This window comes from Alexandromys fortis, unplaced genomic scaffold, assembly GCF_014885135.2.
Source record: "Alexandromys fortis isolate MF-2015 unplaced genomic scaffold, M_Fortis_MF-2015_v1.1 scaffold_56, whole genome shotgun sequence".
NCBI classification, from domain to species: Eukaryota; Metazoa; Chordata; class Mammalia; order Rodentia; family Cricetidae; genus Alexandromys; species Alexandromys fortis.
In genome coordinates this window covers 7,008,127-7,078,531 of record NW_026067935.1, presented here as the reverse complement: position 1 = coordinate 7,078,531, position 70,405 = coordinate 7,008,127, and the positions used below count along the sequence as shown (strand labels likewise).

The 70,405-nt window shown below is 42.0% G+C and overlaps 3 protein-coding genes across 7 annotated transcripts in view; 1 reads left to right on the top strand and 2 right to left on the bottom strand.

Annotated features, from left to right (window-relative positions):
* Positions 1–9,660: 9,660 nt before the first annotated feature.
* On the bottom strand, positions 9,661–36,092 carry Zcchc8 (zinc finger CCHC-type containing 8). Of its 2 annotated transcripts, none has more exons than XM_050146531.1 (14): positions 35,787–36,092; positions 34,202–34,244; positions 31,117–31,191; positions 29,064–29,169; positions 26,959–27,036; positions 22,975–23,078; positions 22,792–22,857; positions 22,178–22,238; positions 21,612–21,754; positions 20,664–20,806; positions 19,759–19,880; positions 18,198–18,284; positions 17,768–17,885; positions 9,661–12,521 (listed from the first exon to the last, which is right to left on the bottom strand). In XM_050146531.1, exons 1-14 carry the CDS (start codon positions 35,989–35,991, stop codon positions 11,746–11,748), a joined length of 2,127 nt encoding a protein of 708 aa, XP_050002488.1. In that variant the 5' UTR covers positions 35,992–36,092; the 3' UTR covers positions 9,661–11,745. The 2 variants fall into 2 exon arrangements, with proteins under 2 accessions (XP_050002488.1, XP_050002489.1); XM_050146532.1 differs by having other exon boundaries at positions 19,759–19,877.
* A 4,579-nt stretch (positions 36,093–40,671) lies between these two features.
* Rsrc2 (arginine and serine rich coiled-coil 2) lies at positions 40,672–62,086 on the bottom strand. Of its 4 annotated transcripts, none has more exons than XM_050146541.1 (12): positions 61,940–62,086; positions 57,963–58,055; positions 57,414–57,570; positions 56,070–56,113; positions 55,212–55,289; positions 53,460–53,672; positions 51,060–51,263; positions 48,376–48,498; positions 45,521–45,600; positions 43,373–43,605; positions 42,647–42,736; positions 40,672–41,324 (listed from the first exon to the last, which is right to left on the bottom strand). In XM_050146541.1, exons 5-12 carry the CDS (start codon positions 55,217–55,219, stop codon positions 41,145–41,147), a joined length of 1,131 nt encoding a protein of 376 aa, XP_050002498.1. In that variant the 5' UTR covers positions 55,220–55,289; positions 56,070–56,113; positions 57,414–57,570; positions 57,963–58,055; positions 61,940–62,086; the 3' UTR covers positions 40,672–41,144. The 4 variants fall into 4 exon arrangements, with proteins under 4 accessions (XP_050002498.1, XP_050002499.1, XP_050002495.1 ...); XM_050146542.1 differs by having other exon boundaries at positions 43,373–43,602; XM_050146538.1 differs by lacking the exons at positions 55,212–55,289; positions 57,963–58,055 and having other exon boundaries at positions 53,460–53,650.
* Positions 62,087–62,351: 265 nt separating this feature from the next.
* The window catches only part of Kntc1 (kinetochore associated 1), a 92,064-nt gene continuing 84,010 nt past the window's right edge, over positions 62,352–70,405 (top strand). Inside the window, exons 1-3 of the mRNA XM_050146636.1 lie at positions 62,352–62,493; positions 64,836–64,978; positions 68,973–69,093. Of these exons, the coding sequence (XP_050002593.1) occupies positions 64,850–64,978; positions 68,973–69,093 (250 nt within the window). The 5' untranslated portion in view covers positions 62,352–62,493; positions 64,836–64,849. The remainder of the gene's footprint in view (positions 62,494–64,835; positions 64,979–68,972; positions 69,094–70,405) is intronic.

The following is a 70,405-nucleotide window of genomic DNA, read 5'->3' as shown; positions in this document are numbered from 1 at the left end:
TTTTTTTTTTTTTTTTTTTTTTTTTGGTTTTTCGAGACAGGGTTTCTCTGTACTTTGGAGCCTGTCCTGGCACTAGCTCTTGTAGGCCAGGCTGGCCTTGAACTCACAGAGATCCACCTGCCTCTACCTCCCGAGTGCTGGGATTAAAGGCGTGCGCCACCACCGCCCGGCTTGCAGCATTTTTTAAAAACAACAACTGCAACACACTTCTTTCTCTTTTGCTGGTTGTATTCCCTGTTAGTGGCTCTCCTTGGCACAATCCTGGCATCTCTAACATCTTGATTCCCAAGGCAATTCAGGCTTCAATTTTACAGCTTCACTCAATGGTTTCTTTAGGGCTCCATTCAGGGATACCTTTGACACATGCCAGGCCTTGGTGGCTTTCCTTAATCTCACAACCCTTTCTTCTGTCCTTAACTCTAAAGCCAGAACCATGTGGCCGAAGCTGCCAAGTTCTGCTGCTTCCTGGGGTTGGAACATGGCCTCCTTGTTCTCCTTGTTCAATTACATCTTCTCCAACTCTTGGCTTTTGATTGTTCCCTTCACTGCCTAAGCATGGCTGTCCTGGAACTCTGTAGACCAGGCTGGCCTCAAACTCAAGAGATCCACCAGCCTCTGCCTCCTGAGAGCTGGGATTAAAGCACCACACCCAGCTCTAAATTTTTTTCCATTCTGTTGGAAATTTAATTGGATGGGCTCTTGCCCTGTGGTCACCACTCCCTTTATCCCATTTCTTAATCCATTTATCTCCTTGAACACAGAATTTAGCTCCATTCCACTTTCTGGTGCTCCTTTTCTCCTTAAATATTTTTCTGTGCTCAGCTTGTTTCTTCTCTTTATAAATCTCCATCAGATTAACACTGACAACCATACAACAACACAGTCTGTACTAGGCTGTTTTGAGATTTCCTCTACCAATGGAATTAATCCTAACCTCTCACTTTAGCTTCAGGCAGACTCTTCAGATAAAGGCAGAGTATCCACTTTCTTCACCAACGGATCACAAGACCAGTCTCTAGGCTACAAACTAACACCGCTCTCCTCTGAAACCCCTTGATCCCCACAGTTCATCCCATCACATTCAGTGCCATTGTCTTCCATGCTCCTACTAGCATGGCCCAGTAAGCAACATTTAAAGAATTGCACTGCTTTCCTAATCCAAACTCCTGAAGTCCATATTATTCCAAACAAAACATGGTCAGGCCTATCACAATAATACCCTACTCCTGGTACCAAATTCTGTTAGGGTTTCTGTTGTTGTGAAGAGACACCATGACCATGGAAACTCTCATAAGAAAAACATTTGAGGGCTGGAGATATGGCTCAGTGGTTAAGAGCACTGCCTGCTCTTCCAAAGGTCCTGAGTTCAATTCCCAGCAACCACATGGTGGCTCACAACCATCTGTAATGAGGTCTGGTGCCCTCTTCTGGCCTGAAGGCATACATGTACACAGACTATTGTATACATAATAAATAAATATTTAAAAAAAAAAAAAAGAAAAACATTTGATAGTGTAGATTGCCTACAGTTCAGAGGTTCAGTCCATTATCATCATGGTGAGGAGCATGGCGGTGGCATTCAGGCAGACAAGGTGCTGGAGAAGCAGTTGAGAGTCCTACCTCATGCAAACAACAGGAAGTCAGTTGTCACACTGGGCAGTATCCTGAGCACAGGAGAACTCAAAAAGTTGGCCCTCACAGTTAAACACTTCCTCCAACAAGACCACTCCTACTCCAATAAAGCCACACCTCCTAATAGTGCCACTCCCTTTGGGGGACCATTTTCTTTTTTGTTTGTTTGGGTTTCCTCCCCCCAGACAGGGTTTCTGTGTTGCTTTGGAGCCAGTCCTGGAACAAGCTTGTGCTACCACAACCTGGCAGGGACCATTTTTTCAAGCCCTGGCTGTCCTGGAACTCGTTCTGAGACCAGGCTGGCCTCAAACTCAGAGATTTCCCCGCCTCTGTCTCCTAAGTGCTAGGATTAAAGCATCCATCACCACTGCCTCACTAATCAAATTCTTTAAATACTAAAGAACGGACTAGGGCTGTAGGTCATCACGTAGCCTAGGCTGGTCTTGAACATTCATTTGTGTTTTGAGACAGGAGTCTATTTACTGGAATTTGCTGTGTAGACTATGCTGGCCTCTTGCTGGGATAAAAGGTGTGTTCGGCCACCACTGCATTGAAGTAACCCTTTTTAAAAGTTTTTTCTTGCCGGGCGATGGTGGTGCAAGCCTTTAATCCCAGCACTAGGGAGGCAGAGGCAGGCGGATCTCTGTGAATTCAAGACCAGCCTGGTCTACAGAGCTAGTTCCAGGACAGGCTCCAAAGCCACAGAGAAAACCTGTCTCGAAAAACCAAAAAAAAAAAAAAAAAAGTGTTTTCTTTCTTCTTCCTTTTTGTGGGTTTAAGATTAATTTTATCTTTATGATTGTTTTTTTATGCAGTGCCTGCAGAGGTCAGAAGAGGGCGCTGGCTCCTCTAGGACTAGAGTTACAACCAAGTGGGTCCTGGGAACCGATCCTGGGTCCTCTGGAAGAGCAGCCAGTGCTCTTAATTACAGAGCCATCGCTCCAGCCAGTTCCTTTCTGTGGTACTTAAAAGTAGGGTCTTCCAGGTTTGGGAGTTACTATTTAGACCAGGCTAACCTTGAACTTACTGTGAGCCTTCTGACTCTGCTTCCCAAGTATTGACATTACATGCAAAAAGAACTAGGCTTGGCTTCAGATGTTTCTTCCCCTTACTGGCCTACAGCGAAAGGGTTCTCTCAGCCTGCCGTGGGTGGTGTGTGTTCTGTGTGGTGGCATGTTTATCATGGTCTGCCCATGTCAGGAGGTCTCATTCCTTTTTCTGCATAAAGTGGACTAAACAGATGTCAATTAGTGGTAACCAATCATGCAACACAAACATATTAGTCTGAATTTAAACATAATATTTCAGGTCAGTCATAAGACAAATTCTAAAAAGAACATTCTATTTGTGGAGGCCACGTGGATAAGACTGGCGTGCTGGAAATTCAGTGCACTCAGATGAGGGAGGATTGTTAATGTTACTTTGACAGGCTCATCCCAGAAGCTGGCCAACATGAGCTAAGTAGTTTTCTTTTTGGTTCGCTTTGTTTTAAGACAGGGTCTCACTATGTAGCTTTGGTTGGCCTTTAACTCCCAGAAATCCTCCTGGGATGAAAGGCATGAGTCACCATGACCAGCCTGAACTTTTAATACACATCCTGTCACACTGATGTTCTGCCCCACCGTGAGTATAAAGTCAAGGCAACCAAGGACTGTGAAGTGAAATGATGTCCCCAAGTAAACCCTACCCCAATCAAGTTGTCTGTGAACAGTATTTTATTAAAGCAATGAAAAACCTATGTGGATGAGAGGGCTCAATAAGTAAAAAGGCCTGGTGCCAAGTCTGAGGATCAGAGTTCAATCCCCAAGACTCACATGATAGGAGCGAACCTATTTCCACAAGTGGTCCCATGTACACACACACACACACACACACACACACACACAACTAAAAACATTAAAAAAGCCTGGCGGTGGTGTGCACGCTTTTAATCCCAGCACTTGGGAGGCAGAGGCAGGCAAATCTCTGTGTGTTCAAGGTCAGCTTGGTCCACAGAGCGATTTCCAGGACAGTCAGTACTGCATAGAGAAACCCTGTCTCAAAAAATAAAAACAAAGTGTAACAATTATATTCAAAATTATTATTAAAAATTCAATTTAAGGCAGGGCAGTGGTGGCACACGCCTTTAATCCCAGCACTCGGGAGGCAGAGGCAGGCGGATCTCTGTGAGTTCAAGACCAGCCTGTCAACAAGAGCTAGTTCCAGGACAGGCTCCAAAACCACAGAGAAACCCTGTCTCGAAAAACCAAAAAAAAAAAAAAAAAATTCAATTTAAGTTGGGCAGTGGTGGTGCACGCCTTTTATCCCAGAACTTGGGGAGGCAGAGGCAGGTGGATCTCTGTGAGTTTGAGGCCAGCCTGGTCTACAAGAGCTAGTTTCAGGACAGGCTCCAAAGCTACAGAGAAACCCCGTCTCAAAAAAAAAAAATTAAATTAAATTAAAAAAAAAAAACATAATTTTTTTTTTTTAAATTAAGAGGAGGAGGAGGAAGAGAAAGAAGAAGAGAAGTCAAACTAATACAGTAAGGCAGGGTCGTGTAGAGTAGCCCTGGCTAGCATAGAAGCCACAATCCTCCTGTCTCAACCTTCTTAGGGCTGGGATTGTAGGTGTGTGCCACCATGCGAGCTGGGTAACACATTTCTCTGTACCCACCTGCTAGCCCTGTCCTGATTTCTACTGTCATGAGATCATTTCCAACTCTCCCAATACATCAGGGCTCATTAGTCCTCAGTGTTCCCGAGTAAAAGCTTTAGAACGACCTGAGCTGGGGCGGTGAACAGAACTGCCTTGTTTAAAGGCCCAGGTCAGGACAGGCAGCATGTGGAAGAGAAGGGAACTCCTTAGTCCGTGAGAAGTTGGCCTTGGGTCGAATCCCACAGCCTGTCTGGATCCAGTTTCATTTGTCATTCTCAGTTATGACTAATGCCCAAGCCGCTGCGACTGAAATTGGGAACTCATTGTGTTATGAGGTCACCCTGCAGAGGAGTGGTGTCAGCTGAGAGCCCAGATAGAGAGCTGGATAAAGGTTCCGGCTCTTACCATTGCGGTCCCTTCTCGGGCTACAAAAATCCATCCCCAAAATAACCAGGTCATTGGCGGTTTCGTCTTAAAAACACATTTCCCACTGCTTCAGATATATAAAAGGATTGGGATTACACAATATAAATATATACTATATATATGTATGTATGTATATGTATATCTGAGAGATGGTCTCACTATGTAACTCTGGCTAGCCTGGAACTTGCTATATAGACCAGGCAGGCCTTGAATTCACATAGATCCACCTGCCTCTGCTTCTCCAGTGCTGAGCGTGTGTCACCATGCTCAGCAGGTCTACTGTGTGGGTCCTGACCATAGAACCCAGGTTATCAGGCTTGGTGGCAAGTGCCTATAGCTACTGAGTTATCTCCCTGCCCCCTGTCTTAAATTAATTAATGAATTTACTTTTGAGACAGTCTCACGTATTCTAGGCTGGCTTTAAAGTTGCTCTGTAGCTGAGGATGACCTTGATCTGCTAGTTCTCCTGACTCTTCCTCGTGAGGGCTGGGATAACAGGCACACATCACCGTGCTGGTTTATAAGGTGCTGGAGCTGAAGCCCAGGACTTTGGACACGCTGGGTTAGCATGCTACCAGCTGAGCTCCCTCCCCAGACCTAAAGGGATTTTTACAGAATTACAAAAGACATCGTTCAGTAACCCAATAGACATTAAAAAAAAATACGAAAGTGAGGTTTGGTGTGGGAAGTCCTTCTGTATATGTGTTGCTTTTATTGATTAATAAAGAAGCTGCGCCGGTGGTGGTGGCACCCGCCTTTAATCCTAGCACTTGGGAAGCAGAGGCAGGTGGATCTCTGTGAGTTCGAGACCAGCCTGGTCTACAAGAGCTAGTTCCAGGACAGGCTCCAAAACCACAGAGAAACCCTGTCTCGAAAAACCAAAAAAAAAAGAAGCTGCTTTTGGCCAAGGGCTTAACAGAATATAGCCAGGCTGGAAAAGATATATAGAGAGAATAGGCAGAGTCAGTGAGCAGCCATGGAGCCGCCAGAGGAGAAAGATGTGAGCCACCGGAACCTCGCTGGTAGGCCACGAGCCTCATGGTAAAATATAAAATAATAGAAATGGGTTCATTTAAGATAGCAATACACTTAAGTGATTGGCCAAACAGTGATTTAAATAATATAGCTTCTGTGTCATCATTTCGGGTTTGGGTAGCTGGGAACAGGCCAGCAGCCTCCAACAACAGAGGCTTATAGAAAAAACTCCAAAAGCTTGCAATAAACTTGTTAGCTGGTCCAGGACCACATCCTAAGAATGTGTTTCTTTAAATCCCACGGTGGGATTATAGGTGTGAACTTTCCTTTACCAACTCACTTGCTTCTAAGCAGTCTGAAGGGACCTGAGACTGAAGGACAGGGATTTTCCTAAATCCCCGAACATCAGCTGTCTGAAGGCATTGTAATCTCAGAGAATGAGTCACTCCTTGGAAGCAGCTTGGGCACTAAAGATTGTTACAACACTCAGGTTGGTTTCGTCTGCTCATGTCAGTCCCTGAACTGCAAGACAGGAAAAAAAATCAATTGAGGGTCACTGAGAAGGTTCAGCGGGTAAAGGTGCTTGCTGCCAAAATGACCCTAGCTCTATCCCCAGGACCTACATGGTAGGAGAGAACCCACAAGTTGCCTTCTGACTTCCCCATGTGCACTGTGATATTTGCCTGCACAAACACACATACACGTAATAAAATAAAAGTTAAAAAAAAAATAGGAGAAAAAAAATCAAAGCATTCTAGCAAAGAACGTGAGAATCTAGTCCCCGGGGAGACATCCGTGGCTATGGGAATGCAGGCCGCTGACACACAGCATTTGGAGGGAAGTGTTGTCGGCAGGCTTTGGTGTTGGGGCAGTTGCCTTCTTTCCATTCACATGCTCAAGAAAATGATGGCCTTGTTGTAGCAACCTGTGGGACTTCACTTGGCAAACAGATCCCCACCCCGGCTTGAACGACTATCTTGAGGTGTTTGGTTATTACCTCACTGGCCCACACCTGGAGACCTGTCACAACGCTGACAAGTCCAAACGATCCCTCTTCCGTCTGCCCAACATTCTCGCCCTAACACCCAAACACAGCAGAATACTTTTAAAGAGTGGCTTACCTCCAAGAAGCAACTTCGCCCTACTCCTATGCCCTCCTACATATGAATTCCTGCCTTTAAAAATAAATCCCAGCCTGCAGCTGGAGAAATGGCTGCTCTTTTAGAGGACCCAGGTTCAATTCCCAGCACCCACATAGCAGCTCACAGCTGTCTGCAACTCCAGTGCCAGAAGACCTGGCACTCTCACACAGAGATGCATGCAGGCAAAACATCAGTGCACATAATCCTACTAATGAAAACATTAAAAAAATAAATTCCATTCATTCTGAATCATGCTATAAAATTAATTTACTTAACCAGGTGTGGCGGTGTACACCTTTAATCCCAGCACCCAGGTAGTTCTGAGTTTGAGGCCAGCCTGGTCTACAGAGCAAGTTTCAGGACATCCAGGGCTACACAGAGAAAACCTGTCTTGAAAAACAAGACAACAATAAATTTATCTACTTTAAAGAACGGCTTGGGAGCTTGAGAGATGGCTCAGCTATACCTCTCTTCCAGAGGACCTGCGTTCGATTCCCAGGACCCATGTGAGGTAACTCACAACTGCCTGCCTCTAACTCTAGCTCCGGGGGTCCTGAGGCCCCAACCCTCCTCGGGCACATGCATAGACACACATATATACATATAATGTAAAAGTAAAAGAATAAAAAGAATGACTTCGGGGACTGGCAAGATGGCTCAGCAAGGACACCTGCTGACTTGAGCGCTATCCTCAAGGCCCACAAGGCGGAAGGAGGGAGAACTGACTCCCACAGGTTGTCCTCTGACCTCCACCTGCACACTGTGGCATGTGCCCTCCCTCAGCCTCCATTACATGTTAAATGTGACTCGAAGCATTGCTCGGAACCAGGTTTGGTGGTGGACATCTTTAATCCGAGCACTTGGGATGCTCAGACAGGAGGAATGTGGTGGGCTTGAAGTCAGTCAGGGCTACATAGCAAAGGCAGAGCAGCCTGGGTCATAGAAATCGATCCGATCTCCAAAAGGAAAATGAGTTAGATGAAGTCACTCCACACTGAAGAACCTTTCAGGTCCTTTCACCTCATAAACTCAAAATGCACAGCAAAGCAGTGACGGGTTCTTAGCATCCATCAACTTTTTTTCAAGGTCTTTACAATACAAATATCCTTCGCTAGGTGGCCACGACACAAGTCTTGAATCCACATACCCCCCCCCCAAAAAAAATAGGCACAAACCCTCATATCAAGGCTGGGTGAGGCAACCCCGGAGGAAAAGGGTCCCATGAGAGGCAAAAGTCAGACATTCCCACTTCAACACACAACAACTCTAAGATATATGCAGAGGGCCTAGTGTAGACCCATGCAGGCTGTGATTGTCACTTTAGTCTGTGAGCCCCTGAGACCAGCTTCGTTGATTCTGTGAGCCGTTTTCTCCTGGTGTCCTCTAACCCTGCCTCTATATTTTACTTTTACTATTCCCTGAATTTTGTTTTTTTATTGCGTGTATGCAGGCACCATGATGTGCATGTGGAGGTCAAATGCCAACCTGGCTCTCTTTCCAGAACATGGATCCCGGGGACTGAACTCTAGTTTGGAGCCATCTTGCTGGTGCTCCTTGCATCCTAGTGTGCATTCGGTCTTTAATATCCTCCTTCCTATGCTTTAAGGACTGCTTCAGGCATGGTATTCTTTGGCCTTCTGTGCTCTCCCAAAGCCATGTACCGCTTTATGCCGGGACCCATGAATCGAAGCAGCTCCTTCAAAGGAAAGGGTGACATCTAAAACTTTTTCTTCCTGAGGCAGGGTCTTACTGTGTAGCTCAAGATTGTAGGCAGATTTTTCTGTCCCACCAATCCGGTCCCAAAAACCACAGGGAGACTTCTTATTATGGAAGCTCGGCTAATAGCTTAGGCTTATTTCTAACTAGCTCTTGTATCTTTTACATGACTCAATTAGCTTTACTTTGTAATAATACCCATGCTGCTTCTTCTGCATCTGCCTGGCCACTGACTTTCCGTGTCTCTGTTCTTCTTCCCAGCATCCTTGCTATTGGTCATTCAGTTGTTGTTGTTTTTTTTTTTTTTTTTTGAGATAGGCTTTCTCTGTGTAACAACCCTAGATGTCCTGGAACTAGCTCCTGTAGACTAGACCAGGCTGGACTCAAACTCACAGAGATCTGCCTACCTCTGCTTCCCGAGTGCTGGGATTAAAGGTGCGTGTGCCCCCCTCCCCTCGCTTATTTTTTAAGATTTATTTATTATGTAAACAGTGTTCTGCCAGAAGAGGGCACCAGATCTTGTTATAGATGGTTTGAGGCATCATATGGTTGCTGGGAATTGAACTCATGAAAGAACTGAACAATGGAAGTCAGTCAATAATGGCTGGGCCATCCCTCCAGCCCAGCCATTCAGCTTTTTATTAGTCCAAGTGACAAAACTTCACAGAATACAAAGATTATTCTACAACTCAGGATGGCCTATGACTTGCCTTTCTCCAGCCTCAGTCTCCCGTGCCGGGCTTTCTATTTACGAGTGTGCCCCAGTGGGTAGCTCTCAACGTGTCTGGCAAACTCTTTAACGCTCAAATAAAATTCCAGTCCTAATTTAAAAAAAAAAAAAAAAAAAGAGCCCAGTTTTTGAGAAGTTAATACTGTTGTAGACCTTCTCACAGGGAGGCAAGGCAGCGGGTAAAAGCCCAGATTTGGGATGGAGAGATGGCTGAACTGTTAAATTTGCTGCTCTTGAAGAGGGCTTGGGTTTGGTTCCCAACAACCACATCAGCTCACAACCACCTGCATTCAACGCCCATCCCAGAGGACCCAATGCCCTCTTCTGGGTGCCAAGGGCACCTGAACTCACACATACACACATATACATATAACTCAAAAAGAAAAAAAAAAAAAAGAACTTGGACACAGAGGCAAGAGATCTGAATTTATTTACAATCAGGTTGCTTACCATCTATGTCTTAGACATTTATTTAAAAAAAAAAAAAGACAATACCTACTCAACGAACTGAAAATGGAGTAAGCCATACTTTAATGGGATATTTATGGGCTAGAAATAACTGTTGAGCTATCTCAATGCAGGAGGATACCAGTAATACAATAGTTAAAGGAATGCTTAACTTTCGTTTTTTGAGGCAGGATCTCATGTCATGTTGTAGCTCAGGCTAACTTAACTTGCTATGTAACCAAGGTTGGTCCTGATCCTCCAGCCTCCCTCCCAAGTGCTAGGATTCCAGGCACGAGCCACTGCACTGGAATAAACAGTCATTTATGACTCAGAAATCAGTTTAGCCTAGTGGCAGTCTGACCAGTCAAGAGTCATGTCACTAGGGCTGGGGAAGCAGTATGGTCGGTAGGGCGCTTGCCTAGCACTCACACAGGCTCTGGGCTGGATCCCTGGCAACCAACCGGGAGTGGTGGTACACACCTTTAATTAGGAGTTAGGAAGATCAGGCTGGTGAACTGGATCATCAGGTCAAGGTGCTTGTCAGCCATGCTTGATGAAGACAAACAGTTGTGAGAAGAGAACATGGGCCCCCAACCACTGTCTTCCAACCCATATGCATGCCAAGGAAAGTCCCCTCTGCCCCAGCAAATGTGGTTTTTTATTTTTGTAAAGAGCTATGTCATCTTGCCTGTAATCCCAGCAGTAAGGCAATTAGTAGCAGGGAGGCAGTGAATAAGGCCAGCCTGAACTATACAGCAAGCTCCTACTTGAAAAGAAAAGGAAGGAGAGCAGGAAAACACATTCAGTGTTGACAAGACCCCTCATCTTCTTCCTTGGGGCAGGGCCGATAGAAAGGCTGACACTCTTACTGGTCACAATGCCACATAAACCCCTGGAAAGAATTCACTGAAAACTTGGATAACAAAAAAGCTCAAAGCACTGCACATTTATTCCAGCATGGCCTCATTCACCCTTTCTTGTGAGCATCCTTCCTTTACTGCTTACAAATCAGTGAACTGGACTATGAAAGTTCTCAGAGACGAACACTGAGTCCAGAATGATTCCCTTTCGCCCTCTGTTGGCCTGGGAGCAGAGTAACAACACTACATGAGTGGTAATTCAAGATCTCCAAGTGTTCCTGAGCTTGACCAACAGCACTGAGAGAACCAGATCCGGCTCCTGCTTGCGTAGTAGGCAGTCACACTCAGTTTGTGTCTGTCTATTACCTTACGGCTTGAATGCACAATATTATCTTGTACAAAGGCTAACTGACCTCCATTCCAAAATAATTAAACACTTTTGTTTTTGTATTATATGTAAGGCTGGGGCCCACTTATATAAAGCAGCCAAGCATGCAGTTTCTTTGCAAACACATAATTTTCATCTAAGTTTAAAAGAACAATTTAACTGTGAGTCACATCTCCCAAAGTCTTGGTTCATGTGTAAGAAAACTAATTTATTAAACCTCTGTACACAAAGGTGAGCACACCTTTACTGGATTCAAATAATTACAAAAAGTAAAAGTATTATTAAAATTCATGCATGAAAATCTTACAAAAATACCCCAAGCAGGATAAAGCTGCTCATCCCTGATTGTTCTCATTTGGTTGTTGGAATTGAAATGTGAATTTAAAGTTGTTAGAATTTCTTTTAAAAACTGATATATTAAGTTTCTATATACAGGATAATAGCAAAATGTAGAAAGGGAAAACATTTACAAAAGACATTAAAAATAAAAAAACAAAAAAAACCTTCACTCTGAATAGATACTCACGATCCACAACTCCTCCTCAACCCGAACCAACCACCTCTGAAGCAGCTCATGAACACACTACTCGGCTGTTGTCAGTGAGAGTAAAACAGCAAACTCACACCAAGTCTTTCATTCTGTGAAACAGGCTAGAGCTGAGATCACAATAAACCACGGGCAGATTCTGAAAGGTGGGAGGGGCACACGGGAAGTGATTTCAATGGCCATCTCAGTCCACTAGAACAACACAGAGCTGCAGACTGTCCTGCAGCAGGTGACGCTGCGGCTGGTGCTCACTCAGAGGCCTTTTTGTTCTTCTGTTGATTTCGGGGTGAATTCTTTAGCAGGCTTCTTATCCTGAGGTACATTCCAGTGGACTCTGCCATGTTCTCAAATTCGAAGGGTGTTATTCCAGCGGCAAACTTGCTCATGTCAGGGACCAGGCTGTGGGTTTTTGAAGCTGCTGAGGGGTGGGTGCCCAGATGAAGGAGATTCTGGCTGCCTCCATTCCTCACGTCACAGTTCGGCACACTGCCATTGTCAAGAGCATCTTCAGGGTCCCCCTCTGTATCTTCTCCCTCTTCTTTCTGACAGAGCACTGCTGCCCCTGCCGCTGGGCTGGAGGGAGGCTCAGGTCCAGTTGTTTCTGTAGAAGTGGTTGATCCCTGGGGGTCAGTCAGCACTGGCTTTTCCAGGGCCTTTCCTTCTGGAACAGAGAGGTCAAACTCATTTGGACAAGGGGAGGAGGCAACTGAATTCCCAGTTAAAGGTGTGTCCACAGGAACATCAGAGTCACTGTTGCCTCCCTCGGCCTGCTGCAGAGCTGCCCAGATCTGCCTCTGCTGCTCTTCAAGCTCCTCCAGCGTCAGGGTGTCCTCATCCATGGCTGAAGCTGTGGGTCGGGTCTGGGGTGAGTCACTGGGAGTCAGTGGTGGGGTGCCCTTAGGGAGTGGAGGAGTAAAGAGGGGTGGAGGCGTTCCCTGTGGCAGCGGAGGAGGTGTGCCAGGAGGCAGTGGTGGTTGAAACTGAAAGGCTTTGCTGCTCTGAGAACCATGTGGAACCTCCGTATCTGAAAAGGGAAAGACGCTTTAGAGGGAGTCAGAGCATTCCATACAAACTTCTTATTTGAACTTGGGGTACCTAGAGAGAGAATGGACCAAAATAACTGTCTTTGAGAAGGCAGAAAAGGGTTAGACGTGGTGGCACATGCCACTAATGCAAGCACTCAGGTCATATCTATACACACACACAAACATATATAATTTTTGTTTTTGCATTTTTGAGACAGGGTTTCTCTGTTTAACAGTCCTAGCTATCTTAGAACTAGCTCTGTATACCAGGCTGGCCTCAAACACATAGAGATCTGCCTGTCTTTGCCTCCTGAGTGCTGGGGTTAAAGGTGTGCACCACCACTGCCTGGTTGATAGAATATTTGTATGTAGCTAGACTGGCCTGTAACTTGATATCCTTTTGCGTCCACATCTGGAATGCAGGAGTTAAGGCATGTGCCACCACACTTGGTTTTATGAAGTTCTAGAGAATCAAACCCAAGACTTCATGGACTCACTGAGCCACATATTCAGTCTTGCATTTGTTTTTAAGGATAAATTACATATAAAAAGGAAGAGGCTGGAGAGATGGCTCAGATATTAAGAGTACTGGTTGCTCTTCAGAGGTACCGAGTTCAGTTCTCTACAACCACATGGTGGCTCACAACCACCTGTAATGAAATCTGGTGCCCTCTTCTGGCAGGCAAATAGCCAGGTGGTGGTGGTGCATGCCTTTGATCCTAGTGCCCAGGAAGCTAGTTCCAGGACAGGCTCCAAAGCTACAAGGTGAAACCTTGTCTCCAAAAAAGATAAAAGAAACAAAGAAATTCAACCAAAACCCCTCTCCAAAAGCGGGCAGTGGTTGGGCACACCTTTAACTCAGCACTGGGAGGGGGAGGCCGAGGCAGGTGGAGCTCAATGAGTTTGAGGCCAGCCTGGTCAACAAGAGCTAGTTCCAGGAAAGGCTCCAAAACTGCAGAGAAACCCTGCCTCGAAAAACAAAACAAAACAAACAAACAAAAAGATGAATAGCCAATAGCAAGGCAGGAGAAAGGATAGGTGGGGCTGGCAGGCGGAGAGAATAAATAGGAAGAGAATCTTGAAGGAAAGAGGAAGGAGCAAGATAGAATAAGGAGAGGAGGACATCAGGGGCCAGACACCCAGCTACACAGCAAGCCACAGAGAAAGTAGTAAAGAAAGGTATACAGGATTAGAGAAAGATAAAAGTCCAGAGGCAAAAGAAAAGCTGGCTAGAAACAAGCCAAGCTAAAGTCAAGCATTTTTTTTTTTTTTCGAGACAGGGTTTCTCTGTGGTTTTGGAGCCTGTCCTGGAACTAGCTCTTGTAGACCAGGCTGGTCTCGAACTCACAGAGATCCTCCTGCCTCTGCCTCTCGAAAGTCAAGCATTTTTAAGAATAAGTCTCCTTGTGTGATTTATTTGGGAGCTGGGGGGAGGGGCACTAAAAAAGCCAAAAGAGTAAACAAAACAACCAACTATAACCCTTCACTCCATTTCTGTCTGTTTCACACACAGAAGTCTACAAACAAGGGTCAAGCATGGTGGTGCATGCATATTATCCCAACATTCATAAAGAGGAAGGAGGCCCAATCTGGGCTACATGGGACCCTGTTCAAAACAAAAACCAGGGCTGGAGAGATGGCTCAGAGGTTAAGAGCACTGATTGCTCTTCCGGAGGTCCTGAGTTCAATTCCCAGCAACCATATGGTGGCTCACAACCATCTGTAATGAGATCTGGTACCCTCTTCTGGCTTGCAGGCATACATGGAGGCTGAACACTGTGTACATAATAAATAAATAAATCTTTAAAAAACAAAAACCCTAACCATGGACCAGTGAAATGATGAAGTGAGTGCCGAGCCCGATGGCCTGACTGTGATCCTAGACTACACCTGGGAGAAGGGCCTAAAGCAAACTGTTCTCCACATAAGGGGGGTGATGGTACACACATGCACATGCACACAAAATAAATGAATGCTAAAAAATAAAGGAGGGACATAACGACAACATCCATAAAAAGTTTCATTTGAATAAATGATCACACTAACACACACAATATGATTGTCCACAGGTTTGTGATGCAGAGTCCATATTATTTACCACATACAATACAACTGGCCTGGCTCAGGGTTACTTTTTGGGAATGAGCTACCTGTTCCTTCTCAAGGAAGAAGCTGGAAGCTGGGGATGATGGGGTACCTGAGTGGCTCATGAGTGTGTGCCTGCCACAAATGTGGGGCCACTGGTCTAGGCATTTAAGCCAACCAAATTGAGTTAACAGGTTCTTTCTATTAATTTATTTATTACTGGGGGGTGGGGTGGGTAAAGACAATACCTCATGTCTTGGCTTGTGCATAGGTCAGAGGACAACCTGTGGGAGCCAATTTTCTCCTTCTAACACATACCCGAGGATTTAACTCAGGTCACCAGGCTTGAAGGCAAGTTCCTTTACCTTCTGTCCATTTTGCTGTACCCAAACTGAAGTCTTTAACCTAATCATCTCTCTGCCCCCAGGGGGTAATCAAAGGAAAGCCTGCCAGGTAAGATTTTCCACTGAGTAGCCTAATCCCAGGCCTTGAGCACGAGCCACTGTATTGTCATCACTTAGTTATTCAGTCTGCAGGGCAGGTAACCTAGGTGCTGGGTGAGAGGACTAGGAGATAATAGACTCACTGAACTCCAGAAAATACCTAGAAAGCTTTTGGTCTGGTCGGGATATGGCTCTGGGTCTAGGCTTCAGTGTCTGCAGTCATTTTTCTATTCAGTTGGGCAGGAGAGTACCTGTCACAAGGCCTTTTGTACAAGCTAAGATAATCTCATAGGTTTCATCCTCCTTTTAAGAATTCATGAGGCTAGAGAGATGGCTCTGTAATGGTTAAGAGCACTGGGTGTTCTCTCAGGAACCAAAATCCATTCCTAGCACCCACATGGTGACTCCCAACCACTGTAACTCCAGTTCCCAGGTAGCTGATGCCCTCTACTAGCCTTTGTGGGCACCAGGCATACACATGATGCTAGACATTAATGAAAGCAAAACACTCATACACATGAAGTAAAAATATGTGTGCCTATATGTTTGTTTGCATGCCACAGCATACCTGTGGAGGTCAAGGTAGGTTTTCTTCATCCATCATGTGGATCCCAGGGAACAAACTCAGGTCACTGGGCTTGGCAGCAAGAGCTTTTACCCACTGAGCACCAGCTAGCCCCCTTTTTAACACTGCCTCTCCATTTAAAAAAAAAAAAAAAAAAAAGGCAGACAGGTGGATCTCTGAGTTCAAGGTCAGCCTGATCTAGAGAGCAATCTCCAGGCCAACCAAGGCTACAGCGAGAAACCCTATCATGAAAAACCATAAAAAAGGAAGGAAGGAAGGAAGGAAGGAAGGAAGGAAGGAAGGAAGGAGGAAAGGGAGGGAGGGAAGGAAGCAGGACCCTATTATATAGCCCTGGCTGACCTAGAACTTGCTATGTAGACCAGACCCTGATCTTGTGAGGACCTCTTGTCTCTTAAGTTCTAGGATTATAGGAATCTACCACCACATCCAGCTTGTTTCAAATTTTCATGGGTCATTAGCAAAGGCTGTTAGAATTTTTCCCCTATTAACTCTATGACCTTGTTTAAAAATAAGACTGGAGGGCTGGAGAGATGGCTCAGTGGTTAAGAGCATTACCTGCTCTTCCAAAGGTCCTGAGTTCAATTCCCAGCAACCACATGGTGGCTCACAACCATCTGTCATGAGGTCTGGTGCCCTCTTCTGGCCTATAGGCATACATGCAGACAGAATACTGTACCCATAATAAATAAATAAATCTTAAAAAAAAAAAAAAAAAAAAAAAAGACTGGAGAGCCAGGTATGGTGGATCATTCCTGTGATCCCAGGACTTAGAAGACTAACATAGGAGGATGGTGGGAACTTTAAGATCAGTTTGAGCTAGCTACATAATAAGTTTGAAGCTAGTCTGGGCTACATGAACTCCTATCTTAAAAACAACCAATCCAAAAATTAGAAATGCGGGGAAAAGTGAGACTGGAAGCTGAAGTAAGGTTGCAAAAGCTAGAAACCCAAGATTTGCAACTTCCTGGCATGGTACTCATGACCCTGTGCTGAGATGATACAATATAAAATGATTTGGCAACTTAACTGGTTTATCTTTGGGGACAGGATTCTGCAATACAGCCCGGGCTAGACTTGAACCCACAATCCTCCTGGCCTGTTTCCCAAGTACCAGGACTACAGGACACCGAGCCTAACAGATTATGAATTTTTGTAAAGTAATTAATTTTGGACTTCATTTCCCTTCAACTTTAAGAGAATTTAGTTTATAATCTTTTAGAAATCTCCCTGAGAATTTGAAAATGGGGAGTGTTTCCATTCAAGTCTGGAATAAAGTACACTATCTGTACCTCATTCAGAGTTTTTCTCTTCAGTGCTGGTATTCCAACCCAGGCCTTCCGCATGCTAAGCACGCACACCGCCAGCCCTACCGCTGCCCCAGCTCTGCTTTATGCTTTTCTCATAATGTTGCATTTTACCTCATTTCAGAACACCTGTCTTGCTATGTAGGACAGACAGAACTAGCCAGGCCTACTTTGGAACAGGACAAGAATTTTTAGCCTGGGGTCCAGAACAGCCCTGGAGTATATCTAATTAACCACCAATAAGGCAAACACAAGTGTGCATTGGCTGGGCTGGGTCAGAGGGGCTCCTAACACAGACACTATCTTTCCCTGTTGGGACCACCATGATCCTGGCCAAGCACAGGTTCACGGGAAGACACAGAGGAACGAAAGGACAAAAGGTCAAGGGAGTGTTTCAAAGGCAAGGATATGCCCAGTTTTGAGTTCTAAGGAGTACATGGCCCCTGGGAGATAACGCTGAGAAACAATATGCCTACAAAGGCAATAGCTCAATGGCTCAACTCTTCTTGAAGCTGGAACTGCCAGAGATGTGCATGCATGCCCTTTTGCTGTTTGCTCCAGAGTGATGCCCCAACAGAGGGGCCAGATGAGCTGTGGCACTACTGGTGCCTGACTGCCAGATTAAGGGACTCGGATAGCTGGTCCCTCTGCCTCGCCTCTCACACCAAGCCAAGCGTGGCTTCCAATTCAGGTTTGATCAGCAACAAAGGTAATGCTCTGCCTGATAGCTAAGGATTAGGGCACTAAGGATGGTGGAGCTTTACCCTCCCTACAGACCAAGGAGCATAATAAAGACTGACCTTGCCTTCTCAAATCCAGAGACATACCTGAGTCAATTTCCATGTCAGCAGGGGAGGCTGCTGAGCTGCCTTCCTTCCTCTGCTTCTTTGGACTATTAGGGCTGGACTGAGAAGAAGATCGCTTGCTGCTAGACTTCATGCTTGGCTAATGGAGTAATCAACAGGAACACAAGTTACACAGAGAACCTCGAACCCATACTTTAACCAGTCTGGACCCAAGCAATTGTTGAATGAGCTCCTATTCAGCAGCCTCTTGATTAATCAGTGTTTACAATATAATCCAAAAGAATAGTAAGATACTGCCATAAAATCTCATGGCTACATTTACCAACTATAACCTTAAAACCTATGTATTGAGGCTAGGAATGCAGTTTAGTGGTAGAGTGCTTGCCTAGCACACCTGAGGTCCTAGGTTCAATTCTAAGCATCATACACGTGCACACACAAATCTATTTACCGACTGGATGTTAGAAGTAAGGTAACTGGCGAACACATCCTTCTGTTGACATGCCTGCATTGGTATGGAACCGAATATTCTCCATTCCTAATGTGGAAAAACAGGACGAATGGATTTGGAAAATATCAACTTTTTAAAATTTTGCTCCTAGCACTAAAGAGGTCACTAAGGGTCACTGCAAATCCCAGGCCAGATTGGGACACACAGTGACTTGAAAGTTTTTTGGGTTACAGTGAGACCCCACCTCAACAAAACCCCACCCAGAAGCCCTAAAACAAAAAAATGTCACAATGAGCGAAGGGGTGGTGGCACACGCCTTTAATCCTAGGCAGAGGCAGGCTGATTGCTGTGAGTTCGAGACCAGCCTTGTCTACGAGAGCTAGTTCCAGGACAGACTCTAAAGTTACACAGAAAAACCCTGTCTCAAAACAAAACAAAATAAAACAAAAGACAACCAAATGTCACAGAAAATTCCCATTACTTCATTTGCAAACTAGAAAATAATAATAAAAACTGTAAAACTAGACTAAATGGCAGACTCTTGGATCCCAGGGCATAGAAGATGCAAAAGGAACATCATTGCATCATAAAACACCCCAAACAAGCCAGGTGGTGGTGATGGTGGTGGCACACACCTTTAATCCCATCACTTGGGAGGCATAGACAGGAGGATCTGAGTTCAAGGTAAGCCTGGTCTACAAAATGAATTCCAGGACTGTCAGGGCTACACAGAGAAACCCCATCTCATAGATCCACTTCCTCTACCTGTCAAAGTCAGATTAAAGGCATGCCACCATACAACACCACACTGAGGTTCAGACTCCAGCTGAGCTTGCGCAAAGTTAAGATTATAGAGCCTAACAATTGACCTCTGCTCCTTTGCTTAGGAAATAGTGCCAGAAAATTCCCACAACTCTGATAATACAGTTTTACACTTAATATTCTAATTAACAAGAGAAACTAAGATTGGGATGTAGCTCAGGACAGTGTGGTACTAGCATATAAGAGGTTCTGAATCCAATTTCTAGTACTGAAAAATGGAAGTTAAAAAGCTCCGTAAAGCCTGGCGATGGTGGCGCACGCCTTTAATCCCAGCAGGCGGATCTCTGTGAGTTCGAGACCAGCCTGGTCTACAGAGCTAGTTCCAGGACAGGCTCCAAAGCCACAGAGAAACCCTGTCTCGAAAAAAACAAAACAAAACAAAAAAGTTCAGTATAGGATCTGGGAGATTTAGTGCATAAAGAGTTGCAGCCTGATAATCTGAGTTAGGCTGCAGAACCTACATCAGAGCTGGATGCATGCACACTGACAATCCTAGAATCTGGGAGTGAAGGCAGGACCATCAAGGTCAGCCTGTAACATGAGATCTGTCTAACAAATGAAATGTTAAAACATGTCAGTAAAAACTCACTTCACTTTGCCCCACTTCTTACGTGCCATGATTACACATGTCCAGCTACAAATTCATTTGCTTAAGTAACAAACTGCTACATACTTTAGTATTTTGAAAATCTTTAATATTATCATAGTTCAGAAGAAAAATTGTTAAATGTATACTTACATCTGGAATACCTCTGGGAGTAGATATATTAAAACCAGGATAGTTTACCAATTTTGACAGATCATAAGTGACATTTTTATTCTGTATTTCTCCAGTTTCTGTTTCTCCATCAGCATCATCTACTAGAGACCAGAGAAAATATTAAAAAGCTAGACAAAAACATCTCCCCCACATCAAATCACACAAAGAAAGTGCTGAGATACTGTATCAGAATTCAGAATTGGTCTAGGGTTGTAGTACAAATAATAAAAACCCAGAGACAGATATTGGGGTTCAAGCTGAAGATCACAAAAGCAAAGCAGCCAAGACACTAAAGAGATCTTACTTCTACCAAGGCTCACACAAAGGGGAGATCCTACAATGCTCTCCACCAACTTCAGACTCCACTGAGTTCCTGTCTTTTCCCCTTTATATTCCTCTCTGTCCAGTCACATCACTCCTGTCTCTACCACCTCCCTAGCACTGGGATCTGTTTCTCATTTTAAAAGATTCAATCTTGAGTAGCCCAGGGTGGCCTTGAACTCACAGAGCTTCTCAATCCTCCTGCTTCTGTCTAAGTGCTGGGATAACAAATGTGCACCGTCACATCTAGCCAAACCGCCTGATAATTCTGTATGTTCACTGAAGCTTCAGTTCCTTCCTTGTAAAACAGGAAATGTGGAGATGTCATGATGACAGTTTTAGCTGTCTCAGCACACATTAAACAGGTCTGGCACTCCTGTCATTTTCCTGTGATTCTTTTCAGACAGGGTTGTGTGAAGTAGACCAAGCTGGCTTCAAACTCACTGATATCTGCCTGCCTCTTCCTCCCAAATGCTCTCTTAAAGGCCTAGCTAATAGTCATAATTAAAAAAGGGGGATGAGAGGGACCCATAAACTGACTTCTCGATGCTAATATACGGTACCATTTCCATCATAGAGTGCAAGCCCTGAAGTCTCCAATTCAGCCTCCTTGAGCCAGCCTGGAGGGTAGCCCAGCTGGCGCATGCGGTAGATGAAAGGGGGAAGACTCTTGTCCGACACACCCAGTGCATCCTGAAGTTCCTCACTAAGTAAAAAGAAAGGTGAGGAAAGATGATGAATTCAGACTTGCATGAAAACACTATATTGACATTTTTCTTTTTTTAAAGTATCATCATCATAATCATTTTTTATGTGTGTGAGGGTTTGTGACCATATGTATGCCTGTGTAACATGTATGTACATGGTGCCCATGGAGGGCAGAAGTCTTCAGATCCTTAGCAACTGGGTCACAGATATGGTTCTGAGCTATCCTGTGAGTGCTAGGAATTGAACCTGGGTCCACTGGAAGAACAGTCAGTGCTCTTACCTTTAAGCCTTCTCTCTAGATCCATATTTTTCTTAGGATAGAGCTCTTACTCTGTAGCCCAGGCTCACTCAGAACTTATGGGGACTGTCCTGCTTCAGTCACATGCGGGATCACAGGTGTAAGCAACCATACCTAGCTAAAACATTTCTGTCCCATATTTCAGAGCATGAAGACATATCAAGCACAGTGGGTTTGAATGAATGGATGCATTCTGTACAGACATGTTACTGCATGCTTACATTCTTTTGTTGTTTCGTTTTTCAAGACAGGGTTTCTCTGTGTAGCCCTGACTGTCCTGTAGACCAGGCTGGCTTCAAACTCAAGAGATCCTCCTGCCTCTGCCTTCCCAGTGCTGGGATTAAGGGCATGCACCACCACCACCTGGTTTACACTTACATTCTTGTAGTCCTCAGAAGAAACATAAAATGTTCTAAATACTAAAAAAAAAAAAAAAAAAAAAAAAAAAAAAAAAAAAAAAAAAAAAAAAAAAAAAAGACACTCCATGGTAAAACAACAGTGGTACCTAATAACTCCTGGCTTGAATCGTCCAAATCTCTCTTCTACTTCTTCTGCATGGTACCGCTGCTGGAAAGTCTGACTGTTTGCCTCACCACAGGCATCCATATACTCTTTTCTCTTTTCACTTATTCGAGCAGCATTCCGGGGCTAAATCATAATAATGTTTGAAAAGAATGATATCAAGTGATTCAGAAATTTACTACAAATATTCACTTTTTAAAATGTAAAGCATAGATTGCTCTAGTTTTAATGTAGACTATATGCACAAAAGCAGACAGACAATTTTGAAAATCAAGCAAGAATAGTCACTATTATTTTAATGTTATCAGAACCCAAAATTAACTTTTTAAAATAAACTGTTTGAAAATTAACTCATACATCACTCACCTCAAATAGAGTATCGCTATTTTCTTTAAAAAATGCAATGTCTTAAGTATAAACATGAATTTGAAACGCTTAAAGTCAAATGAGTGTAGCACAGGAAGTTCATGCACATCACCCAGGGCCACACATGCACATAACACCCACCAGTTCTTGTTCAAAGGCTGCTTATGGGAGAGAGAGATTTACCATTGGGCACTCCTTCATCTGATGCTCTTCAGAACCACAATTGAAACAATGAGGCCTTGGCCTATTAGATCAGAACACAAAACAAAACAGAAATCCAAAGATTTTCATCACGTAAATGACAACAGAAAAGCAAATGAATGCATTCTAGAGGCCAGCGGCGTGCCAGAAACAGCAGAAGGCGAGGCGCACTGTATCTGCAATTGTTGAGCTCAGCAGTGTATCTTACACTCAGTTACTAAACAGCACTTTGTAGTCGTTTTAACCCAAACCAGCCTGTTCCAGATTGGTATGCTGCCTCAACTTTTTTCAGTGGTTAATGAACACAAGAACCAAAGCAAACAGAGCATGGGAAGGAGGCGGATGGTTCTAAGACCGTAACCACAGTGACACCAGTAATAACTTCTTTCCACCCTCCCAAGCACTGGGCCTGCATTCCAAGAAATTAATGGTCAATTTAAACATTTAGCATGTATCTCCTGATATCAGAATTCTAGCTCAATGTGTAATTTATATCAAATTAGCAATTATGAATATAAACTTTAAGGAGTTGATAAAAGTTTATGGTTCTGATATTGGAAAACAAAGAGTAAAACAAGACAACGCCCCACACAAACCTTTTTGCCTTTACTTGCATTTCTTGCCCTTCTAGAGAAACAATGTGGCTGAAGACTTGCTGGTACCTTTAGTGAATTTTATTAAGGAATAGTTATCATAGTCTGCAAAATTTGGTAAGCTTTTTTTTAAAGGTGAACTTAGTGGCAAGATGCATAAAGATCTTCATTCACTATGTAGGATACTTGGGTATTTCCCATCCTTCCGTAAGCTGAGGGTTTTCATTTAGTAGCGGTTGCCCCAATTTATCAAGGCAAAAATTAGTAAAATACAGGACACTTCCTACAACCTGCAGAAAACAAGTCAAAAAATATTGCTATTTAAGCAGAAAAAAAGACATTAAGTAATGTAAGTCTATGATAATTTAAGTCTATGATTACCCATTACCCGTTCGACTTGAATGAAGCTATGAGAAATAAAGTTCTAGACTGGAACTGGACCCCGTGAGCTTTCACGGGCACTGTTAGTACTATAGACAATTCTGTCTCAGCCAAACCTGACTCTCACAGGTCCCTCTAGCACTCATGTGTCTGCAACAAGACCCTCAGAGGCTACACTTACTGTTTCCAGTTCCCTGGTTCCCATTTACTTTGTTTCCTACTGAGTTTTTGCAGCCATTTCTTACAGACAGGTTGAAAACGCAGTACAATGAATATTCATGCATCCTGTTCGCAGACTGAATACATAATAATCTAAATTTTTGGGGGGCATGACTTTTCAAATCTAGCACACGTCCCTCCTGCTCTTAAGCGACACTGCCAGTCTCTCTCCACCACCTCCGGCCATGCTGCACTCCTGTCACACAAGCTGGACGATGGAGCCAAGGACGTCTCTGCACTTTAGTCCTTTAGGGAACTGTCAATCCTATCAGCAAGTGCTGACACAGCACTTCCTTCCTTCTACCAACACTTTCCAACTCTGGAAGGTTTTCGGGATGCCACTTCAGTTCTTCTTACAGATGAAATCTCCCCTCCCCTGTATCTCTCATCTTCCCAGACGTCCTTAAACATCTTTTCCATTCTTACTTCCTAGGCGACTCACCCAGGTCTAGGGTATGAGAAATAATTTCTATGTTGATGACCCCCACCCCCTGTTCAAAGTGAGCTGCGATCCCTTAGCTCCACTATGGCCCCTCTTTCTGGACATGTAAGTATCTCCAACTCACCTATTTAAAATGGCACTGGAAGCCAGCTAGGGTGACAACTGCCTGTAATCCCAGCACTTGGAAGGCTGAGACAGGAGGACCACAGTTCGAGGCCAGCTGGAGATACACAGCAAGACTGTCTTAAAAACAACAACAGAAAACCCAACGTAAGTAAATTAAAAAACAAAACAAAACAAAAGAGGCAACTAATTCCCAGCCTCTCCAAACCTGCTCCTCCCCATACCTCCTACTTTCCTAGGTCAAGCCTAAGTTCTGACTATTCTCTCAGGAGCTCTCTTATTCCTCAGCTAACTCAGGAACACATTTGACTGGTTTTACTGCCAAGTGTATCAAGGTTTCAGACACGCATCACCGTAACTACCATGCTGGTCTCAGTTGTGCTTTCTCTTGTGTGAGGTTAACAGCAGCTTTCTCACTAACTGCAGATCCTATGCAGACCAGGGCCAGCTTCATTCCACAAAGAATAAAGTTCTTTCAGTTAAGACATAGCCTGTCGCTTAGTATCCTTACATGGTCTCTTAGACTACAATCTGAAGGTTCTATTACAGCCTATAAAGCAATATAAGGATGTAGATTATTTGGCTCTGTCACCTGACTACTGACGAATCTCTTAGCTTTCCACGTGTTTCCTTTTTAATAAAATGGCAAGGTATTACCTGGACAAGTATCACCCGTAATCAGCTCCCAAGTGATTTACCAGTACTTGTTGCACAGAAAGCAATTTGAATACTGGCTGCTGGTATCTACTTCCCTTTCCTATTTATTGAGCCCTCTTCACACAAAATACAGTCTGCATTTTCCTTCACTTCATCCAGACCTTGGTTCACACAGGCAGTCACCAGCAACTCACAATATAAACCACCCATCCCGGGCATTGTACCACTCCTCTCCCTGCCATCGCCCAATGGAACTGAAGCCTTCTACATGCTAGGAAGTTAAGTACTCCATCACTGAACTGCAGCCCCAGCCATTTCTTTACTTATGAGGTAGAATTTCACTAAGCTACTTAGACTGTACATCCATCCCATCCGTCCATCAACCTCTCTCTCTCTCACACGTGTGCGAGCGCACACACACCTACCTATGTACTAACTACTAGGGCACTGAATGCAGGGCCTCACATACTAGGCAAGCACACTAGCCTACACCCCAACCTGACTTTTCTTAGGAATTTAACCTTTCCCACTCAACTGCTCATTAATCCAGAGCTGGCCTCAAGCCTTTCTTTTCATTGCTATCTCTGAAACCTCTCTGCTCCTGGCACAGAGCAGCATTCAGTAAACACCAGAATTGTCTAAAGAACTAAAGCGATAATTATAAGCTCATTCTAGACAAACATTATTTTAATCCCATAGCCTTTGAGTTGAAATAAAAATGAAAGTTACCTAGAACTTTCAGAAATCCTTCTTTAAGCTAAATGTGGCTATCCCCTATAAGTTCAGCATTTCAAAGGCAGAGACAGGAGAACTGTTGTGAGTCTGAGGAAAGCCTGGACTACAGAGCGACTTCTTGACTCATAAAACAATTTGTGCTGGTGAGATGGCTTGAATACCAGCCTGACAACTGGAGTTCCACATTCAGGACCCACAGGGTAGAAGGGTAAGAACTCCAGAAAATAGTCCTCAGACTTCTACACACACCATAGCAATGCAGGCAGGCATGCATATGTATAAATTTAATTTAGAAATTGAAAATAAAAACTGAACTATAAACAAGAAACAAGAAATAGAAAACTTAAAAATATTCTTGATAGGGTTGGGTGGTGGTGGTACATGCCTTTAATCCCAGCACCTAGGAAGCAGAGTTTGGCATATCTGAGTTTGAGGCAGCCCGTTCCACACAATAAGTTTCAGGACAGAAACTTATTACTACATAGAAACTTATAAACTACATAGAGAAAGCCTGCCTCAAAAATAAATTAAAAAAAAAAATTCTTGATAGCATCCCTAATCTTCATTTAACTCAAGTAACCTGGACTGTTTTCCCGGTCTGATTTTGTGAAGATTCATCCTATTTTTAATTATGTGCATGCATGTGGCACAAGTGCCAGTCCCTGGGTAGGCCAGAGGTGTTGGATCCCTGGAGACGGAGTTATATGTGGCTGTGAGGCAGTTCTTCTACAAGAGGGGCACATGCTCTTAACCCTTAAGCTACCTCTCCAGGCTAAAAACAATAATACCAACACCCAGCGGTCTCACACATAAGTACTCTGCCACTAAACTACATGCCCTGCCTAGCTTTTCTCCTTTTCCTTTCTGACTTCGCCTCTTGGGTTCTAGGGTTACAAGTATGAGCACCTATGGCCACATTCTGTGTTTGTTCTCTAACACTGAGCTGAAATGTACCTCGTGTACTCAATCCTATCACCAATCCTGTTCTGCCAGGGATGCTATGAAGCACGTACAGCAGCTACGGTTGAATTTTCAAGTCTTTTCATGAGACCTGCAGCTCTTCATCGTCTCAGCAGCGCATGTCTTTAAAACTTGGGGCACATCCTGTGAGCATCAAGTAGTCATGCTTTGAGAGCATGCTACAAGAATGGCTTGATACCAGTGAACTCTGCAGAAGTACTGCAAGGCCTAAACACAGGCTCTCCCTGTTAAGCTTTTGCTTTTACCCACTAATTAAGACCATTGACATTTTTCAAACTTCAAACATGCTATATAGTTAACGGTTACTTCTCTCAGCTTCATCTGTAAGTTTTGCAAGTCTGCTTTCTACTTTTTAGTCAAAATTTTCAAGATAAACATGAAGAGGCTGGTCAGGACCAATACAAACTCTTGCAAATAAAGTATACTGTGTCCTCACAACAGAGTGCGACAATCTCTAAAGAGCAAATGGTACTCAGAGGACGACACCTACAATAGTGGTTATCACAAAGAAAATGCTGTCTGTGATCTTAGAAGTCATGTGACTATGTCACCTTATCATTCATTAAGTCACCCAACTGAGAAACAAAGGAATCACATGTGTGCAGAATTCAAATTGAAGAATACAAACTTACACTGAAAGCTTCCTTGTTGCTTTTAATGGCACATGATTCTTCTCCTTTATGGTCCTCTTCCAACATAACACTGGATGGCTAAGACCAAATAACATGCATTACAAGAGTCACAAGACAATACCTTTGTTTTGATTAGTTACTGTATTTTTCTTTCATGTATGTCTGTGTGAGGGTGTCAGATCCCCTGGAAATGAAGTTACAGACAGTTGTGAGCTGCCAAATGGGTGCTGGGAAATGAACCCAGGTCTTCTGGAAAAGCAGAGCTCTGAAGCACTGAGCCACCTCTCCAGTCAAAGAAATACCTTTTCATTTTCAAAATTTAGGAATCTCAACACCCTTCGTTCACTTTGATAATATATATAAATAAGCCTGGCATAGTGGAGCACACATTTAATCCAGCATTTGGGAGGCAGAGGCGGGCACATTTATGTGAGTTTAGTCCAGCCTGGTCTACAGAGTTCTAGGACAGCCAAAGACACAGAGAAACCCTGTTTTGAAAAACCAAAGAAAAACAAACAAACAAAATACCCCCAAAACCATAAATAAGATACCTTGTCATAATTAGAATGAATTTAGAAGCTAAGGCAGAATTATTTACAAAATATCCAATGTTTTAAATAGTAAGGCAGACTTGAGAAACCCTATCTTGAAAAAAAGAAAAACAACAACAACAAAACCCAAAACAAACAAAATAACAACAGCCAATACTGATAGCCTCATAGACCTCAAACCATTACAAAATTTTGAATTGTTCACTGAATCAGAATTAACATTTTCAGGGCATGGTGGTACATGCTTTTAATCCAAGCACTCAGGAGGTAGAGGCAGATGGATCTCTGAGGCTAGCTTGGTCTACAGAGTTAGTTCCAGGACAGCCAGGGCTGCACAGAGAAATCCTGGAATCAAGAAACCAAAAAGTTTTTTTCAGCTGAGTCTGGTGGTACACACCTTAAATTTTAGCATTCAAGACGCAGAGGCAGGTAAACCTGTGAGTTTGAGACCAGCCAGGACTACATAGTTAAGACCCTGTCTCAAAACAACAAAAATTTTCAAATAATTAAAATACTTCCTTCTCCAGTTCCTAAGAACAAAAAGTTCACTGCTTAATTGAAAGATCCCCCCCCAGTCAGAACTTTTCTGTATGTTTGGCTGAGAGATTCTATTTATTTTAATGTTTATTAGAAAAAAGGTCATAAAAAAAGAAAAAAGGCCACAAACCATGCTACTGAATACACACACTCTGTAATTCCCCAGATTTTTTCTTTATCTTTGAGACAGGGTCTCTCTACATAGTCCTGGCTGTCCTGGAACTCACTGTGTAGACCATAGTGCTAGCCTCTGCTTCCTGAATGTCGGAATTAAAGATGTGCACTACCATACATGGCCTCAGATTTTTTTCTTCTTGTTTTTTTTTTTTTTTTTTTGTAGTCCTAGCTGTCCTGGAACTCACTTTGTAGACCAGGCTGGCCCTGTAATCACAGAGATCTGCTTGCCTCTGCCTCCCAAGTACTGGGATTAAAGGTGTATGCCACTACCACCTGGCTTCAGATTTCCCATAAAAATAAAAGTTTTTGTTTTGTTTTCATAAATCTGTTGGCCTGTTCTACCTCATCTCCTTGGCATAGGATCTCTCATTGAACTGGAAGCTTGTCATCTGGCCAGGCTGGCTGGCCAGTGAGCTGATGGGACTGTCTGTCTCTGCCCTTCAAAGGCTGGGCTGCACACAAGTGGGTACTGCTGTCCAAACTCAGGTTACCGCAGTTGCACAGCAAGCACTCTGACCCAAAAGGCCACCTCCCTGGCCCAAGAAGTCATCTTTTATAAATCTTAGGTAAATAAACCTGTCCCTCAATCAACTTTCTGCCCAAACTTTGTCCAAGTTGGGAATGGAAAGAACACTTTCAATTTTAGGTGTAGCCATACAACTACATTCAAAGGAAAGCCAGGTGGCGGCACTGGTCACTCTGGAGAAGACAACGACAGGACACAAAGTCAGCACACAATCGTCCACCATTTTAGTTTTGATTCAGGGATGTTTCTGGCGTAACAGCAGTTGGCAGCAAAAAGCATAAACCACTTAGCATTGAGCCTCAAGTTTAAAGTACCTGGGGTAAAAGGCTGAAGGAAGTCTTTTCCACATCATTTTTTTGCTGCTCCTCAAATCGCTTTACTAAATTTGATACAAACTCCTCTATTTCTTGGTGGTATTGTCTGTAGGAGAAAGTAAGATGGACAGGTGGTCAGAACCTGGACAAAGTGAAACATGAACAGAATGAAGTTCTCTGTAGTAGTTAAGAAAGCCCAATTTGGCCAGGCGGTGGTGGTGCACACCTTTAATCCCAGCACTCAGGAGGTAGAGGAGGAGGATCTCTGTGAGCTCGAGGCTAGCCTGGTCTACAAGAGCTATTCCAGGACAAGCAACAAAGCTACACAGAGAAACCCTGTCTCAAAAAACCAACAAAAAAGAAAAGAAAAAAAGTCTCAATTTTATTTTTGTTTTTCATATATGTTACATTAGGGGCTTCGTAGCTAAGAATGCTACTCCTTGGAAGCTCTATGTATTGTTGCAGTATTAACAGTTTCTGATAATCTATGGGTGTCTGGCACATAACCTCAAACAGTTGAGAGAATGAATAGAATTTATTTATAAATTTCATATACTTATTCTTTAATATATGCTACTTGTCAATGGCTCAAAACCCAAAAGAAATGCCTGACACAGTGATGTATGCCTATAATCCCAGCATTTGGCAGGCAGGCAGAGGTGGGAGGGCAGCTGCCAGTCAGGGCTACAAAGAGAAGTTGTCACTGTCCCAGAAAACAAACAAAATCCACCAAAAGTTACATAAGGAAAAGCTTCCTTTCTCCTCACTATTTCTGCAATATAAGGACACCCAACATGCACAATCTTTTTTTTTTTTTTTTTGATTTTTTTTTTTTTTTTTGGTTTTTCGAGACAGGGTTTCTCTGTGGTTTTGGAGCCTGTCCTGGAACTAGCTCTTATAGACCAGGCTGGTCTCGAACTCACAGAGATCCGCCTGCCTCTGCCTCCCGAGTGCTGGGATTAAAGGCGTGCGCCACCATCGCCCGGCTTTTTCAACGTGTACAATCTTTTCCATATCCTCCTTCCAGACTTTCAGTGCTCATAAGAAAACGCCCATTTCACATGAAAATTAGAAAAGGCACAATCAAAATACATTAGCCAAAAGAACAAAACAAAAAACCCCAAAACAAGCCAAAAGAGAAAGAAAGAAAGAAAGACGTCTACTCTGATCCCTTCAGGTTTTGCTATGTTGAAACAAGGCAGCCAGGGACCTCAGACAGACCTGACCTTTCCTGTCGTATCTAGCTCTAGCATCTACGATTCTGCCTGCAGAATAATGGATGGTACCGAAGTTAGACAGTTAAACGCTAGAGTGTCATCTCTCTAATCTAGTACCCAAGTCCAGGTGTGCCTACTACCGTGCTGCACACTGCTGCTGCACTCACCATCCAGGCCACTCCTGGACTAAAGCAGACAATGCGCCTGGACCCTAGTCTTGTATCTTCTTGGTCACAGGCAGTGACTTAGGAGGGGCAGGCCACTGCAGGAGTGCACTGAGGCCAGCACTCAAGCATGCCAGAAGGCCTGCAGTAGTTCAAACTACACACGTGGGCAGGCTTCAAAGACAGCCAACACGGAAGACTGTTATCCACGTAAAGTGTGGACAGCTAACCTTGTTATTATAGTGGTGGTGGCATTTTTATGAGATGGTACTTCCTGGACTCTCATTTTGTTCAAGGACCTGAAAGGTGTTTACACATTGTTTTCTAGTGAGAAACCTGACAGGTACTGAGAGCTGCGCCAGTACACGGATGTAGGAGTCCAGGTTCAAATTCATGTCCATGACTCTCATACTTTATTTAACCCTGACACAATTTAAATAATAAAGATGAGGGCCCTCAAGATGGCTTAGCAGGTAAGGGTGCCTGCAGTCAAGCCCAACTACCCGAGTTCAAGCCCCTGACCCGCATGGGGAAGGAAAAAACTGACTCCTACAGTTATCCTTTGACTATTGCATACCTGTCCCATGGCACATGTATACCCACACACATAAAAACACAGGATATATAAAGTGTAATAAAAACTCATATGTTATAAAGAGAAAAACTACTTACTTTGAAATAGCATTGTTCATAAATAGAATTTGTAATAAGGGTCCATCTATCTTAGTATTGCTCACCAGTACGCCACTAAAACAGAAGTTAAACATATTCTTAGAAGACATTGAAGTACATACATCGCAGTTATAAGCACATAAATTTTGTGATTACAGTCTTTGCTGAGATAAGGTCTCCTTAGTGGTCTGAACTTGCCTCATGCTTCGGATCCTTCTACTGCAGCCTCCCCAGTTCTGGAATCACATGTGTACCCCACCACACCCAGCTAACTTCTCTAACTCTTAAGTACTAAAGATCATGTAATATCCTGCAAGCGAGACCAAGAAGGCTGGAGATGCAGCATGCGGTGGAAAGCTTGCTCAGCATGTGAAGGGCCTTAGCTTCCAAGCCCAGCGAAACAAGTAAGGGGAAAACGAGGTGCACAAGAGCTCCAGCTTTCTCAAGAAAAATCTAAGTTTTCACCTGTCCTACTACCTTTAGTGGTTTGAACAAGACATCTCTCTCTTTCTCTCTTTTTCTAAGACAGGTGTTTTCTGTGTAGCTTTGGAGCCTGTCCTTGAAGGAGACTAGGCTGGCCTTGAACTCAGAGATCTAGGGGGCTTTGCCTCTTAACTACTGGGATTAAGAGCGTGAGCCACCACCACCTGCCTTCTCTTTAATATTTTTATTTAATGTGCATTGGTGTTTTGCCCAAATGTATGTCTGTGTGAGGATGTGGGATCCCCTGGAACTGGAGTAACAGACAAGTGTGAGTTGCCATATGGGTGCTGGGAATTGAACCGGGTACCCTGAAAGAGCTGGATGTCTCAGTGGTTAACCTATCTTTTTGTTGTGTTGTGTTGTGTATGTGTCTGTGTGGGTGCAAGTGCATATGTGCATGGGGAGTGAGGCCAGAAGGGAAAGTCAAAGTGTCCTTCTGTTTTCTGAGATAGGGTACAGGGATTCTAATTATACAATGAACACTTTTACCATCCAGCTTATCTCCTCAAGCCCTAGAAAGTCTGTCTGTCTCTTTCTTTGATGTAGATCAGGTCTGGCTTTGTTTGAACTCACAGGGATCTTACTGCCTCTGCTTCCCAAGGGATCATTAACAGCCTGAACCACCATACTTGGCCCAGAAATTATCTCAACACAAAAAAGTTTCACATACATACACACAGCAAAGAACCATAGGTTAACCTTCTAGTTTTTAACAAGGTTTCTTTAATGAGAGGCTAGTTAGTTTCCTTACAAATCACAGCAGCGGTAAGAGGATAAGCAGGCAAGTTATAAGAATACACTTCCAAACATTTCTACGTGAATTTTGTTTGGAAGTTTAATGGAAAACTAAACATTTCATAATGAATTTTTATTTTATTCTAGACTCCTGGAGGCCAAAGCACATTGCTTTAACTACAATCCAAGATTCACAAAACTCGGGAAAGGTAGGCAGCACTGCTTCTAGTTTGAGGCCAGTCCGGGCCAGAGTGGATTCCAGGTAATCCTGACCTCAGCATGAGGACCTGCTACCACAAGTGACCTCGGCCTAGTGTCATGCCTATAATACCAAGATGTAGAAGGATAAAAAGTTCAAGATCAGAGCTACACAATGAGTCCTAGGATAGCTTGGGCTACATGAGACCCTACCTGAAAATTTGGTCACACCCAGCCAGTGTATGAACAAACAATAGAAAGCACAGGGTAACCTCCCAGTTTCAAAACCTGGAGATATTTCAAGCGAACCTGACTCTACCTGTAATGCCAGCACTTGGGAAGTTAAGGCAGGAGGAGGCCATACTATGAGTTTGAGAACAGCCTGAGCCACACAGACTCTGTTGAAAGAAAGAAAAAAGGATGGAGAAACAAAGGAAAAAAAGAGAAAGAACCAATCATTCTACATAAATTAGTACTTTAGGCCAAGACTGTTGTCAGATGTTTTTAATCCCAGAACTCAGGAACAAGAGGCAGCTGAGTTAGAAACCAGCCTGTATAAATAAAGTAAGTTCCAAGCCAGTCAAGGCTACAAAGTGAGAACTTCCTTGACTCAAAAAAATTAAATAAAAATTAATTTAGTGGGGGCTGGAGAGATGGCTCAGAGGTTAAGAGCACTGCCTGCTCTTCCAAAGGTCCTGAGTTCAATTCCCAGCAACCACATGGTGGCTCACAACCATCTGTAATGAGGTCTGGTGCCTTTTTCTGGCCTGTAGGCATACATGCAGACAGAATATTGTATACATAATAAATAAAATAAAAAAAATTAATTTAGTGACTTGTTAAAGTCATATTGAGATACCAGCATTTAGAGTATTTGTTATGACCACATGTCTGAATACACACCTATATGCTGTGCTTTCTCAAGAACACATTATTGTTTCTTCTTCTAAAGTGTTATGCTTTCCCAGACTTGGTAGCACCAGGGTATATTCCCAGCACTAGGGAAGGGGGAGGCAGGAGGCTCACAGTTCAAGGTCATCCTCAGTTTCACTGTGAGCTGAAGCCAGCTTAGGCAACAATCAGTCTCACAAAACAAAACGTTATACCTTGCACTGTCTGTATTTATAAAATATTTTAAATGTGTAAATAGTGATAGTGTGGTTGCTCGCATCTGTAATTCCAGCACTTTCAAGGCTAAGGAACAAGCTCCAATAAGCTTAAGGCCAGTCTAAGTTATACAGGGAATTCCGAGCTAGTTTGGGTTATAAGGTGAAACCCTGTCTCAGTACACTGATTACTGCTCAAAGAAGAACAAAATTAATCAATAATAATAATGCTGTAAAGAAATTATCAGGTAAAATAACTGTAAACTTACTTTATCTTCCCAGAAATGAGTGTTAAATATGAATAGCTGCGCTTAGTTTGCTGTCCTAAGCACAGGCAAAAATCTTCTGGCTTCCGAAGTGACCCATTAAATCCATTTAAATGTTTAACCCACTTACCAGAATTTCTTTATACTCATAAGTCAACAATGAAGAACCATTATTGAATTCTTCATAGTATTCTGAAACAAATGATGACGACAAAATTCCACAACCTTTTTAAAGATGTTGTGATTAATGAGATGAACAGCAAGGGGCATCTCAAGTATAATTTCAAGATCTCATACCTGGGTCTTGTCAGAATGTTCAATTTTCTTTTAAGTTCTTGATGTTATTACTGGTTAAGGACTATTCGTCATCGAAAAATAGAATTATACAGGTCATAATAAAATTCAAATGTCTCTCACTTTTGTTATCCAAATAGTAGAATGTAAAGGAAGGACCTGCAAGTGTTCTGAAGGAGACACACTGAGCATGTGTTTTGCTGGAGGACAGGATAACTGGGCCTAAATAGTAAATACAATTTTCTGCCCTTTGAACAAATATTCTACACCACGATCCTGAAGCTCAGAAACAGTCTAATATCAGCTAGACAGTTGTGTTCCTGGAACAAGCTGGAGCAGCCAATTAGGAAACTTTTCCATGTCAAAGCATCATGATAATCGATAAAGGCGATATAGCAAAATGTTAACAAGAATGTGGAATTGCACCTATGGATATTAAATGTACAATCCTCAACTTCCAAAGTATTTTATAAATATTCACAATAAAACGTCATGGAAAATAGTACTATAGTAATATTTTATTACTGTATTTATTTTACATAAAGTTTGCCTGAAGACCAGAAGGTAAAACTAAGCCACTAGAGGCCAGGCAGTGGTGGCACACACCTTTAGTCCCTGGATTAGGAAGACAGATGCCTTCTGTGAGTTCAAGGCCACCTGGTTCCGGGGTGTCACCTTTAATTTCCAAACTAGAGAGTCACACGCCTTTAATCCAGGGGAATGTAAAACAGGAGGAGATAGAGGCTCAGTCTGCAGTTGCCCAGCCTTGGTAGAGGTTAAGACTTCTTTAGTGGCTTGGGTGTTTTGCTTTTCTGATCTTCAGTTTGAAACCCAATATCTGTCTCTGAGATTTCATTATTTGTGCTATATAGCATCATAAAAAAAAAAAAATCAGACTTCAAACTTCAAAACCTGAATCAATCACTCTCAGGATTCATTATCAGTTTTAAAGAGTTACCTGGGCCAAGACTACCTGTACATGCAGATTCAAGAACCTTAAGAATCAAAGTTAACACACTAGCAAATCCGTAAACTCTGTAAAGCCAAAGGGAAATTTCGCGCGTTTTCCCCAGAGCACTGCAATGCAACCTTACTCAAAGCGGAAGATATCGAAAAAGTAAAACTATCACGCCAACTGACCATTTCTCTTTGTATGCTAATTCTTTAAGGCCCCGACTCTGCTTCACTCGAGCTTTTTTGCCCCTCCACAAATACCCCTTCCCAGGACTACGATCCCCGCATCTTCAAACCACACCACGGCTGTCTCCACTAGAGCCCAGACAGAAATCACCAAGACCTCAAAAAGAGGGAGAGAAGTCGGGAACCGTTGACAACCTAACAGTTTAGGTTCTGAGTTGGGGGCCAGGGTGGTCTACACAGGATTCTCGCACCGAAGGGTTTGCGCGCAGGCCTCGCTGCAGCTACGAGCAACCCGACCGAGACCGCCTTCCCGCCAGCCCGCCCGCCCGCCGAGTCGCGGGAGAAATGACTTAGAATGCTGATCCTCTTGGAATTTCCGCCGTCCCCGCGCCCGCCACCACCGGGACCCCAAGTCCCAGGTGACAGGGCCAACAAGCCGGAAGGATATTCTCGGCGCGGAGTTGCTTGATGGTTTCCTCACAGTGCCGAAGCCGCTCCTGTAGCTCCGCGTCCCCCACCCCGTTCTCTTCGGCGTCCTCCTCCTCTTCGTCGTCGTCCTTGAAGCGGGTGTGAACTGGCTTCGGGGTTGACTCCTCTTGAGGGTCAAACGCCTCGAATAATTCTAGATCGCCAAAATCCACACCAGCGGCCATTTTGAGCTGTGGGAAAAAGTCGAGGCAGGGGCGAAGGTTGGAGGGCGGCACAGCTCTCCCTGGAGGCTTTTCTCCACACGCAGGCCTCCAAAGCCGCTCTAGAGGCGGGACCTACCAAGACTACAACTCCCAGAATGCCACGGTCTTCTCGTGTCTCCGATCGACTGGGTTCCGGAGCGTGGCGTTCTGGGATATGTGGTTTCTAAGCGACTGAACCTATGGTTTGCATTGCACACTGGGATTGATCGTTTTTTAAAACGATTCCGAATGAGTTAAAACAATACGGATTCTTCCCGTTAGGCGTCCAGAGCTGAAGAATCAGAGCCCGGTACATGCTTTATGACAAATTGTGGTGCGTTTGCCCCACGTCAAAAAGACAAAATAGGAACTTTAGCTTTGCGACTGGCGACAAATTTGCTCGTAGATACAAGCCACTTTAGTTTATTGTACTTGTTTCATTTTTTTAAATGAAAGTAAGTAAAATTAGGTCATTATATCGTTTTGGATTTCTCTGAAGAGGCTTTTTTATGGGCTCATCATTCATTCGATATAAATTCACTGCCTTTAATGTGTTAGACACTTCTCTAGACCAGTGTACTGATGTCTGCCCTCATAAAACAGAAAACCCCATAATTATAAATGTTTGTTTTCTTGTTTGAATGGATATTCGTCATCACACATTAAAAACACAGGAAATTATAACGTGCAACAAGGAAACAATATAGTCAGCTTGCACCATATTCAGAATCAGTAATTCCAGGCCATCCTCAGGGACAGTGCTTGTAGTGAGCCTGGGATACATGAAATATCTTGTCTATCCTCCCTTCTTGAAAGAAAAAGAAAGAATAAAAGAAGAAAAAAATATCCTGTTGGTGCCTGTCATTGAAAGGAAGAACTTGAACTGAAATATGAAAAAAGTGGGCAACTTGGGGGCCAGGGTAGAGAAGAAAGAACACGAAGATAAAAGCAGTGGGTGAACAAGATGAATCTGGAACATTAGTCAACTTCTCCTAGACTGCCTACCAGCTAAAGCCATTTAAACAGACAGCACATTTGTAATAGCAAACTTACCTTTTGATGAGTAGTCTTGATTAAAGGATGGGGAACAAACAAGATAAAAGAGTCTATCAGATTCATATGTTTTCATAGTAAAGTAGGAAATTGTAGTTTATGAGGACTGGGTGAGGGTGGGGGCCTAGAGATTGTAGCTCAGCAGCTGACCTTCTGATTTGCATGACACGGAGGATATATGCTCCAGTATTTGGAAAATAGATAAGGAGAAATAGAAAATATTTAAAAGATAAAAGAGCAGAGTGTTGGTTAAAAGCACTGAGAGACAGGATAGTATGTGGTTGCCAGGATATCTCTTTCTTCTCTCTCTTGTTTGTTTTTCAAGACAGGGTTTCTCCGTGTAGCTTTGGCTGTCCTGGAACTCATTCTATAGACCAGACTGGCCTACAATCTCACAAAGATCTGCCTACCTCTGTCTCTTGAGCGCTGGGGATTAACAGCGTGTGCCACCACTGCCCAGCATAAATGGTGGGAAAGTTTTGGGAATGATTTTATTTTGATGTGATATCTTGAGGCAATTTATCCTACAGGTAATAGAGAAAAAACTAGACCTGTGGAAGATGTACTTTTAAAAAATCTTTTTTAGTGGTATTAGATATTAAATTCAGGACCTTGTACACATTAGTCAAAAGTGGAGCTGGAGCTGGGTGGGTAGTGGTAGCCCATGCCTTTAATCCCAGCGCTGGGAAAGCAGAGGCAGGAGGATCTCTGGTTTGAAGCCAGCCTGGTCTATAGAGCGAATCCTAGGATAACCAAACCTACACACAGAAACCCTGTTTAGAAAAAAAAAAAAGTAAGGGTTGGGGCATTACTTACTTGAACATGGGTGACTTGGCAGGTAGCTTCGACACCAAAGTTTTATTCCCAATGATTTTTTTTTAAGGTCTTGCTAGTGTATAAACTGACATGATGGAAATGTAGTATGGTTAAGAGGAAAGTTTTTTACTGGGAATATGAGGGAGAGATCAGTCAGCAGCAGCATTTGGAGGAGTCCAGAGCAGGGAGAGTACACTGAACAGAATATGGCTAACAAACTTGATATGGCCGGAGTTCTCTACAAAGAGAGGGGAGAGAGAATAAAGTAGAGACTAGCAGCAGCAGAGCATAGAGCTAAAACAGAATAGCAGGGCTATAAGGGGAGCGCAGTGGTGGTGCATGCCTTTTGGGAAGCAGAGGCAGATTTAACTCTGTGAGTTCAAGGCCATCGTAGTGTAGAGAGCTAGTTCCAGGGTAGCCAGGACACAAGAGAAATCCTGTTAGAGGTGGGGTGAGGGGGAAGAATAAGAAAGTCGCTAGCCAGAGGTGGGGGAGATATGAAGTGGAGGGGAGGTGGTGGGAAGACTAGGATGGACTTTGAAATGTCACAGGTACAGTTACTTGTGATTCCAACATGTGCTTTGATATGCTAATAGGTACCACAGGTAGCCACATGTTCCTTTGCCAGAGGTAAGGAAAATGGATTCCTTTTGGAGTTAATGAAGGGAAAAAAAGCCGAGCAATTAAAAAATATCTATGTGCTGGGTGGTGGTAGTACATGCCTTTAATCCCAGCACTCATGAGGCAGAGGAAGGTAGATATCTGAGTTTGAGACCAGCCTGGTTCACAGAGTAGAGTTCCAGGATAGCCAGGTCTATACAGAGAAACCCTGTCATAAAACAAAGTCTTATGCATTTAGCATTTCAAGTAGTAAATAGAGCTGGGGGAATGGCTTTATTTGTGATGATGGTCTTAGAAGACTATTGAGATCTTATCATATACCCTGGTTAATGTGGTGCTGGGGATCAAGCCCATGGCTAGACAAAGGTAGCAACTGCTACATTCCCCAGGTCCTTTGGAGTTGCCTGGGGCAATCTTCCTGTCCTAGTCTCCCTAGGGATCACATTCCAGCATCTGAGCCTTCCTACGCTTGCTGGAAGAGAATTTTAATAGCTCCTTTATCACAGGCCTCTCTTGCACTAGAAGGTCTTTATAACTTTGCCACAATGGTGAAGTCAAGAACAAAGGAAACTGCTATAGCAGACAAAACGTGTGGCTGGGCATATTAGGGACTTGGATTTCTAGGTTAAGCTTAGAGCAGCTGAGTTTAAGACTAACATTCAGTTTACCCTTGTTTTTACAGAGTATGTATATAGGTGTTGGGTTAGTGATCACAAACTACAGAAAAGGAGCTAATGGGATGTGTGGGAGAATGAAAGGATTCTCATTTAAACTAAACACATGGTTACCCTTTATCCTTTTGCTGTGCACCACATCAGCCAGGTCCTGTATAGCTTATTCGTCTGTGGTTGGAGGAAAGCATGAGGATTAAGAAATGGCAAGTAGAAAAAATAAAGACAGAAAAGACAGATATGGATCAGGTGTACCGTGTGTGTAGTGATCATGGTTAGAAGGTATCTATCAGAAAAAAAGATACAGGGGCTGGAGAGATGGCTCAGTGGTTAAGAGCATTGCCTGCTCTTCCAAAGGTCCTGAGTTCAATTCCCAGCAACCACATGGTGGCTCACAACCATCTGTAATGAGGTCTGGTGCCCCCTTCTGGCCTGCAGACATAGACAGAATATTGTACACATAATAAATATTAAAAAAAAAGATACAAAAGACAAAGACATGGATGTGTACCATATGTGTGCAGTGATCATGGTTAGAAGAGGGTGTCTGTCAGAACCCAGGTAACCTGAAGTAGTAAGCTGCCATGTACTAGAACAGAATCCCAAGTTTTCTGTAAGAGCAGCAAAGGCTCTATATCTCTTTAGCCTCATTTGTGAGACAAGTCTTTTGAGACTGGGTTTCCTTCAGATAAGGTTGGGTCAGCATATCTAGCTCAAAATTAATTCTACTTGCAAGCATGCCTAAGATAATTCCTCCCTGCAGCTCCTTAAGTTACTCTAACTGGATCTTCCTTACATTAACACACATATCAGTTTGGACTACCACTCAGCTCCTCAAAGTTGTTTCTAGTCAGGCAGTGGTGGTGCATGACTTTAATTTCAGCACTTGAGAGGCAGAGGCAGGAAGTCTGGTCTACAAAGTGAGCTTCAGAACAGCCAGGATTGTTACTCAGTGAAACCCTGTCGGGATACACTTAACCCTCATGTCAGAAAAAGTTGTGGTTTCCAATATCTGTTTCTTCTGAATAAGACAGGGATAATGACTAAGTAGCATACAACAGACTTGTTATAAGGCACGTTATTAATATAAAAGTGCTCACATCCCTTTAATGCATTAACCTATTTCCTGAATAAAATGGACTCAAAGTGGTGGCGCATGCCTTTAATCCCATACTTGGGAGGCAAAGGCAGGTGGATCTCTGTGAGTTTGAGGCCAGCCTGGTCTACAAGAGCTAGTTCCGGGTCAGGTACCAAAGCTACAGAGAAACCCTGTCTCGAACCCCCCTCCCCCCCAAAAAGACTCAAATACTGCACGCCAATTCTGCCTTGTAAATAGAAAAAGTACTTTTAGTACATTGCTCCCTTCCCTTTACATCTATCTCTGTGTACTGTGATAATGCTTATCTCCTAAACAACTGCTGTAAAGAAGCATGTACAGCCCATGTTTTCTAATTGTAAAACTCAATACTACATACAAAGGACTCAAACAAGAATAGGTAACTTAAGTTAACACCAGTTTTGAGAAAACCATTTTTATTATCACTGCTCAGCTTGTGTGTGCAGATTATGTACCAAATGGCCAGATCTTCTAAAGAACATCTACATAACATTTCTTTTATGCTTCAAGAGATGAAAATAACTGTACAAGGTTAAGTACAAAAGTACACAAGACAGCGGACACGAGAAAAATCTATGTATGAGATTTTATCCCACCCGAAGCTTTAATATATTTGAAAAGTAGAATTCATGAACTAAAAAATATTGTCCTTCTATAGTCCTGTCAAGTTTAATGGAAGTGGGTTTAACCTGATTACAACACTAACACCAGTATCACTGATCTGATATTTACAAAAAAAATCATATTTTTCAATAAATTAAAGTCAATGCAACACCCATGCAAGCTAGAATACTAGCTGTTTGGTGAACAAGGACTTGACATCAGAACAAGTCTATAAAGTCCCAAATTGTTATTTTTCAAACTGTATCCATTCCACGCATTGAAGAGGTGAAACCCAAACCCATTCCTCTTTGTGTGTGGGTTTGTGATCTTGCCATTTCATACTGAGCATCAAGATTTCGAAAAACTTCTTCTTGTTGCTTCAGAGTCTTGTAACTTTCTTCATCAACTGAGCTACAGCCAGCTTCATCTTCACTCTAAATATCACGCATAAAAATTTGTTTTAATTTTTAGCATTTATATTATATATACTGTACGCCATGTGCATGCAGTGTTTGCAGAGGCCAGAAAAGTGTTGTTGCCCCAAGGACTGAAATTACCAACAGTTGTGAACTACTTTGTGGTGCTGAGAATCAAATAAGTCCCCTTGGAGAAAAAGTCCTTTTAATAGCTAAGCCATCTACCTCTCCAGCCCCAGATACGAAATAAGTAACCTCTACTGTAAGTTATTAAAATACTTTTAAGTGCAAAGGCCTGTTATATATATGGAACACAGTGTAATTACAAATAACTTCCCGTTAGTGGTGTGGTCAAGAATAGTGCCAGGACTAGGCACATAATGCCATACATCCAGCAACCACAAGCTGAATCACAACCATCTATAGTGTGATCTGATGCCCTCTTCTGGCATTAAGTTGTACACATAGATAGAGCACTCATATACATAAAATGGGTATGCATTATTTTTTCTTTGGTTTTAAGAGACAGGCTTTTAGAGTTTCTTTGTAGCCTTGGCTGTCCTGGAATTCAAAGGTTTGTCTGCTTCTGCCCAAATGCTCAGATTAAAGGAATGCACCAAGTCGCTCTTAATCTAAAAGAGCATTAGTATTTTCCCAGCAAATTCATTTCTCTTCTTTAAAACTTTCACCAAAATACCACAAAAGAGTTGGGAGGGGGTGGCGTATGCCTTTAATCCCAGCACTCAGGTCTACAGAGCAAGTTTCAAGACTGTCAAGGCTATAGAAAAACCCTGTCTCCAACAGCCACAAAGGATGCTTCTACAGCAAAGTATTAGGATCACAGGCTTCAGTCAGAAGTCAAGATTGCTGGGGAGTAGTGGTGGTGAGGGTGGTGCACGCTTTCCCTGTGAGTTCCCGAGGCAAGCCTGGTTTACTAGAGTTAGTTCTAGGACTGCTAGGACTGTTACACAGGGAAACCCTGCCTCGAAAAACCAAAGATTGCTAAGCAAGAATTCTACCACTATGGTCAGGTGAGGATATATACCAAGATCCTGTTTCAAAGAACAAAGACAACAACACAAAGGGTCTACCAACTGAGCTACATCCTCAGCCCTGTTTTAGATTTTTTAAATACAGGGCTTTATTAGTTATCCTCACAAGGTATGATCAACAGATATGCCAAAAAAGTCTGTACTGTCCAAAAGACTATGGCAAAGTCCTATCATAGGATTAACCTGGATAATAGAGATATTCTCAATTAAGTACTTAGAACTGACATATAACCAATATCCTTTGAAGCTGGAAATACAAGTTAGGATCAACCCTAAGGCATAACTCACCTTAATGCCCATTAACTTCCTAAATTTGACATTTTGGTCCTTGTTTCCAAAATTCAATTTTTCCCATATTTCAGCAGACTGAGATTTGTCCTATGAAAAAAAAAAAAGCACTGAATTTTAGAGTAAGTATAATTTAAGTTTATTATGTCATAAATATCACTCAGTAACCCAGGTTGTCCTTTAATTCTTTTTTTTTTTTTTCCGAGACAGGGTTTCTCTGTGGCTTTGGAGCCTTCCTGGAACTAGCTCTGTAGACCAGGCTGGTCTCGAACTCACAGAGATCCACCTGCCTCTGCCTCCCGAGTGCTGGGATTAAAGGCGTGGGCCACCATTGCCCGGCTGTCCTTTAATTCTTGATCCAACTGAAGGGCTTCATCCTCCCAAGAGGTAGGACTTAGAAGCATGAGCCACCATCCCTGGCTCATATGATATCTTGATCAAGCTGCTTAGCAGCCCACACCTTATAAATGATTTTCTTTAAAAGCTTGGCTCAAACGAATTCAACATTTTAACATTACAATACAATATTACCATCCAAAAAGGACAACCGAGAATCATGCATGTGAGCTACAATTCTTTTCTAAGTTGAGGCACACACACTCTCAATTTTACTTATGGGAAAGCTAACCATTATAAACAGGCTCTTGGAAATGACAGGTTATATTCCAAATTGTTTAATGCAATTATCAGTTAGTGGTGAAATGATGAGAAGACACAAAAACTTACGCCTTCTTTCTTGCCTTGCCAGAGCATTTTCCTCTTTTTTTCTTGCTCAGCAAACTTCATTGGATTCACAGCAGCTGGGTTATAGTAGCTAGGTACAGCTATGCCGGTCTCCGCCAAGGCTTTAGCTTGCAGGGCTGCCATTTGAGCTGCCATAGCTATCTGAGGAGTCACTTGTGTTCCTGACGCCAACAGAGCAGCAACATTGAGAACAGAACCCCCAGTGGCTGCAGCTGCTGAAAAATACCGAATGGATTTTAAAACACATAAAAGTAGTATTTGTATATAAATTCTTAGAATTTGTAAAAGTGAAAGATAATTTTCACCAAATAAAGAAATGTTTGCTAATATATGTTTAATGTGTTTATCAATAGACATTTGATTATTACTGTTAAAGAAATATACAGAAGCAGCCACAGAGGTAGCTCAGAGGCTAAGAGCGCAGTCTGCTGTTCAAGGTCCGGAGTTCGAGAACAGCTCACTCTATGTAAAAATCAGAAAAAAGAAAATACAGAAAATAGGGCATGATTACAGTAAAATGAACTATGGGACCAGCAACAATTCTTGTGTGTGTTTTTTTCAAGATAGGGTTTCTCTGTATAGCACTGGCTGTTCTGGCATCTGCTTTGCAGACCAGGCTGGCCTCCAACTTTGTCTCCTAAGCGCTGGGATTAAAAAAGGTATGTGCCACCTCGCCCAGCACCAATTTTAACTAAAACATTCAGAAAAACTTAGGAGGGCATTGTTCACACCCAAAAGATGGTATTGTCAAATTCTAGGGAAGGGCCAGATTCTTCTAAAAATAAGTTGCCAATCATAGAGCAGATGTGAGCTTTTCTTCTGTATGTGTTGCTTTTAATGGCCAATGAATAAAGCTGCTTTGGCCTATGGCAGGGCAGAATATAACCAGGCTGGAAGAGATATATATAGAGTAGGTGAGGTTAGGGAGACAGGCAACCAGAAACTTTCTGGATAGACATGGGTTAATTTGAGATATAAGAGCTGACTGGAAATATGCCTAACTCATCGTCAAGCAGTGTTGTGATAATATAGTTTTTGTGTGATTATTCAGATCTGGGTAGCTAGGAAATGAACAAGCAGTCTCAGTTTACATAGAGCTGCCACCTTCAAAATGTATTCTTTTTTTTTTTTTAAATATTTATTTATTTATTTATTATGTATACAATATTCTGTCTGTGTGTATGCCTGCTGGCCAGAAGAGGGCACTAGACCCCATTACAGATGGTTGTGAGCCACCATGTGGTTGCTGGGAATTGAACTCAGGACCTTTGGAAGAGCAGGCAATGCTCTTAACCTCTGAGCCATCTCTCCAGCCCTCAAAATGTATTCTTGGCTAGGTGGCGGTAGAACATGTCTCTAATCATGGTACTCGAGGAGGCAGAAGCAGGCAAGTCTCTGAGTTTGAGGACAGCCTGGTCTACAGAGTGAGTCCCAAAGCTATATAGTGCTGATAACTGCTGAGCTGGCTCCTCACCCCTCACCTTCTTACAAGATAGGGTCCTACTATGTAACCCTGACTGGCTTGGTACTTGGTATAGAAACTATGTTCTGTCTCCTGATTAGTAGGAGAAAAGGCCCAAGGCATCATCCCCTGCTAGGATACAGTCCTCATAAAAATTTTTCCTACACTTTATGTTTTTGCAGACAGTTTTGCTCTGGGCTGGCTTTGAATTTGAAGGGAGCCTACAGATTAGCTATAGCACCCCATATATAGATGGCTCTAAAAGTTCTTAAGCTAATATTATAGAAAGTCAGTTGTGGAAGTTTATAGGAGAGAACTGACTCCAGAAGTGTCCTCTGACCTACACATGGCATCTGAGTGCACGCATACACAACACATTTTTTGTTGTTCTCAACAGTCATCATACACACCTACACACAAGAGTTTTGTGTTGTTACTGTTGAGACAGTGCCTCACTATTCAGACCAGGTTGGCCCTGAAATCCTCTTACCTGTCTGCCAAGTGCCGGATTTAAATGTATATATAATCATTCAGGGTCAGAAAAAAGGTTTTTGAGAAGATGAAAACATTCAAAATGTTTATACAGTGCTTTGATAAGAAGGGATAAAGGTGGTTTTCCCATCAAATTTTCTGCAATTTTCAAGTTTTTTATACCACACAATTCATACCTGCAGCCATTTCTTGTTGTTTTTGCTTTTCAACCATTTCCTTTTCTCGTTGTTCTTGTAATTTCTTTGCCCTTTCCAATCTATCAAAAACAATGTAAAACAATTTGATGTAAAACCAGTATGTACCTTCATTATATACAAACATTTTATATACAAAACATTAAATTAATGCATATCATATTCCCCCTACTAAGATTAGAGTCAGTAATGAGTATATCAGTACAATTCTCAAAACAAAGGTTTTGAGAAAGATGAGAGGTGACTTATGCTGTCTGTGCTGGCCTTGAACTGCAGGGCTATAGCAGGCTACCAGCCAGGGATGCAAACTTTGCTATATTCATCCAAGTAGCATATGCCAAAATATTTTGAAACTTCCGTGAGTCTGTTCTTTTTGATACAGGGTCTCAAGTAGCTTTGGCTAGCCTTGAACTCTGACACTCCTGTCTTTACCTGACCAACACTAGGATTACAAGTGTGTGCCACAATGACTATTTCTAAGTAATTTCTGAATTGGTCAAAGCAAAATTTTTACAAGTATCCTTTCACTCCAACCCCAAATGTTTGTGTTGCCGTGGCAACATCACTCAGAAGGCTAAAGCAGAATAACTTGGTAAAACCCTGTGTAGAAAAACCAAAACATCCAGATCCCGGGGTGGCACCATGTCTTTAGCCCCAGCAGTTGGAAGACACAAGACCTCAGTGAGTTCAAGGCCAGTCTGGGCTGACATAGTTCTGGGAAGCCAGTGCTATCCTGTCTTAAAAAAATAAAAAACAAAAATAAACCAAAATGTCTCCAATTTCTGTCAGTGCTAGCTATGAAGGCAAAGATAAAATTAAAGACTATAAACCACATACTGGTGCTAAATAAATTATAGTGCATGTTTAAGTGATAAAACAATATTTATAATACATTGCATAGGAAACCTGGACAAAAACAGTCTATTTTATATTCAATTAAGGGATCAGCATAATCTTGAGTTTAGAAGATGATATATGCGAAAACTCTTTACAATCTACTAAACAAGACAAACTAAATCAAGAAATTTATGGTTAGCAAGGAAATTGATAACATGAAATAAAAATTTCAATACAAAACAAAAATTAAAAAATTAATTATACACTAAATTGCCATGGTTGGTTAAATTTCTACATAGTAGATAATAAGTAGTATCACTCAATTTTTGAAACAGAAACCTATCAAATGTTACATCTCATTAAGTTAGTCCAAGCAAAGGTTATCTTCTGGTTTTGAGACACCAAACAGGAATTTGCAGTTTTTCCTTTCAAAGAGTGTCTCATATAGTCTTGGATGGCCTCAAACTCAGGTAGTGATAATGACCTTAGAGAATTCCTGCTTCCACTTACTATCCAAATGATAGGATTAGGTATGTGCCACAACTGACTTTAGGCAGGGCTAAGGAATTCAGGGCTTATGCATTCCAGGACAGCACTTTATCAACTAAGCTACTTTCTCAGCAGATATTAGTTTTAACAAGCACTTAAATTTACAAAAAGAGGTTTACAACCTAAAATCCTCGATATAAGTTTATTGCCCTAAAACTCTCCATGCTGCCCAGAGTTGTCTCAACTCAGCAATCTGCCTGCCTGTCTTCTGAGTACTGGGATTGAAGGTGTGGACCAATACACTTTAATCATTTCTTTTTGAATCACTGGTAATCTAAACCAAACGGCTTGATGGTAATAACTTTTCTTTTGGTTTTTGGAAATAGGGTCTCATGTAAGCCTAACACTGCCCTCAAAATATGTAGCCAAGAACAACTCTGACCTCCTGATCCTCCTACTGCTCAGTGTAAGGACTGCAGATATGCACCAAACCTATCTACTCTAAAACTTTACCTTAAGAACAATTAAAAAGAAAATATAATAGATGCCAGTATGTAAGAAAGAGTGTATCTTCAATGCTTGGAAAATTACTAAGTTAATAAACAATTATCTATTAGATTTTCTAACACTGTTGCTCCAAACAAGCCAACTATTGGTTTATGGGTTGCACGTGTAGGGCCATTGCAGGTTGAAATCAACTCCATTCACTCAAGTGAATGGATGAAGACGGGTGAGCTCACACCTTTGCTGCTGCTGCTGTTCAGTGGAGTTTCTGCCAGGCTGGCTTCACAGGGCAGCAGCACATCAGGTTACATTGTGATAACTGTATTTTTATAATGAAAAAAAAATACAAACTCAATTTTGTAAGAAAAAAAAAACCCAAATCCAAAAATATAGCTTTCAGAATATGCAAAAAATAAGGACTTGGCTTTTGGCCTCCTGAAACAGCTCTTTGGCCCCTGCATTATTTCTGACACAGACCTGCTCTAATGTGGCCACACAACCGCCCAACACTCAAACAGAAACCTCAGAAAAGCAACACTCTCTCTACACTACAAGATAATAAATTGGCTTATGATGTGCATCTACTAAAACAAAGATCTAGTGTCGGAATTCCCAGTGTTCAGGTGTTTTGTTATAAGGGAAAAAAAAGTAAAGTATAAGACAACTTAGGTTTCCTGAACGATTTAAAACTCAAAGTGTTCAAATGCAAGCAAGACATTTCAATCTATGTTTCTTTCATGGGGTGACAATGGAAAAAATAGCAGTTAATCACAAAGGTAAAAACTTCTCAGTCTTCCTACATGCGCAAATTAAAAACTAATGACACAAACCCCAAATTAAAAACCTACTTGGATTGTTCTGTATCACAAATGTGCAACAGCATTCATGGGGGTATGGTACTGGTGGTAAAGAATTATTCTCTGAGTTAAAAGTATTCATTTGTCTACACCATTGACAGTTACTAGAAAAAGGAAAAAAAATGACTTTAAATGAGAAAATACACATACCTCCTAGCTAAAGCTTCCTGGGCGTCCATTGCTGTATTTCTACCTCTGAAGGGAGGTGGACTAGGTGTCCTGCTTAGGCTTCTGCTAAATCTTCTTGGTTTTTCAATTCTCTTCTTTCTATCTCTGAAACAACCAGTATTTTATGTCTCATTATAGTCACAGAATTATCAATATCAATTGCATCAATAATTATCAATTTTCTCTAGATAGTCCAACAAAGATCAAGCAATAAAAAAAAAAAAAGAATGATAGGTTTTCTAACAAAAATCTGCATTTATGCCTGTACACTACTTACATGCCTGGTGAAAAGCCAGAAGAGGACATGAGTCCTATTGGAATGGGAGTTCCAGATGGTATGAGCAGCCATGAGAACTGGGAGTAGAACAAGAGCAGTCAGTGCTCTTAACCACTCAGCCACCTCTCCAGTCTCAATATATCCTGCATGTTAGTATGTAACAATAAGGATTCAAATATTCTTACTATTTTAAGTTTAATTATTAATGTTTCAGATAATAGTTATTAACTGCTAAAATAGGAACATGTAACAGAAAAAATATCATCTAATGGGTCCGGAGATTGCTCAGTGGTTAAGAGCACCTGCTGTTCTTTAGGAGGATTGAATGAAGTTCAGTTCCCTAAAATGCATGTTGGGTGGCTCACAAGTACTTGTACTGTAACCCAGATAAAGCCCTCTTCTGGCCTCCACTTGGAAGAAGTATGTAGGTTCTTGTACTCAACGATAAGCAGGAGGGAAACCAGGAATGGTAAACACACAAGACTGTTCCTCCCAGGAAACCATACCCATTTTCCACACAGACGGCTAAGAACAGACATGGTTAATACCCTGGTGACTTCTGGGCCATCTATATGGCCAGGCAACACAAACATCTCCAGACCCTTACCTTGAGCCTATTTATTTCAGTCAAGCAAAGCATTATCCTCCTACATACCCTTTACTGTTTACCATGAGCTTGCTTCCTTAATTTATAGGACCTATTTTCATGAAGATGTCACTTACACGAGAGTTTCAACATAACCATTTCTTAAGCTTTGCTGTGTACATTGTGTTAATTATCACCAGGAAACATTCTTTTCCTCAAACTGTGCTATGCTTAAATATACCTATAATAAACTACTCAAAGTTTGACCTAAAACCAGTTACTGAGCAATGTTGAACTGGACTGACTTCTTGTCCCTCACAAATGGACAACCTGCTGGTCACGGTGTTTGAAGAGACCCCACCATCTGCTGACATCTTCATATAAGGGAAACACACACCCACACACAAATCTTAAAAAAATAAGGGAGAGAGGGTCATTGACCTGGACATACATGTAAGAAACAAAGTAAACTAACTACTTGAAAGGCAATTGGAAAATGAGTTACAAAGGACTATATTTAGGAATGAACACACACACACACACACACACACACACACACACACACACACACACACAGTAACAACTGATTTAGAAACCATGAATTTGAAGTAGGGAGAGGAAGAGTAAATAGGGTTTAGAGGAAAGGGAAGATAGAAATATTAACTAAAATAAAATCCCAAAACTACAAAAGCATACATTGCTTTAAAAAATTCAGTACTTGGGAAGAGTGGCTGGATGATTTCTATGAGCTTAAGACCAGCCTGGTCTACAAAGAGAACTCCAGGACAGCCAAGGGTAAGAGCTAAGAACTACATAGAAAGGAAAACCTTTCCAAAAAAATAAGACAAAACAACAAAACACACACACACACACCAAATAACAAAATTTTAATCCCAGAAACCATGAGGAGGCAAGGGCTATACAGGGAGACTCAAAGAGTAAATAATGATAAATACATTAGAAAGGAAGGAAGCTGGCTCAGTGGCAAACAGTATTCACTGTGAATCAAAGAGCACCTGAATTCAAACTTCTACTACTCACGAAAAAAGCTGGGCATATAACTCTAGCATTTGTGACTGTGGGACAGGAAGATCCCAGGAGCTTACATGCCACCCTAGATGAGTCTGTGTAACAAAAAATAACAAAAAAGACACCAACACCCCCATTTACAAGTGTGCAACAACGCACATACTCCAGTAGCTAGAAATGACCTCAATGGATAAAAAAGAACACTTGCTATGCTACTCTTGCAAACGATCTGGATTTGGTTCACAATCACCCATAGCTTTAGTTCCAAGGAATATGATGGTCCTCTTTTGACCCCAGGTACCATCCATGCAGGCAAAACAATCAAACACACCAAACAGGTAAATTAGGAGACACAAAACCCAAATGATCCAATAGTATTCAGTATTAAATGTGATAAAAAAGGAAACACAACTGCTGGATGTGCTGTCAAATGCCTTTCAAAGTTACACAGATAATCTGTCTCAAAAAACCTCAAAACCCAAAACCAAACCAAACTAAACAGAAAGATCATAATAAACTTAGGTTACTAACACCTTCAGATCATATACTGTGTAAGAATGTTTATAGAAATTCTTTCCTGTTGCGAGGGCATAGGACCCACAGACAAAGAATACTAAAGCATAGACACAGCCCCTAACTCTACATTTATTTTTACTGATGAGATAATGTTTTAAAATATTTTAGATCAATCAGTAAATAATTTGTGTTGTACTCCTGAAAAAAGATCGATAGTGAAGAGCAGGCTCTACTTTATTCTAGAGAATGAACACTTACCGACTTCGACTCCTTGATCTGCTCCTGCTTCTAGTCCTATGCCTGTGTCTGGATCTTGATCGGGAACGTGTTCTAATCCTTCGTTTTCTATCTCGGCTTCTAGATCTTGACTTCTTCCTGTCTCTGCTTCTGGATCGAGACTTTTTTCGATCCCTACTCCTGGACCGAGACTTCTTCCTCTCCCTGCTTCTACTTCGATGGCGCCTGAAATTCAAGTTCATAAACTTTTAATTGCTCGTTGTTCTCCTTTTGCCTTTAAGGTTTATTTATCATGCACACAATGTTCTGTCAGCATGTATCGCTGCAGACATATCTCATTACAGATGCTTGTGAGCCATTCATCACGTGGTTGCTGGGAACTGAACTCAACCACTGCTCTTAACCCGAGTCATTGTTCCAGCCTCAGTTGTCTCCCTTTTTAAGGACAGATCTTACTACACATCCCAGGCAGACCTTAAACTTAATTTAAACTCCTACTTAATTCCTGATTGCTGAGGTCATAGACAAATGTAACCACACCAAGAACATAATTGTCCTTGCTACTGTATACCCTATAAAGTGACTAACCAAAACATGCAAACAAATACAATCAAGACAGCAATAAAAGAAAACAAAAACCTAAACAAACAAGTTTGCACTGCTTATAGGATAGGAAAAGGTGTTTCTTTACCCCCAGTCATTTTGGCAGCTACTTTTGGTTGGGCTCTATCCTGTACCATGGCTTAAAGGAGGACCAAGATTTGAATTAGGGAAAAAAAAAATCTCAGCGGTGGTTGGATTCACTTTAATGTTAATCTGTTATAAAAGTACAAATCACATGCTGAACTAACAAGTAAGACCCTGACTCCGGCGTGCAAACGGTCATTCTTACCAACCTCTCAGCTTTGGCTTAACTTAAAATTTCATGCCACATTTGGCAAAACTGGCATTCACCACAATGGTAAAAATATTGAACTGGGCACATGAAAATTATGACAGAGCATATGCACTAGCTGTCAATGACCCAGTTGCTCCTAATGTCATTAAAAATACAACACAACAAACAGGTGAAAGCCAACTATAACATTTTAAAACAAAAGTTTGGGGGCTGGAGAGATGGCTCAGTGGTTAAGAGCATTGCCTGCTCTTCCAAAGGTCTGAGTTCAATTCCCAGCAACCACATGGTGGCTCACAACCATCTGTAAAGAGGTCTGGCGCCCTCTTCTGGCCTTTAGGCAAGGCATACAGACAGAACATCGCCTACATAATAAATAAATAAATAAAAGTTTGTCAAAGCTTATTGTAATTGACCCTGATTTCAAACACCAGCTCCTCAAAAACAAACCCCCACACTGGAGTAGGAGAAATGACTGAGTTCTTTTGTAGAAGATTCCCAACACCCCGCATGTAACAGTTCAGGGAATACAGTGCTCTTCCAGTCTCCATAGGTTCCAGTCACATGCAATACAAACATAAGGCTAAACACCCATACACATTAAAGGAACACTGGGAGATGATTGTCTAGTGGTGGAGCATACCTTTAACACTAGCTTGACTCAAGTTTGTGGGCAATGGAAGCCATATAGTGAGTCAGTTACAAAGTCTTGATTCAAAAAGTAAACTTTCAAGAAAAAACAAACAAACAAACAAAACCCCAGCCAGGTGGTGGAGAACGCCTTTAATCCCAGCACTCAGGAGGCAGAGGCAGGCGGATCTCTGAATTAGAGACAAGCATGCTCTATAAAGTAAATGTCAATACAGAGAAATCCGATCACGACTACCCCACCTCCAAGCCCCAGTCAAAAAAGAAAATGCTGAACAAAAAAGAAACTACAACAACAAAAAACCCAACAAATTTCACATAAATCTTACAAAGTCTTTGGCTTAATACAGCTTAACAAGTCAACCTTAAAAAATTTTTTTTTTTCGATGTACACTGTGGTTTTGCATGTATGTCTATATGAGGGTGTCGGATCCCCTGTGAACTGCCACGTGGGTACTGGGAATGGAGCCCTGACCCTTTGGAGAACAGCCAGGGCTTTTAATCACAGGAGCCACTTCTCCAGCCCCTACAATATAACCTTTTCTACACAAGAGAAAAGGTTAAAGGTCATCCAGAGCCACTAATTAAATGTGGTAACCATCTTTCCGCCTTCTGGGAACCACTTTTGGATTTATGAGAAAGCCCCAAAGGATTTTGTTCCAGTGCGGTGGATTGATTCCCAGGGCTTTAGACACGACAATTTTCTACTACTGAGGTATATTCTAAGGTTCTAAAAGTCTTTAGTTACCAGCTACATTTAGGTAGTTAAGAAATGATTAGTATCCTATTTAAGATTATGTGTATGTAACATGGGCTAGGAATAACCTACAAGTTAAAGGTACTGGAAGGCACCACACTACAACACCCAAATTAGTTACCTTTCACGAGACCTAGATCTTGAGTGACTTCTGCCTCGTGATGACTTCCTTTCCTTGCGTTTGTGTCTGTCCTCACCATTTTCAGATGAATTTAATCGCTCTCTTCCTTTGTCAGAAGAATGTTCTTTATCATTGTGCTCCTCGGACTTATGTCTCTTAGAGGATTTATCTTTGGATTCATGTCTTCTTGCCTGTTTTAACAAGAAGTTGGTTCTTTCAGGAAAATAGTGCAACAAAAAGAGTTAGTATGGGTAACAGTAAACAAAAATGTTGTGATGCAACATTAGTAACCTTAGGAATGTGTGGCAAACAATTTTATCTAGCCTCATATCACCCAAATGTTGCATATGTAATTACAATTTTCTAATTAAGACACAAAACTTCAGTTTGTTCCCTAAGTACTTTAAAAACAATGATTTAGAAAACAGATACTGAAAGACAGTTCAAGTGGAATCCTCATTAAAAAAAAAAAAAAAAACCCATTCTAAATCCCACAGATTATTAAGTTTAAAATAGGGTCAGGTGCTGTGACACACACCTTTAATGCCAGCACTAGGGAGACAGAGCATGGAACATCTGAGTTGGAAACCAGCTTGGGCTATAGAGAAAACCCCGTCTCAAAAGAAAAAACTACCTACCACCCCCTAACCACAAAACAAAAAAAATAATGGAAAGGAGAGACATATCTCAGTTGTAGAGCTAGCATACTTAAAGTCTTAGGTAATCCCCAGTAATATCAAAAAGAGAAACAAGGAGCTAATAGGTAAAAACACAAAGCAATGCTTCACAAAATGCACTTCAAATGAAGCAGCAAAGTATAGTTTAACAAAAAGGTAATACTCCCCGCTATTTCAAATTTGCAGAACAGCAATGTCCCCCTTTAACTAACCATATTTCTTCCCACATTCTCTCCAAAAGACCTATCTTACTATGTTTATCTGTTTGCATCAACCCCAACAGGCTTACAGCTTTATTACATTGTATGAACCTAGGGTCAAAAATAGTACCTACCATTTTTAATCAAGAACAACAACAAAAAAACTAAACCAGGGGTAACAATTACTATGTCATCATAAAATATATACTGTGAACTTAAGTGTATGAGTAAATCTCAACCATTCAAGGTCAAACTTGGAAGTATTACGTATCTCCCAACCCAAACTTGTGAAGTACACCTTGTATTTAAAGCTTAACTCCCACACAACTCAGAGTAATTAAACTTAAATCTAAGAGAAACTCAGATCCTCTAGGCTTATTTTCTATTTCATATAAACAAGAAGTGAAAACACAAAGCTGCAACTCAACTGGGCCTGGACCCATCCATTGCTGCTCAGGCCACCACTTCTCCACTGTAACAACATGGATAGTTCCCACAATAGGTCAAAGCATATTTCTTTTGACTAAAAGTTAAATTTAAATACAAAGTCAAAAAAGTGGAGTCAATGGAACATGCACAATGCTATATCTGAAAATGATCATAATGACTTTTATTTTGCAGGAAAAGAGACCTGCAGACACAAGCTAAACCTTAGTTTCATGACCAGTTCTCTATAATATGACCTCAGAACCTTCTCAACTTTGCCATATAGTAGCAGACTAGAAAAGCTTTAAATGGTTAAACTTCCAGAAACTTTAAGAGTGTAACACCAGTTTTCAAACATAACATTACTATTAATTTTATAAAACATTAAAACCCTTAAGTGATTTAAGATATATTTAAGGGAAATAGGAGTTTGAATGACTAATAGTTACCTTATCATGAAGTAGGCTTATTATTTTGCTATCTGAGTCTGCAGCGTCTTCAGTTCAGTCTCTTCGCGCATTAGCACGCTGAGTATGATTTATTATAGAAATGTTATCATGTGAGCTAAACAAAATAGTCATTTTCACAAAAACTCTCCTAAATTAAAAATGTAACAGAGCTTCCATTAGGGGAAGAGGTGAAGTCCCTGCCCATATTTGTTTTACGAGTCCCTTGCCCAGCCCCCTAAGGGTCTTTTTTCTTGCTCACTGCTAATCTCTTCCTGAATAGCTCAACTTCTTAGGTAGGTGAGGCAAGCTAACTCCTGTGTAATACAGCTGCTGCTTTTGTTTTCCTTAGGCTTTACTGTAAATGTCACCTCTCCAACTGTCCCTCACATTTTTGCTGCAATATATAAGGTTCATAGGTCTAGCTTCACTAAAGAAAAGAAAGGAAACTCAGTACTTTCAACGAGGAAAAAGTAGCCCACAAATACGGTTATCAATAAAGATGTCTGATATTTAAAAATCCTGAGCAGTTGTCGAGGATAAGGAGACCTGGGACCTCAGATTAATGGAAGCTCTGTATCACAGGCCTAAAAATCCAGCTTATTCTTCATATGATATTTTTATTGTGAATATTTTCACAGTATAATAAAAGTTAATAGATTTTTGAAGGCACTTTTTATATAAACAACTATCTCCTTGAAAAATGTTGAATCCAAATCATGCTTATTTTAAAACCCAATTAACCTTTTAAATTTCAAGCTTTGGTACTTACCTTGACAATGGCAAATAGTCACACAAACATTTCTACCAGACACTTTACAAGAATTTTAAAGTACCTATTCACTACAAAGTGTTAATTACCTCTTTGCTCCGACTCCGGCTCCTGTGTTTTCTTCCTTCATTATCTGTGAACACACAAAAAACCCAAAAATACATAAAGATACACAAATACATTACAATAATGTCAGCAGTACAGGACTTTCATAACAAGGCCCTGGGTTGAATAAAAGAGGGAAAAAAGCCAATCAAAACAACCACTTCCTAAATTGCTCTTCAGGGCTATCATGTATCTTTCAAAGACTACATTTTTTAAGCATCTTTTTAAGCATTTTGAAATAGAATGACTTTAATATTATTACCCTGACTGGCCAGAGACTGGAACTCGCTATGCATACCAGGTCTATCTCTGCACCATGCCTGGCCAGTTTACTACTGCTTATGTGCCCATGTGTGTGGGTCAGAGGTATAGGTTCCCCCTTCACCATCAAGGAGGTTCGAGTGTTGAACTTAGGCTATCAGGCTTACACACACGTGCCCTCACCACACTAAGCCATCTTACTGGATGTCAACTCTTGACCTTCACATCCCTGCACTCACATACACCACACACACACTAAATACAGATATGTATACATGAATGTGTATGTGTGCACATAAACCAAAAAATAAACAAAAAACTGGGTTACATTTGACCTGATTTATAGTCAAAAGAATGTTAGCTAGAAATTTTCGCGTTTTTTTTTTTTTTTTTGGCGGCAGGGTTTTATATACTCCAGAATGGCTTTAATTTTTGATCATCCTGCAATGTCACATCCAGCTTGAAAATGTTCAGTTTAAATGTGATCAGAATGTCCAACAGATTTAAACATACTAAAAAAGGAAATCTTGTTAAAAACCATCTACATATACAAGTAACAGATGACTGAGCTCCAGCCACAACTTTTAAACTAACCGCTCTGCTGTTTCTTTGCAATGTTAGGTTCTTACGTAGGCGAGGCACTCTACCACTAAAATCACTCCAGCTCTGCTTGTTTGCTTGCTTGCTTTCTTTCTCAAAATAGGGTTCCTCTGTGTAACAGCTCTGGCTGTCATGAAACTAAAGCTGCAGACTAGGTTGGCCTTGAACTCACAGAGATCTTCTTGCCTCTGCCGGGATTAAAGCTGTGCTCCAGCTCCTGCGTTCTTTAAATAGCTGAATGTTATGTCTCACTATTTGGCCTAGGCTGGCCTGGAACTACTATACAGTCCACGCTGTCCTTGTATGTAGCACTGCAGGGCTTGGGGTATATATATAATGAAATGACAGGGACTACCCGGCAGAGTACTGGACTCTAGCCTTAGTGCTATAGGAAAAAAAAAGCTCCCCTGTAGGTACAACTCCGTACAAAGTTTGTGTTAAATACGTACGTTCAGAATATTCCTTACCTGATTTTCGTTTTCTTTCTCTTGACCTTGACCGTGACCTTGAATAGTGATGTTTTGAGGTTCTAGGAGAAATAGATACGTCTGACTGCTCTTTTTTCTTTTCTCTATCTGGGGATGTCTTTTCCGGGGCTAGTCCGTCTCTTTCTGTATCAGTAGCCTGAAAGTTAAAAATAAGAATCATCAAAACTTGTAACTGCATTTCCAATGTCTCTTGGTTTTAAAAGGGCAAGGGATAAAGACAATTGTGTTTTACCAGAAAAGAAAACCAATACCCAAACACGACTGATTTCCAAGTGGATATATGAGTAGTAAAATAACAGATGTAAAAGACCTAGTTTTTGGCATTTCCAATAAATATTTAAACTATAAAACTTTAGATGTGTGAATTAAATGTGCCTTTTTGCCAGTAATCAAATCGCTGTTCTTTATTAAAAAGCTATCTAGAACAAGCTGTTAAAAGGTTTAAATTACTTAGAACTATAAGATATTAAAAAGCAGCATAGGGAGCATTTTCTAGATTATAAAAGAATAAGTAGAAAATTACCTTACCTGAGAACCTAATTAACCTTCTTTAATGAAAATATCCCCTTGGCACAGAGGTACAGCAAAACATGTTCTGCCTCTCCGTATTTATGCTCTGGGCTATGGAAACATCAAGCCGTTTCCATGTTAAAGCATTTTATAGGCAATATTACAATATAAATTTTATTTTGCAGCGCTAAGGAGTAAACCCAGGGTTTCATGCTTGTTAGGCAAATTCTCTATCACCGAGCTAAATCCCAGCAGTCACAAAACTAAAACAAAAATCATGACACACACATTTCCAGAGAACTCTTTATCCAAGGTTCAATTTCTATTAATTTTCTAGTTTGCAGAAGGCCACCTATCTTCTGCATTCCTAATAGCAACCAGCACAGATGCCCATGAATAAATAAATGCTCAAGATATGAATTTCAGTTCTATCTCCTCACTAAAATTATTTCTGGTTGAAGATGTAGGTCAGTAGTAGAAGCATTTGCTTCAAGTGTGACGTTCTATCTTAAATCACCAGTGCTGAGAAAAAAAATTTCCAACCACCACTAACCCTGTTTTTGAGAACTGTGTGATCCAAATAATCTCACCACAGAATTCCTGCAGAAGGGTGGGAATGAGGCATAACAGTACTCGTGCAAGAACGCTAGAACATTTTAATTAAAAAGAAAAGTACTGCCTGGTGGTGGCGAAACACTTCCATCCAGCACTTCAGAGACAAGAGGTAGGTAGGTGGTGGATCTCTGAGTTCAAGGCCGGTCAGATCCAGAGTTCCAGGACAGCCAGGACCAGAGAAAAACCTTTTCTGGGAGGGGGGCAAAGGACAGGCAAATATGCACAAACAAAAGAGAAATTGATGAACTGATTTAAGCTGGACTAACGGAAGTCACCTTATTTTCAAGGACACACTAAAGCCTGAAAATTCCTTTGAACTGAACTTGATTTTGAGATGACATTTCATAGGCAAGAGAAGCCCTGACATTGAAATTCCTGCTACTGCCATCAAGTCCAACATTTGGTTGAATTCGATAAGAGGCACTAGAAACAAGCAGATCTGAATGAACCATAAGCAGTGGAGTGGCAGGTATCTGACTGGAGCAGGCAAACATTATTTTTCTGCACAATCTTGTACACTTTTCTTTCTTTTTGAGACAAGGTATCTTTATGTAGCCCTGACTGACTTCAAATTCCCTGCCTCTGTTGGAATTAAAGACTTGTGTCACTTTGCCCATTATAATATTTTTTTTTTACATTTAAAAAACTTGGTAAAACAAGCAAAAAATATGAAAGGTTGTGCATCACCCATAAAACCAAAAGCATTTACCAGCTGTTCCTTTCCTCCTAGTGTTTACCAATCTGACTTATGACTTCAGAGGGAAAATAACTAGTCCTCATCAAGAAGAATCATGATTGACCTTTTTCCCTCGGGAAGATTAGTCCAGAAAACAAGTACCAAAATAAAGGAAGTGTACTATTTTACTGGAGTACAAATTTGGGTCAAAACCAATACCAGACTCTGAAAGGGACAGATTTGGGGGCTGGAACCATGGCTCAGCAGTTAAATACACATAATTAGAAGGACAAACTTATAATTGGAGGTCAAATGCATAAATTATGTGCTAAAGTACCATTTGTACCTCAAGAGGAAAAATAACAGAAAGGAAACAACCAGCTACAGGGGAGTTTCTCATTCCAGTATCCCATACTCTCTTTTTCCAAGACCCGAACAACTTCGTGCTGAAAAGGCCTAAGAATCAAGGTCATCTTACTTTACAGCTACTACCCAGAAACATTAGCCTACTCCCACAAAATACTGTAATCCCCCTGCCTTTGCTACCTACTAATAATCATATTGCTCTACTATACCATCAACGATGATCCAAAACATTTTAATCTCAGATTGACCTAAGACACATTATCTAAACTTAAAAAAGTACTTCAGACATAAATCACAGGCATCCCCCCACAAGTTTTGAGATGATGTTCTCGGTTCACAGTTGCTATATGTTCACAGTTGCCCTCAAGAGTTCTCAATATCCTGCCCCCCAGCTGTTAGGATAACAGCCATGTACATCACATTCACTTTTCCTGAGAAACAATATGAGAACCGAGAACTACAGAAATATACAGCATTTAGTCCATTAATGCCTATTTTGCAAAAGGCTTAGAAGCCTGGCAAGAGGAACTTTCATATGCAAAACACACTGCAGAATAAAGCCCATTTCACCATCACACATGTATTAGTAGGCGTGTGACAAAAACACGTATTTTATTTTCCTAAGGATATCTACAATACAACAGACAGAAAGCTCAACTAGCAAAATTCCTCAGCCTTACTTCAGTTTAGCAGAAATCCATACAGACACTGCTTTTAAACTGCCTTCTATTTAGTCACCAGGCCTCTTAGAAAGTCACTCATTTCCTACAATCTACATCTTGAAACGCCCTGATAACTGAAGCACAGCACACAAATCCTTTCCCAGCACAAAGGAAGGTATGCAGCAGACTTCATTCTAGGGCAGTTCTCTGGGGGATTGTTTTTATAGTGGAGGGCACTGCAGAAACCAAATATTTGAATTTATTTCACTTAAAATAACACAAGAAAAACACTACTCTTTACTTGAAATATATTAAGAGGCCTAGACAATTCAAAAGTTATTAGTCCCACAATTTAAAAAAGCTTAACTACCGTTGAAATTCCATAAAAATTATCTGAAATTCAACTAGATATAAAAGGTAGTGAGGCCGGGCGGTGGTGGCGCACGCCTTTAGCGGAGCTCTGTGAGTTCGAGACCAGCCTGGTCTACAAGAGTTAGTTCCAGGACAGGCTCCAAAACTACAGAGAAACCCTGTCTCGAAAAACCAAAAAAAAAAAAAAAAAAAAAAAAAAAGGTAGCTGCAGAAAACTATTTGTACTGTTCTAATTTCAAATATTCCAAGTACCAGGAAGAGCAATCCTTGTCTACAACAAGAAGTTAAAACCTTTCAGTCCGTGAAAGAGAATCCGTACTGCTCAGAAGCGTATTTTCTGTCTGTAAGTAGAAACAAAACAATCACAGGATAGTATGATTCACTAAAAACGGGCATAGTATATCCAGGACAGACAGGCTTCCTGTTCAAAATGGTCACTTAGGTACGGTTTTTAATGTTTTGTTGTTGTTTTCGGTTTTTTGAGACACGGTTTCTCCGTGTTAATAGCCCTGGCTCTCCTGGTACTCGCTCTGGAGACCAGGCTGGTCTCAAACTCAGAGATCCACCCGCCTCTGTCTCCCGAGTGCTGGGACTAAAGGCGTGTGCCACCACCGCCCGGCTTAGGTACGGTTTTTATTTGGGTCAAGAAAGGGGACTCAAAGAAACAAGCCCCGCGGTTCTCAATAGTAACACGAGTCGCTATGAAGCACAAGTATAAGGGAATAAAACTGGATAATTAGACTAGTTTTTACTCTTTAAAACAATCCCAACTCCAACCGAGAAGGTTTCCACCAACAAACACTAAGCAAAATCAGTCCAAGTACCCCATCTCACTAAGGGTTCGCCCAAAAGTATTAGACTGTCTCCTCATACACGGTCCCTTAAACAGACTGCCTTTTTGACCCGATACTTTCGAGAGACGACTTCTGGTCTTTTTTTTTTTTTTCCCCAGTCGCTTTTCTCCAGGAAGCATAAACTCTGAAGCCCGATTAAGGTTCAACACACATCACTTAGTTTGGGGCAACGAGATGAATCCCACAGTTCGGGGGGGCTTCTAAAAACGTGGGGTGAGGGAAGTGATGAGGAAAGTTCTGGAAAAAAGAGCCATTCCCTGCGGCTCCCCACCCCCATCCACCGCCTTACCTCCCCCCTCCCTGCAGCAGGAAGCCATGATGGCGAGCGCAGAAAGCGGCAGCGGCGCCATTTTGTCCACACACAAGCACGGACAACAGCTCCGAGAGCTGGTCACTCTGTGGAAAGGAACAAAAAACCAGCCCCGGCTTCACGCTCGAGTTAGTACCTACCGCCATTGTTTCTGAGTCCCGGCCGCAAAGGCGGCGCCTCTGCTGGACGCGTTCAACAGTACTGGCCGCCCCGAAGCTTCGCCACAGACTAGATCCCTAGCGCGAGAGACCCGGATGGCACAAAAGGGATGAGGCCTGGCGCGGCGCTCAGCTTGCTGGGAGAAAAAGGGGGTGGTGATAAGAGTTTCTATAACAACGCGGTTCGAGATGGTGATTGGTTAGTCTTTCCAAGGGCGTGGCGTAAAGACAACGAAATGGGTGGGGCCAAGATTACTCTGGGGCCTGAATCCTTCGCAGCTGGAATTCAATTTGATCTAGGGTGGGGCGGTTTCCTGTTTCGAGTGTCAAAAAATTTTGGCCTGCTGCAGCCTCCGTAGACGGGATTGGGCGCGGGATTCTCCCGCCAATTTAAAGTAGTGTCATGGAACCTAAAGTGAATTGTAGTGGTTGTGTGAGTCAGGAAGAAGTGTGAAATATTTGAGTATTTTTTAGTGTCTTCAGCTGCAGGTGACAAGGATCAGCCGCGCTGCTGTGGGAAGCGGGAGTCGCGTCAGGTGAAAACAGAAGGGGTTTCAATCCATTTCGGGTCTTTCGCCCTCTAGATGCTGGCGGGATGTTGGAGGTGATTCTAGGTGGCTGGCCCTCCAAGCGTTCGTGATAGCTTCATTGACTGTGTTTTATGTCGTTCATGATATTGATTCATCTGTTTTCCTCCCGCAGTCAATGACGCCAAAAGTCTGTGCTCATTTCCCGTTTGCATAGTTCTCTTCCTAGTATTAAACAGAAAATTGAGTCTTAACGACCTTACCCGTCTCTCACCGCCTAATACTTTTGATGTGGCTCTGTAGCTGCCTAAATTCTCCCGTCTCTGAGCTTTTGCACGCTGTTGCACTCTTTCCAGTGACTGCAATCACTGTTCTCCTTGACCTTACATAGTTGTTTTCCCGTCGTTAACTTCTTTTCCCAAACAAGTACTTTTTTTTTTTTCTTGTCTTGTCGAGGCATGGTTTCTCAGTGAAACAATCCTGACTGTCCTGGAACTCTGTAGAACAGGCTTGCCTCAAATTCACAAGAGAAACTCACGCCACCACTGCCCCGCCAGCATCATTTTTACAAGATAGGTTTTCTCACATCCCAGGCTGGCCTAGAACTCATTTTGTAGTGATTCTGACCTTTCTTTAACCTTGGATCCTCCTGCCTACACCTTTATTTTATTTTTATTTTTATTTATTTTTTGGTTTTTCGAGACAGGGTTTCTCTGGTTTTGGAGCCTGTCCTGGAACTAGCTCTTGTAGACCAGGCTGGTCTCAAACTCACAGAGATCCTGTCTCTGCCTCCCGAGTGCTGGGTGCGCCACCATTGCCCGGCTTACACCTTTATTTTATTGGTAAAGATCAAACCTAAGATCTCTAGCACGTAAACTCAAACTCACACTTTCCCGCTGAGCTATATCCCCAACCTCTCTCATAGGGTTTTTTGTTTGTGTGTGTGTGTTTTGTGTGTGTGTGTGTGTTTTGAGACAGGGTTTCTCTGTGTAGTCCTGGAATTTGCTCTGTTGACCAGGCTGCCTTCATATTCACAGGTCTGCCAGCTTCTGCTTTTAAGTGCTGGGATTAAAGGCATTTGCCATCACTGCCCTGCTCATAAGACTTAAAAAAATTATTATTAATATTACTTTTATAAGTGTATGTGTTTATGTGTACAGGTGCTTGTGGAGTCCATAAAAGGTCATCAGGTGACCTGGAGCTGTAGTTAATAATAAGTTGTCAACCTTTTTTTTTTTTTTTTTTTTTTTTGGTTTTTCGAGACAGGGTTTCTCTGTGGTTTTGGAGCCTGTCCTGGAACTAGCTCTTGTAGACCAGGTTGGTCTCGAACTCAGAGATCCGCCTGCCTCTGTCTCCCAAGTGCTGGGATTAAAGGCTTGCGCCACCACCGCCCGGCCTACAACATCTTTTTTTTAAACATTTATTTATTGTGTATACAATATTCTGTCTGTGTATATGCCTGCAAGCCAGAAGAGGGCACCAGACCCCATTACAGATGGTTGTGAGCCACCATGTAGTTGCTGGGAATTGAACTCAGGACTTTTGGAAGAGCAGGCAATGCTCTTAACCTCTGAGCCATCTCTCCAGCCTTGTTGTCAACCATTTGATGTGAGTGCTGGGTCTGAATTTTGCCATGGAAGAGCTGGAAGCACTTTTAACCGATAAGCCATCTATTCCTTCCCCTCAGATCTTAAAAGTTACCTAGGGACATTTTCTTCTTTAATATTTTGGTCCCACACTGTTCACAGATGATATGAACTGTGTTAATGAGAGTGCTAAAAAGTCTTGCCTGGGTTTCAGGTGTAGGCTTTTTTGTTTTGTTTTGTTTTTTGTTTTTTTTACGGGTTGGTTTCATTATAGGGTTTCCCAGTACCTATAGAGTCAGTCCTGGAACCTGTGCTGTAGACCAGGCTGGCCTTGAACTCCAGCCTCCTGAATGCTAGGATTAAAGGCAGGAGCCACCATCTCCTGGCTCAGGTGTTTGATGATGGTAGAAACCAACTCAGAGGGTATAGCCATGATAGAGCACTTGCCTGCCATGCACCTAGCCTTCCGTCACCCCAATACCATATAAAACCGAAATCAAGCTGTCCCTTTGGTTTTTTGTTTTTGTTTTTGAGACAGGGTTTCACTATGTAACCCTAGCTGTCCTGGAACTCATCATGTAGACCAGGCTAACCTCAGACAGTGATCTCCCTGCCTCTGCCTCCCAAGTATTGGGATTAAAGCTGTGCACCACCACTGTCCAGTTTGAAGTTTTAATATATTGATACTAATTTTTGTTCTTTGATTAACACTTCATTAAAGAACTTAATTCTATGCAAAACTAAAGTGGTTCTTTCCTCTCACAGACAGTCCCAGAAATATGTGGAACAACGTTCAGCTGCTAACAAGCGATGACACCGGGAGTGGACACGTCAATTTTGGTTTAAGAAAAGAAAATGTGACTGCATTATACCAAGTAGACTTGCTTGGGAAGATCTCTTCTGAGAAGGTAATGATTTTATACTGATAGTGGGTCAAGGTTCAGTCAGGAACCACAGCAAATTGGCATCCGCATTCCTCCTGTGTCATCTTAGCAGTGTTTCCTGCACTTCCTAACTCTTTGACATTGCATTGCATGTAAGCTGAATCAACTGTGATGGTTTAAGTCTATAATGCCAGTGTCTAGAGGTTGAGGCAGGTGGGAGGCCAGGCCCGTTAGGGCAATATTAACCAGGCACTGGCAGGGGTTGTATATATACATTTATATGAAGAATCACCTGCTGTCTGCTTAGGAAATAAGACGTTCCCAATCGAATCAAAGACTAGGGGGGCACCCTCCCTAACCCGGATCTGCCCCATTCTCTACCAAGTTAAGCACCCTTGTGACTGGTAGTCCGGTGTTTCTACATTCTCGGCCTATTTACAAAAATATTGAAAATAACTCACCCAGGTTCAGAAATAGCCAAGTGATTTGATTCATAGTATAGGCAATTCTCTATTTTAATTGACAGATTAAGTCATAATTTTTATGCTGCACATATCCTTTCCAATAATTCATCTGACTTTAATCATATGTATGCCCAAATTATGAATAGAAATAAGGTAAATAGGGAATTTTTCCCTACAAATTTCTTGATACAAATTTGCCTTATTGCACATGTACTCAAAACCAGTTGAAGCCAGACCACATTTCTGTGCTTTGCTCTTAACTGCATTGGAAATACATTTGACTAGAAACTATTTAAATTTGATTGTTAAGGGCACAGGCATTTGCTTTACTGTTCAGAAATCGATATGAGTGGTCTGCAGATGCGGTCTGAGGGTGTTTGGAGGTTGTTAGATGCGTTGTTCAGAAGTGTGTGTGTGTGTGTGTGTGCAGTATAAACAGGTAAAAGTGGGCTTGCTGAGTGCTTCACTACACAGAGGGATGTACATAACCCACGCCAAATACAGTCACAGGCTAAATGAACTCTGTGCTTGTCTGACTCACTCTGAAGGTTGGCTGAAGGAAGGTTTATTCCCTTCCTTCCTTCCTTCCTTCCTTCCTTCCTTCCTTCCTTCCTTCCTTCCTTCCTTCCTTCTTAAGGCAGGGTCTTACTATAGCCTAGGCTACATTGCAGATTCCATTTAGCCAATATTTAATAAGCCAGTACTGGTTCTAACCCAATTTTCTTTCTTCCTTTCTTTCTTTCTTTCTTTCTTTCTTTCTTTCTTTCTTTCTTTCTTTCTTTCTTTCTTTTTTTTTAGATTTATTTATTTATTATGTTTATGGTATTCTGTCTACATGTGTGCCTGCAGACCAAAGAGGGCACCAGATTTTATTACAGGTGGTTGTGAACCACCATGTGGTTGCTGGGAATTGAACTCAGGACCTCTGGAAGAACAATCAGTGCTCTTAACCACTGTGCCATCTCTCCAGCCCCCTCAACCTTCTTTATAAGTTAGATGCTGAGGCAGAATTATTTTCACTGGGCTTTCAATGTCTTGTGTTAAGCATATTCTACTTTATATGGATTCTTTTTCATGGAGGGATATATTCTCTAGTTCACAGTTCACCATGGTTCCCATCCCGAATTTAGGCAGGCTTGAGTCATATCTTCCTTTTGATGTCTGGTTCCTATAATTGGATATTAACACTTAGGAGATAAGGAGTTAAACAAGATACCTTTGCTCTTCTGTGTCCTTCTTGGATTATATCCCTACTTAGGATCCTGTATCAGTTTGAGACAGGCCATATAACATACAAATACTTGATGACTAACAAGGCCAACTAAAGAGAAAAGTCTTGTCTGGTTATGTTTTAAAGTAAAGTATATGGTAATACTTTTGTTTGTTTTTTGTTGTTAATTGTTTTCTGAGACAGGGTCTCAGTATGTAGTCTTGTAAGTGCTGGAATTTGATATGTAGGCCAGGCTGGCCTCCAACTCACAGAGATCTTATTGTCTCTGCCTGCCTGAAGGGAGCAGGCAAAAGCATCTTGGTCTAAGTATTGCCATTTTGACTTCAGACTTCTTACCTGTAGGGTGAAACACATTTCAAGTTCTTAGGCCTTAGGGGAGCTGGGAACCTTCCACTAGCTGACCTACCTCCTCCTTCTACACTAGAACCAGTCTGTTATGCCTCATAGTTCTCTAGAACATTATGGCTGTTTCTAACAACAGAAAGAACAAATGATTCTGATTGGTTGGACTGAAAGGCTTGCATTGCTTGTCAATTGACAATGATGGAACACAGTAAGAAATTCCCTAATCTTTGATTTCTGATTGGTGAAAATTGTGGCTGTAACTTGGTAACAAATGTTCATGGTTTTTTGTGCTTATAAACCCCACTTCCGCCCCTTCTCAGTGTGAGGGCTGTTATTCTTTTGCCAAAATATTATTCTTTTAAAGCGGGTGTGTGTGTGGAGACAAACACAGGACAGACAAAACACGCACGAAAGGAGGAGACACAGACACGCGGCTCCCACGTGGGTGCGCTTTAATGGGGGGGGGGAGACACAATAAGGGACAGGTATGCAAGACACACAAGGGTAAAGGGCAAGAGAGTGAGACCTCGTGGAAGCTCGCTTTTTAACGAGAAGCGCAAGGGTATCTTGGAGAAATGTCCTGCACCTGTGCGTGCCAGTGCGCGCAGGTGTCCGTAATCCAGGAGGAATCTGGAGCTGTAGTTTCCAAAAGGAACAACAAGGGCCAGCCATGATACTCTAAGTCTGGGCAGGTCACCCTCCAACCATTATTACTTGGGACTCTGGCCATCAGTGAATTTCAGTGGAGGCTGGAGTCTCAGTTGTTTACCCTGGGCGCTGTGATTAAAGGTGTGAACCACCACCTCCCAGCTCAATCAGGGGTCTTAAAACCTCAGAAACCCCTCACCTCCACGTTTACTACTCCGGTTGTTGGACACGCCGAGAGACCCAGAGTTTGCAAACTTGATTAAAATAAAGGCCCTTTGCTTTTACATACAGGACTCTTGGTTTCCTTGTCTGCTTGTGGGGGGCGGGGTTCTGGATTTGGGCATAGCCCTCAGGGCTGTCAGGAAGCTGTCAGGAGGCTCCCAAGTCCTTGTCCTCAGCCCTGATCAATCAGCGACCTGCTTATGTGGTTATTTATTTTTTATTTACTTATTTTTTTTTCTTTTTCTTTTTTGGATTTTTGAGACAGGATTTCTCTGTAGCTTTTTGGTTCCTGTCCTGGAACTAGCTCTTGTAGACCAGGCTGGCCTCGAACTCACAGAGATCCACCTGCCTCTGCCTCCCGAGTGCTGGGATTAAAGGCGTGCGCCACCACCGCCCGGCTTAAGTGGTTATTTATTAAGCCTTTTTTTAAATTGATTTTTATTGAGTTCTACATTTTTCTCTGCTCCCCTCCCTGCTTCTCCCCTTTCCCTTTCAACCTTCCCCCAAGGTCCCCATGCTCCCAATTTACTCAGGAGATCTTGTCTTTTTCCATTTTTACTTCCCATGTAGATTAGATCTATGTAAGTTTATGTGTCCTCATTGTTGTCTAAGTTCTCTGGGATTGTGGTTTATAGGCTGGTTTTCTTTGCTTTATGTTTAAAAACCACCTATGAGTGAATACATGTGATAATTGTCTTTCTCTGTCTGGGTTACCTCACTCAAAATAATGTTTTATTTATGAAGACTTTGGAACCTTAAGTGTTGTCTCTTTCCTTCCTCATGGCACATCATGGGCTAGGTGAAATCTAAAAAATAAAAAAAGGTGTGTGCCACCACACCTGGCTCTATGACAGTATTATTAAGTAGTATGAAGTTGCTGGGTGGTGGTGGCAGACGAGCCAGGCAGTAGTGGTGCATGCCTTTAATCCCAGCACAGGGAGAGACCTTTAGGTCTCTGTGAGTTCAAGGCCAGCCTGTCCTACAGAACAAGTTCTAGGACAGGCTCCAAAGCTACAGAGAAACCCTGTCTCAAAAACACCAAAAAAAAAAAAACCTTATATGAAATTATTTTATTTTTGATTATATATTATATTTTCTCCTCCTACAGGCCTCATCTAGTCCAAAAATACAAGCATGCAGCTTAAGTGATGGATTTATAATTGTGGTAGACCAGACAGTGATATTGCTTGACAACATATGCAGATCAGTTCAGTTGCATCTTATTTTTGGTAAGTCTGACAGTGAAATGGCTGAGAGTCAGCGTGTATTGCACTGATTTCTAATGATCCTTTAATCCTCTGTTACAAGAATTAAAATTAGAAAACAAAATAAAGCAAAATGCTTATAACTTTGAAAATGCTTAGCTGAGGCATGGTGGCACACACCTTTAATCCCAGCACTCAGGAGTCAGAGGCGGGCGGATCTCTGTGAGTTTGAGGCCAGCCTGGTCTACAAGAGCTAGTTCCAGGACAGGCTCCAAAGCTACAGAGAAACCCTGTCTCAAAAAACCAAAATAAATAAATAAAATTAGAGGACTTTCAAGAAAATCAGTACCTGTGGGGCTTCAGTTTCAAAGGGAGCTGACATCATGCTTTGCTTCAGAGTGTCTAAGACATGTGAGCAAGTATTTCATTTCTTGTTTATTTATTTATTTATTTTTTAAAAAAATTTTATCTATTACGTATACAATATTCTGTCTGTATGCCTGAAGGCCAGAAGAGGGCGCCAGACCTCCTTACAGATGGTTGTGAGCCACCATGTGGTTGCTGGGAATTGAACTCAGGACCTTTGGAAGAGCAGGCAATGCTCTTAACCACTGAGCCATCTCTCCAGCCCTCTTGTTTATTTTTATGGTATTTATTCCTCTTGTTTTTGTTTTGGTTTCTTGAGACAGGGTTTCTCTGTAGCTTTGGAGCCCGTCCTGGAACTAGCTCTTGTAGACCAGGCTGCCCTCCATCTCACAGAGATCCACCTTTCTCTGGGATTAAAGGAGTGTGCCACTGCTGCCCGGTTGTTCCTCTTGGTTTTATATTTGAATCCTAATGTTTGAGCCATTTGTGTTCAAATTCTTAATCCTGTATGTTTTAGGTTTGTGCAGGTGAAGGAGGTGGGTTGCCATGTTCATTACTTCTAGGATATATCACACTATAATAATCTTTTCGAAGCCTGGAGGTCGTGGCGCATATCCTAGCACTCAGAGAGACTGAGGCAGGCGGATCTCTGAGTTCTAGGTCAGCCTGGTCTACAGAGTGAGTTCCAGAACAGCTAGAGATATGCAGAGAAATCCTGTCTCTAAGTCAAAATAATAATAAATAATAATCTTTTAGAATACATATGTGAAATAATTTCTTGAGTTAAAGTACTGGTGAACGTAGATTTGATAATAAATTAAGTTGAGGTGTGAATTTGTAATCCCAGCACTTTGGAGGCTGAGCCTGGAGAAATGGGAGTTAGAAGCCAACCTACACTACATTCCAAGTTCCAAACTCAGCCTAGGCTGTGCCCTAATGTCCTATCTTTCAAAAAAGCTTAAAAGAACTC

Excerpts from the sequence above, each read along its gene's own strand:
- Rsrc2 (XM_050146538.1), bottom strand. Across the intron at positions 56,114-57,413 it reads AGAAAGAAAACGAAAATCAG|ATAATGAAGGAAGAAAACAC; the intron begins GTAAGGAATATT and ends GTGTGTTCACAG. Across the intron at positions 53,651-56,069 it reads GCCGGAGTCGGAGCAAAGAG|GCAAGAAGACATGAATCCAA; the intron begins GTAATTAACACT and ends TTGTTAAAACAG.
- Zcchc8 (XM_050146531.1), bottom strand. The coding sequence starts at position 35,991 with ATGGCCGCTGGTGTGGATTTTGGCGATCTAGAATTATTCGAGGCGTTT. Across the intron at positions 22,858-22,974 it reads GAAGGATGGGAAATACCCAA|GTACCAGCAAGTCTTCAGCC; the intron begins GTATCCTACATA and ends AATTCACTAAAG. Across the intron at positions 17,886-18,197 it reads TTACTTCTAACATCCAGTCG|CCAAGCATGAAGTCTAGCAG; the intron begins GTAAATAGATTT and ends TTACTCCATTAG.